The 72,089-nt window shown below is 37.1% G+C and overlaps 1 protein-coding gene across 1 annotated transcript; it reads right to left on the minus strand.

The window, feature by feature from the left end:
* Positions 1 to 19,704: 19,704 nt before the first annotated feature.
* Positions 19,705 to 51,686, minus strand: LOC130463049 (uncharacterized). The gene is made up of 4 exons (XM_056832067.1): positions 51,661 to 51,686; positions 47,905 to 48,772; positions 47,639 to 47,800; positions 19,705 to 20,283 (listed from the first exon to the last, which is right to left on the minus strand). Exons 1-4 carry the CDS (start codon positions 51,684 to 51,686, stop codon positions 19,705 to 19,707), a joined length of 1,635 nt encoding a protein of 544 aa, XP_056688045.1.
* Between the last annotated feature and the right edge of the window lie 20,403 nt (positions 51,687 to 72,089).

Raw genomic sequence — 72,089 nt, forward strand, 5'->3', positions numbered from 1 at the left:
TAAGCTAAGAAGGCTTCAGAAACCTCATCAGCTGTGTCTTTCCAATGTCCAGTCATATCACAGATACTGTAAACTTGATTTTGAACTCTTCTAGCTTTGATGCTTTGATGAAATAGAGCAGTATTTTCATCTCCATCTTTAAGCCAATTAACTTTAGCTTTTTGACTTAAGAATGCCAAGTATGCCTTATGTTTTTCTTTATAATCTTGTATAGCTTTCAGCTCAGCATCAGCTACACTTGCATCAGTAGGATTGATATGTAATGAACTTTGAGCATTCACCATTTCCTGATAGGCCTTTATATCTGCAGCTTGAACATCAGTAAATCCAACTTTGTTCAATTCTCTCAAGGCTTGCTTAACTTTCTTAAGTTTGCAAACCAATCTGAACATTTTACTTCCATCTATGTGACTACTCCAAGCCTTCTTGACAGTTTCAGAAAACACAGGAGAACTCTTCCACATTGTAAAGTACTTGAATGGCTTCCTTCCTCCATCACTCCTAGGGTACACTGTCAAAAGACCAGGTGAGTGATCAAAATGACCTTCTGGCATGAAGCAAACTTCAGCAGCTGGAAAGATTCCTTGCCATGCTTGATTGGCCATGAATCTGTCTATTTTTGAGAAAACCCTATTAGTGCCTTGCTGCTTGTTATTCCATGTGAATAAATTCCCCACACTTTTGATATCCTCCATTCCACAGTTGTGAAAGCAATTACTTATATCAACAATATCACTCTGTCTGACAGGGGCCCCAATTCTTTCATCAACTGCCATCACACTATTAAAATCACCACACAGAATCCATGGATCCTGAGTGTTAAGTAATCCTAAATCCCTCCACAACTCCTGTCTCAAATTAGGATTATTAAAAGCATAAACAAAAGTGCAATAAAAGCTATGCATGCCACTGACTGGAGTAACATGGCAATGCACAAATTGACTAGAAGCAGCCACTATATTCACATTAAAACATCCAGGCTTCCATACAATCACAATTCTTCCTCCATCATGAAAGCTAGAGTTGCTAGAAAAACACCAATTTGCAAAAACTCTTTGATAAAGCCTCCCAAGATTTGAGAGCTTTACCTTATGTTCTAGGAGCCCAACTAAACCCACAGCATACTTCTGAATGAAATGCTTGACCTCATCCTGTTTCTGTGTGGAGTTCAGACCCCTAACATTCCAAGCTAACACTCTATCCATAAGATTCAGAAGAGTCCCCTCTTCCAGTTGGATCACCCCCTTGTACAACCCCTTGCACTTGCTCTCCCATCAGGATATCATTCTCAATCACATCCAATACTTGAAAAGCATTAGAAGTTCTAACTGGTTGTTCTGACTCAACTCTCACCCTTATGGGCCTTAATGATCTTTGGAAACCTTCCTGATCCACAATAGGACTAGTCACTTGAGCTGTTTGAGTAGGAATTGTAGGTTGCTTCCTAGCCCAAACTCTTTTCCTACCTTGCCTACAATCACCTTGCAAATGCCCCATCATCTTGCACTTAGTACACTGTGTTGGCTTCCATTCATAGAAAACAGGAGCTCTTACCATTATTCCATTCTCATCTCTAAATGAAACATGTTCAGGCAACTCTTGAGTCAGTGGAACATCAATCATTACCCTAGCAAACTGCAGCTTATCTCTACATGTTGTAGCTTGATCTCTTTTGATTGGCTTCCCTATTTGTGCTACAATCTTAAACAGAGCCCTCTCCCCCCAATATTTAAAGTGTAGCTTCAATTGTACCCATATTGGGACAGACTGAAGTTCTGGCTTGTCCATGTCCATATCAGGGTTCCAGGGTTTCAGAATCAAGGGCTTGTTATCAAAGAAGTAATGACCTGTCAACACCTTATCCCTTGAATCCATAGTAAGGAATCTCACTAGAAACACCCCTTTTCTCACCATCACTACCTTATCAACATTCAACTGTTTCCAGATTCTCCTAATGAAACCCTCCATAACATTGATAGGAGGATTAGCTCCCACAATGTAACAAACTACTGCTGAATTCCAGAAATCGATCTCCTCTTGAATGTCATCAACCTCAATTTCAATAGGGTGATTATCATGAACATCATTTCCAGCAGCATTATCAAAATCAATATATTCAGTATTCATATTATCATTCACAGTATTCGAATCAACATTATGATTATTCGCAACCTCATCAAATTGTTGTAGAATAGGGATTGAAATCGCACCAACCTCCATATTCGATCGAGTATTACCTCGCTTCAACTGGTTTGCTGAGCCATGAATCACTTCCAAGAACTCATTGAATGAGTGACGCAATTCTGAACGAGCTTGAAGATGCTTCAACCCAGATTTTGGCGTAAAAATTTCATTTTCAACTCCAAAATCAAGAGCTTCAACCCCCAATACCTCCTCAATACTGCGCGTTTTCAATGCCTGGGAATCCGATGATGGACCTCGAGGTTTTCCTTTGCCATTTCCATGCTTGTTGCTGTGAGATTTCGAGCCAGATTTTCCTGCCATGGCTGCGGTGCACGTTAGGCTAACATGCACCGAGAGAAAACTTGGGGAGAAAGTCTCTCAGTTCTTCTCACGTTTTTTTTTTGATTATGACATTGCCATGTCCACATAGTTCAAGAAACAGAACTACTAGTCATCTTGCATTCTAATCGTCTAACGTTTTCTATGCGTCCAATTTTATAGAAAACTCCGACTAGGGACCATTTTCAACCTTTGACATTCAAGTTCACTTGATAGACATTTCTTAGTCACAGGACTGGTCCTGACAGTCTATCTTGAATATATCGTCAAATTGAAGGAACTCATCATTTAATACTAAACCAAGATTAAATGGAATATGAAAATACATTTCATATATAATAAATGTTCAACCCCATTGTTTTACAACCATGGGCCTCAAACCCATCTTTAAAACAGTTCATGGAATTCAAAGCTATGCTTGATTTCCAGTGCTACAACGTGAGTGTTGCTTCTCACTTGTTGCATAGGTTTAGTTATTACGCTTTGCCAATCTTAACATCCTTTTCATCGAATGTTCTTCGAGCTATGATGATAAGAACTTTTGAGTATGTTTATTTTGTGATCTAGTCTTTCTTGCTACATTAGTGGTTCTACGCATTTTGCAATGAAGAACCATTAAGTCAACAGACATGTGATCTTCCCAAGTTCGATGAAGAACTCATATAAACAACTCTATTTTATTGCTTCTTAGGCAATAATTACTTTTACTTCAACTGTATAGGTTGCTAGTGATGCTTTGTTTGGATCTACTTATCCAAGCAGTTCATAGATATGTGGAAGACTCTCGAACTATATCTTAGAACATAGAAATTATTATTTTAATTTCCCACGCAACAACTCATGGTCTTCAATCCATGTTGCCATTTCAAATCATGATGCTCTTTAGCTCGTCCTTGTCAATGGTTAACTCAAAGGGTCTTGCTTGATCCTTTGCCAGTGTTTATGCGTGTAGCATCAATATTTAGCATATCTTTATTTCCTTGAATCAAGAATTATTCCTATGTACCTTTTCAAGTACCATAAGTGTTCTTGATCTCAATCTAGTTGATCTTTACTTAGATCAATAGAGATTGGTATATGTTCGTCATGCCTAAAGTCATACGATACATTTTTGGCGATCCTCATATTATATTATATACATGATAAATTCTTTTGCAGAATAATTCCCAATTGAATTCTATTCATGTAACTTTAGCTCATTCAGTTACAGTAGATACTGAATCCAACTAAATTCTTTGACATATAATATAGGTGAAGAATCTCATTAGATTCTTTGATGTTTAACTTAGTAAATGCTTATACATAGTTCAAACATTCATTACTTAGATTTATTCATATGGATCGAATATCTCCAATGGAGTCTTTCGTGTTTGATTTAGTAAATGCCATTACTAAACAATATCATAAGATCTTTGTAAATAGATCTTAATACCCAGTATGTACTAAGTTTCGCCTTGGTCCATCATTGATGAATAATTTCAAACCTAAGTCATTAGCATTTGAATGTTATTTCACAATAGAGAGATATGTGTGATACACATAGGACCAAATAAGTTTTACGTACTCCCACTAAACTTCTTATATATCTATAAGAATCATGTTTATTTTATGAAACTAAAATACTTATTAGCTTCACTAAAATACAGTTCCCAATTCCCAATTGCTTGCTTAAATCTGTACTTAGATTTTATAAGCTAGCTTTCTTTTTCAAGCATTTATTTGGATCCACAAATCCTATGACATACCATGTACATAGTTTATTCCAACATTTTATTAAGGAATTTTTTTTTCATCCAATTGCCATATGTACCAATATGCAATCATTGCTTGATTTATAGACTTGAGCATTACGATTATGCATGAGGTTTCAACACAATCCACGCCGTGAATTTGCTTGTAACCTTTAGCAACTAATCTAGCTTTGTGTGTGAACACAATTTCATGTTTGATGGTTTTTATCCTTAAAAAAAACTTGCAACCAATAGGTGTGAAACTATTCTTGCAAATAAACAAAATTTCAATTTTGTCATCAAAACATTGAGTACGTTTTATGGCCTCTAACCATTTAAAACATTTGAGTCTATATATACGGCCTCTAACCATTTTAGGGAATCTGGGTTTCGTCATAGCTTTCTTACAGGTTACAAACTCATTAATCTACATGATAATAGTTTGACTGCAAGTTGTAGGTTTCTTCACTATCTAATAGAAGAATTGCATAGTTTCAGTGACCTGAACTCCATGTTTCTTCACTATCTAATAGAAGAATCTCATAGTTTCAGTGATTTGAACTCTATGCCTACCTGGGTATAGAACATCAAACAATAGAATATCAATAGCCACTTGAAAGTCCTTTGAATATTCTGTTCTCCTTGAAGCACTTGTAAAGTCTTCTAAGAGATTTCTATTCTTTAAAGCCACTTCTAAAGTCCTTAAAGAATACGTGTTCGGATTTTCTAAAGAACTTCGAAAATCCTTCGGAATGTCCGTCTATGTTTGTTGTTCGCCTCGAAGACTTTCGAGGTCTATTTTCTCCCACTTGTCATTTTGGAAACGAATCTCCAAAAGGACATTATTTCGAGCAAACAAACATTATGTTCTCAAAAATTCGTGGTAGAAACAATACCCTTGTGTCTCATTTGAATAAATCACAATGAAAAATATATCTATACTTGGGCCTTAGTTTGTCGAAAAACAAACACTAAGCTCCCACTGAGTTTGGCAACTCTTTAGATATATATTATCGAAAAGATATCCTGAAATTACTTTTCAATAGCTTTGACGAATTTGGTTTAGTTTGGTGGTAGTTGAGCATTTTGTTTTAGAAATTATAGGAAAATTCTTTATGATCCGTCATTGATCGAATCAATTACTAATCGACTTCGATCATTCCAACTTAGATATGCCATATCTTATGGAATAGATTGTGAATTTTACTACACACAATCATTGATGATCATTCTTGACTTAAGTAATCATCAACATGATCTAACCTAGATCTTTATGATTTCTTGCCAAGTGGATTTTATACTTCTGAATCTTTGAACTAGCCAAACAGATTCAACTTATATCACATTTGAGTAAATAAACCTATATTCACTCAAATCCATGTGAAATAATAAAGTCATAAAATCTTTCTTTAGCTTTGAACTCTATTGTCTAGGCGTTCTAACAATAGTTCATATCTTTTGTTACTTTCAACAAGTAAGACTAGTTGTCTTAAAATGATCTAGAAATCAATCAACTTTCAAAAGTCCATCAAAATAGAGCTTTTGAACGTTAACTTGTTGATATGGTCTAAGCAACAATGCCAAAGATTAGTGGAACTTAAATCAAGGGGTTGATTTGAACCTAGTAAAGTTCTTATTTGTTAAAGAGTTGTTTGTTTTAATCAAGCATATTGACTCAACCCGTAATTGACCATTTCATTCAAATAAACAAACAAACATTGTTTTTGTTTTTCTTGAATGTGAGTCTTTCTGTGTTTGAAAACAGAAATTTAGGTATGCTGATTATGGAACAAAATAGTCATTAAGTTCCAGCCTTGAAGGACTTAAAACAAACTAGATGACCCTACAACTAATGTAGCATTGCCATGCTTCATTTTTCACTTGTAGGCCATTAGTGTAGCCTAGCTTCCATTATTTGAGTTATTACCGAAGTAAGAACCTCAAGCGGTATATGATACCAAGGAAGTTTGATTTCTAGGTCACTTCTCTTTAAACATAAACTTATAGGTAGAACCGGAATCGTAAATTCCTTTCATTTGTTCCTTTGTTTTCCTATTTCTTGTACCCTTTATTATAGTCTTAAGAATTGAATTCTTTAGTGTTGACTTTTATACTTTGTTAGACATGTCCAATGTCACCAACAAGGTTCTTTACCATTTTAATTTATGTTGAATATTTTGTTTCAACTAGATGATCTTACCAGAAGCTTCTAAAGTTCTCTAAGTATCGATCTATTCGAATGTCTAGGGACTAGACTCATTCGAGAATTAAATGGAAAAAAGATTTTAGGTTGTTAACCATTGGTAAAGCTGAGCGTTTAAACTCAATGCTTTATGATCTCAAAACTACATTGTATTTTGAATTCACAAGCACCAATCGGTTCGCCATTCGACTTTGATATTCGAAAACAACCATAAAAGTCGCTAAAAGAAACGTACATTTTAAATTGCTCATTTTCTCTCATTTCCGTGAATCGTTCTTGGATTCACTACCAATCGAGGAAATTTACTGTTACCTTTCTAAAAGGATTTATTGCAGTGCAAGATATTTAATTATAAACATTAATTAAAACATACATTGAAGCATGCAAAGTCTAAACATTTATCATGAATAATAACTTGAAAATTAAAGCAATCATGCAATTCAAACAAGTTATTAGCATTTTATTCGAATTTATTGTTCCGGCAGGTGTGAATAAAATGATTCCAAGATCCTAAAATCATTGAAGAATTAAGCACAGTTTGTCGACTCAATCCTAAAATATCTTAGGTAAGCAAAAACCTTTTGCTAATAGTCTAGAAACTATTCTTGGTTGATAGGTACGTCTAAGAAGTTATTAGGTAAACCTATCGATTTTGCCACGACATAAAAGGACTCCTTACTTATATCGTTGAGTTTCACCAAAACTAACATGTACTCACAATTATTTGTGTACCTTGCCCCTTTAGGACCAATAAGTAACACCTCGCTGAGCGAAAACTATTACTAGATTGATGTAAAGGATATCCAAGCAAGTGTATATTTTGGCATGGCACCTTTTAACTCAATTTTTAAGTTTGGAACTTAAAGCTCTTACTATGTTGGTTAGATTTTAAGTGAACTAAAATCCTTAATCATGCAACATAATCAAGCCACAATCTCATGCATAATTAAGACATATTTAAAGCAATAAATAACTTAAAGCATGCATAAGATAAATGTGATCTAGTATGGCCCGACTTCATCTTGAAGCTTTAATTTCAAAGTCCGTCTTGAAAATCTTCATGGGAGGAACCATTTTCTTCAAATAGGATAAGCTATAATTAAAACTAATTACAACTATTTGATGGTACGCAGACCATATTTGAATTGAAAAACAACTTTGGTACTTTAGACCAATTACATTCAAATTAATGGTACGCAGACCATATTTTCTATCCTATTTGGGCCATACTAGTCACTTCATAACCTGCAAAACAGTACATATACAATATATACCATTCACCCATTCATTATCATGAATGGCCCACATAGCTGGTTAGTAAAACACATTATGCATCACATAAACATTTGCAGCAATTAATCAAGGGCACCAATAATCTACAAATTATTCAGTCCTTATTAATTCTAATCAAGTTGTTTTAACCTTAAGGATTTGTAGACCTAATCAACAGTTTATGACTAAAAAGGGCTCCCACTTAAACCAATAAATTCATATGCTTTACTAATTTTAAACATAAAAATGTATTTCTAGTCTAACCGGAAACATACAAATTTAATTAAAATTTAAAGCTCATATAAATTTATAATTGAATCCAAAAAGTTTAATTTAATTTCAGCCGTATTTAAATTAATTCATGATTTTAATTTTAGTAAAATAATTAGAATAAATAAAATTTATTATAATTACAATATTCAAAATTAAAATCCAAGAAAATAATTTAAATTATTAATTTTAAAATTAATTAAAATTACGTAAACTGAAAATTTCAAATTAAAATCTCAAAACGATCTAATCGCAACGCAACAATCCCACGCAATGCACGCCCATGGGCCACACGCACACAGCCATCGCTGGCCATGTGCGCGCAGCCCATGCGCTGCGTCGCATCGCTGCTGCTCACCATCGCAAGGCATCACGCGAGCTGGTGCTCGCTGCGCGCGCCAGCGGTCGATGCACGCGAGCCATCGCTCGCTGCGCGCGCTTGCCAGCGCTCGTTCCATGCGAGGCATCGCTCGCTGCGCGCCCCAGCGCTCGATTCATGCGAGCCATCGCTCGCTGTGCTCGCTTGCCAGCGCTCGATCCATGCGAGCCATCGCTCGCTGCGCGCCTGCCTTTCCCGCACGCGAGCTTGCGCTCATCGCACGAGACAGCAATATATGAGATCGACGCTGTGCGTAGCGCTCGTGGCACGCGAGCTTGCGCTCGCTGCGCCCGAGGCTTCGCATGCTTGCGCGAGGCAGTGCGCGCTGTGGCGCAGCACGCTTGCTGCCCACACGCGACTGCTGTGCCTTGCTTTCGCCCCTGCCTACACGCCCATTGCTCACAGCCCACGACACAAGGCAGGGCTTCTGCCTTGTGCTCGTACACCATGCCCTTGCTCGCTGCATTCGTACCGCATGTGCGACGAGCTCCCTTGCTCGTCGTCGCATGCCCGCACTATACAACACCCCTTAAGGGTAACACGTAGCGTCCATTGCTTTGTGCGTGCAAGTTATATGAGCGAATCGCATAAAAATTAAAATTTATATTCTAAATTAATGACAAATTAATAAATAATATTAATTTCATAATTTTAGGGCGAAAAATCGAAAATTTATTATTTAATTGATTTCCGATTAACATGGATTCAAGTCTAGGTCATAAAAATTTAAAATTTAACATAAATTTACAATTTTTATGGTGGTTTTTAATCATAGGTATCTAATTAAATTATAACTAATTATGAAAATCAAATTAATTCTAAATTATTCCAATTTTCAACAAATTAATCATAATTACAAATTAGATTGCATAATTAACAAGGCTAGGCATTCAAACTTGTTAAACATATACAGTAGGTCAATCAAAAATTCAAGATTTATCAACAAGAATCGCAAATATTTAACATCTTAAATTTAAGAAATTTTGCATTCGAAAAACTAAAACCTCCGAAAAGTCATAGTTAGGCTTCGAATTTGAGAATTCTGGGTTCGGCCGAAAACTACTATTTTTGTCAAAATTCTCGATTTCCTTTCTTTCAACGATCTCTCGAAGTATATGAAATCGGCGCAGTACGTGCTTGGACTTCTGGTGGCTCCTAGGCCCCTTTGCCTGGGCAATGGCTCCGCTATTGTCGCAATACAAAGCCACTGGTCCTTTAATGGACGGGACAACCCCAAGTTCTTCAATGAACTTCCGAATCCAAATAGCTTCCTTTGCTTCTTTTGAGGCAGCAATGTACTCGGCTTCAGTTGTAGAATCCGCAATAGTGCTTTGCTTAGCACTTTTCCAGCTTACTGCTCCGCCGTTGAGGCAGAACACAAACCCACACTTTGATCTGAAATCATCTCTGTCGGTTTGAAAGCTTGCGTCCGTATAGCCCTTGACAATCAACTCATCTGTACCACCATAAACCAGAAACTGATCCTTAGTCCTTTTCGGGTACTTTAGGATGTTCTTGGAAGCAGTCCGATGTGCCTCACCTGGTTCTGACTAGTACCTGCTCGTTGCACTGAGTGAGAACGAAACATCCGGCCTTGTACAAATCATACCATACATGATGATGTTAGGTTATGATTCATATGACAAAACATAAATCATGCGGAAAACCCATAAATCCAGGAAAGCATATTATTTACACATAATCATTTAGCATAGTTTAGATGCATACACTTTGTTGCATGCCTTCCCTAGCTGCGCCCGAACCGAACAAGAACAAGTCTTTAGGACTCCAAATGTCGTCCCTCCGTAGATAGTCCACAGCACGTCCGGATCCGCCTTAAGCTTGACCAACTAGGATCGCCCTTAAGGTACTTAGAATTTTCGACTATTGTAGGCAATTGTATGACTGAATTTTTGCTCTCAAGAATCACTTTGAATACTTGAATTGTGTGTCTAAAATAATGACCCTAGGCCCTTATTTATAGAGGTATGGAAAAGGAATTGTAATCCTACTAGGATGTGGATTTGTTAATTAGAACTTTATTAGGACTCTAAATAACAAAGCAAATCTAATAGGATTAGGATTTTAATCTTCGCACGAATCCTAACAGGATTAGGATTTCCCGCACACGCATCGTACAAGCCGTGCACCCGCGCAGGCCTTGCGGCCCACGACAAGCGCACAGCCCATGTGCGGTGCTGCGCGCGCGCGCCCTTGGCTGGGCCTGGCCTTGCGCTGGGCCTGGTCGAGGCGTGCGTTGCTGCGTGCGGCTCGCTGGGCGATGGCCTGGCTTCGTGCTGGGCCTTCGTCTAGCGGGCCTCGTCCGATGCTAATTCGTACGATACGCTTCCGATTAAATTCCCGATTCCGGAATTCATTTCCGATACGAACAACATTTAATATTTCCGATTCCGGAATTAATTTCCGTTTCGAACAAATATTTAATATTTCCGTTTCCGGAATTATTTTCCGATTCCGATAATATTTCCGATTCTGACAATATTTCCGTTTCCGGCAATATTTCCGATTCCGGCAATATTTCCATTTCCGATAATATTTTCCGATACGTACCATGTTTCCGTTTCCGGCAACATCTACGACTTGGATAATATTTATATTTCCGATACGATCCATATTTCCGTTTCCGGCAATATCATCGTTTCCGGAGTATTCATTTCTTGCCTGTGACGATCTCAGCTCCCACTGAAACCAAGATCCGTCGATTCCGAATATCCAAAGATGGAGTATTTAATGCCATTAAATACTTGATCCGTTTACGTACTATTTGTGTGACCCTACGGGTTCAGTCAAGAGTAAGCTGTGGATTAATATCATTAATTCCACTTGAACTGAAGCGGCCTCTAGCTAGGCATTCAGCTCACTTGATCTCACTGAATTATTAACTTGTTAATTAATACTGAACCGCATTTATTAGACTTAATATTATATGCATACTTGGACCAAGGACATTATTTCCTTCAGATGAATCCAATAGCCGAAGCGTATGGAATTCCACTCATCTTTCTACGCTCATCAGATGTTCCAGGAAACTGATACTTGCTTAGATATGTGCCATGTGACATGGGTAGATGGCCTCTCTTGGCTTCCATCATATTGAACCTAGCTAGGACTTTGTCAATGTAAGTGCTCTGACTTAGTCCAATCATCCCCTTAGACCTATCCCTATAGATCTTGATGCCCAATATGTATTGTGCCTCTCCTAAGTCCTTCATTGAGAAACACTTTCCAAGCCAAGTCTTTAAAGACTCCAACATGGGAATGTCGTTTCCAATAAGCAGTATGTCATCAACATACAAGACTGGGAATGAAATTTTGCTCACACTGACCTTCTTGTATACACAAGATTTTTCCTGATTCTTGATGAAGCCAAACTTATTGACTGCTTCATCAAATCGTTTATTCCAACTCCTTGATGCCTGCTTCAGTCCGTAGATGGACTTCTTGAGCTTGCATACCTTTCCTTGGTTCTTTTGATCGACAAAACCCTCCGGCTGCGTCATAAACACATTCTCTTCAAGAACACCATTCAAGAAGGCAGTTTTGACATCTATTTGACATATTTCATAATCATGAAAAGCGGCAATCGCAAGGATTATCCGTATAGACTTAAGCATCGCAACTGGAGAAAAGGTTTCATCGTAGTCAACGCCGTGAACTTGCCTGTAACCTTTTGCTACCAACCTAGCCTTGTATATGTATACAATTCCATCTTTTTGTCATTCTTCAATTTGAAGACCCATTTGCATCTGTTAGGTGTAAACCCATCCGGCAAATCTACCAAATCCCAGACTTTATTTTCAGACATGGAGTCTATTTCAGATTTCATGGCCTCTAACCATTTAGTGGAGCTTGGGCTCGTCATAGCTTGCTTGTAATTAAGTCATAGGTTCATCACTATCTAATATGAGAACGTCTAAATTTTCAGTCAAGAGGACGCCTGTCCATCTGTCCGGCTGAAATATAGTTCTTTTTTACTTACGAGGGGCAACAACGTTTTGAGGAACTACTCCCACTTGCTCTTCTAAAGACCTTAGAGGTTCATCAACTTGAACTGCTTCCAAAGAGTTCTTAGTTCGTTGTTCGTCTCGAATCTCTTCGAGGTTTATTATTCTCCCACTTGTAAATTTGGAAATATGCTTTCTTTCCAAAAAGACACCGTCACGAGCAACGAATACCTTGTTGTCTGACTTGTTGTAGAAGTAATACCCCTTTGTTTCTTTTGGATACCCAACGAAGAAACATTTGTCAGATTTTGGTTCGAGCTTGTCCGAAATTAATCGCTTGATATATGCTTCGCAACCCCAAATCTTTAGAAAAGACAACTTTGGAAGTTTCCCAGTCCATAATTCGTATGGAGTCTAATAGACAGCTTTCGACGGAGCACGATTCAGTTTGAGTGATGTAGTTTGCAACGCATATCCCCAAAATTGTAAAGGAAGTTCGGCTTGACCCATCATTGACCTGACCATATCGAGTAAGGTCCTGTTTCTCCGTTCCGACACTCCATTCCATTGAGGTGTCCCCGGAGCAGTCAATTCAGAAAGAATACCGCATTCTTTTAGATGCTCATCAAACTCGTGGCTAAGATATTCACCTCCTCGATCGATCTTAGAGCTTTTATTTTCTTGCCTTGTTGATTCTCTACTTCATTTTGAAATTCTCGGAATTTCTCAAACGATTCAGACTTGTGTTTCATTAAGTAAATATAGCCATATCTACTGAAATCGTCCATAAACGTTATGAAATAGCTGAACTCACCTCTAGCTTTCGTTCTCATAGGCCCACATACGTCTGTATGTATTAGCCCTAGTAGTTCACTTGCTCTTTCTCCCACCTTTGAGAAAGGTTGCTTTGTCATTTTGCCAAGTAAACAAGATTCGCATTGATCAATCTTGTCTAAGTCGAATGACTCTAGAATTCCCTTTCGCTGAAGTAATTCCATGCGCTTTGTGTTTATATGGCCAAATCGACAATGCCACAGAAATGTGAGATCCGAATCACCAGTTTTAGCCTTTTTAGTATTTATGTTTTAAATGTGTTTGCTCGTATCTAGCACATATAGACCATTTTCTTGTTGTGCTGAACCATAAAACATTCCATTCAAAGAAAAAGAACAACTATTGTCTTTAAATTGAAAACTAAAACCTTTAAAATCCAAACTTGAAACGGAAACATAGTAACAATTATCTAGTTCCAGAACAAAACCACTAGGCAAAGAAATAAAATAAGATCCTATGGCTAATGCAGCAATCCGTGCTCCATTTCCCACGCGTAGATCCATCTCGCCTTTATCAAGCCTTCTACTTCTCCCTAGTCCCTGCGAATTGGAACATAAGTGTGAGCCACAACCAGTATCTAATACCCAAGAAGTAGAATTAGCAAGATTACAATGTATAACATACATACCTGAAGGAGAAGCAACGTTTCCGTCCTTCTTCTCTTCCTTTAGTTTGGGGCAATCTCGCTTGTAATGACCAATTTCATTACAATAGAAGCATTGCGATGTAGAAGGAGAAGCATTTTTCCTCATCTTGCTCTTGGAAGGCGCCGGATGCCCTCCGGGAGTGGATGAAGTTCCAGCCTTGCTTTTCTTCCCCTTGCATACTTTCTTGAATTTGGTCCACCTCACATTCAAAGGGTCTTGCTTGAACTTAAGAATTCTCTCGAATTTCTCAAGAAATTCCACAAGTTCACAGAATGTGCTCTCTTTCTGATTAAAGAGATAGTGCATCTTAAACCCCTCATAATCCCTATGAAGAGAATTCAGCACTAGTGCAATAGCTATCGACTCTTTGACGGAACCACCAAGTCTCTCGATTGTGAAAAACAATCCAGACATCATGTCCACATGAGAGCGAATTGGTGTGTCTTTGTCCATCATGATTGAGTAAATGCGCTTTTGTGCCTCTAGAAGCTCGTTCTCTAGGCACGACCTGTGTGGGGTAATGAGTTTGAGATCACTCATTCAATTAGCCAATTCATCAACCCTTTTGCCACCAGTTTGGCACATGGGTTGAAACCCCGCACGACATCTATCCCCAAGACGACTTAGGAGAGAATGAGGTTCAAAAGTAATGAACCTCCCTCTCCAACCTTCGGGAATAGACTTAAGGATGCACTCCGTGTCAAGGTACTTGTGAAGTGCCCAACTTCTGTACTTTTCAGGAGTCATGCCTTGCGCATCATAGCTAGGAAAAGGTTGTTCGATGATATAGAGCATGTCATTGATTTTCAAAACTTCGATAAGTTTCCTTTCCCATTCAAGAAAGTTAGTCAAGTCTAACTCAACATCCAAAATTTCAGATGATATGATTGTTGTTATTTTTGCGGCCATTTGATTACTACAATCGAAAAGAATTTGCAATAAATAACCATTCATATACTTTAATAACTTTGAAATAAAAGCTAACATGCAATCATTAAAGCTATTAAACATTTCATTCATGCAAAAAGCAAAACATGGTCCAAAATGAATGAAACGATTCCAAGACCCCAAAAGTCCTAAATCCTTAAGCAGCTTTGGCATGTCTTAAGTAGTTTAAGATTCTAGGTAAGCAAAACCTATTGCTAGTAATCTCCAAATTACTCTTGGTTAATAAATTAATACCATAATTTATCCCATTGCCACAACATAATGCCATTGTTGTTTGAGTTGAAACCACAATCAACGTGCTCCTTTGGGACGCCTTACCACCTAAGTCTACTAAAATAGCACCTCGCTTTGGCGGAAACCTACTATCTTAAATCCCTAGATTTTTGTAAGTGCTTGATTTGGAAGGCAATTTTTACACTCAATATTACTTTAGACCTAGTTGTTTCTATGTTGGTTCGATTCTTTAGTGAACTTAATCTAATCGAGTCATACGAAACAACCTATTCATGCAAAGCATAGATACATACATTCAAGCATAATATATATCAAAATGCATAAATAATTGGTGAACTAGTATGGCCCAAAACATCTTGTCTTGAAGCATCCAATCTTCATCACCATCTTGTTAGCTTGGCATCGTCTTGAATCTTCGTTCAAATGCTAACTTAATGTTCTAAACTTAGAAATACTTGAAAATAATAAAATTACATCAAAATTTCCATGGTACGCAGACCATATTTAAAACTTTACATTCAAAGATAGAACGGTTCGCAGACCATATTTAACTATCCTAAATGGCCATACTAGTCACTTGGAGTACCTGCATTACATAAAATATACATTCTATGCATTCACCCATTCGTATGCTAAAACGAATGGCCCATATAATTATGCAAGTATTTACGTGAATTAATTATAATTCACGTTCACATAAACGCGTCCTAAAAGATTAATCAATTTCCAAATTATTAATCCTTGGACTTTATTCTAATTAAAATTGAACTTAATTAAAATAATGCGACCTACGAAAATAATTAAAAAATTAATTATTTCATTTTAATTTCATTTAGTGGCTCCCATTTAAACCAATAATTATTCCGGATAATTAATTATAAAATATTAAATTAAATATCCCGTTAGCCCAAATGAATGCAAACATGCGAAGCCCAACGAAATAAACAATTTTCAAGGAAAACGTCCAAGTGCACGGTTGGGCTAGGCTTGCGCCCAGCCCATTGCGCCCTTGTGTGGCCTACGAGGCACACGAGCAAGCTCGCATACCCCGCAGCCTATGCGCGCGCGTGCCCACAGCTCGTCGCTGCCCTGCGCGCTCGTCGTGCTCATCGCAGCGCTACACGTCGCAGGCCTTGTGCCTTGCTTCGTCGCAGCACTCGCAAGCCAAGGCACTGCCTTGCTTGTCCCTTCCTCGCCCAGCGCGCGCGGCACGCAGCTCGCTTGTTGCTGCCGCGTCGCTGCGGCTAGGCACTGGCATAGCAGCCCGCATGGCTCGACGAGCCACCCGCCCACCACACCCTTGTGTTCGTGCCTTTGGTTCGTGCCTATGGACCAATTTAATTAAAAAAAATTACGAACTTTGCATTAATGTTATTTTTCATAAAAAAAGTTACGATTTTTATTTTCGAAAAACAACGGTTTTTACGATTTAATAAACTTAACGACAATCCAATTTCGTAAAATATTAAATCAAGGCTAACATTATTCAAATTTTCAAGAACGAACGAATTAACTGAAAAATTTGAACTTTTAAATAATAAAATCTAAAACTTTAAATCGTTCTTTAAACATTTAAATTTCAGATTTTAATAATTAGGTTTAAGTGCGATTAAAATTAACGAAATCATTCAAAATTTTAATCCAATAATTTTTAAAATTAGCCACTGACCCATGAAATTATATTCCCTTTCCCAATTAACCGAATTATTAGACCTAAATTATTTAAAAAATCAATTAAGGATCTAAATTTTACGAATTGGGGAAAAGAAAATTTAGGGTATATACTTATCGGAAATATCAGAAATTTCTACCATTGATAAAAAATATACCCAGTGACATCGTGTCAAAATTTCAAGCAATTCCGAGTAGTTTAGGTTGACCTTTTAATTGAATTACTTTCCGACACTTTTAATTTTTATTAAAAAATTAACAAAAAAGCCCAAAAAACTACACTTCGAGGCCTGTTTTTGCAATTCCGTTCTCATGAGTTAATCTTAGAAAATCGTTTTCAATCAGATTAGGGTTTGAAAAGTCGAAAAAACGAATCTTTTTGATTTCGGAACAGCTCTTATGCGATTAATCCAATAAAAAATCCGAAAAAAAAATTACCAAAAATTCAAAAATTTCGACAACAGCAAAAGCAAATAAAACATGCTAAAATATGCTTTGAATACATAAGGCTCATGATACCACTGTAGGGGAATACAGTTAAACATAATAACATGTGTGGAAACAATCCCCAAAGCCAGGAAGCATGTATAAAGCACAGATTAAGCATACTTACATTTGAATCGTGTTTTCCACAATAATCTGTAACCGAACACGAACTTAGAACTCAACTTGTCGTTCCTCTACTTGGTTCACCGACACGATCAGATCCGTCTTGATAATTGTAACTTAGACAATCGATCAAGAGAGTTTGCTTTTGGGAAGAACTCACTTTGGAGGCACAGAGAGAATTAGGGTTCTCCGAGCCTCTTGGGTTAGAAGGTTATTAGAATAACCTTGCTAACCGGCCAAGCCACAAGGGCGACGACCGGCCAGCAAGCCCATGCGACACACACACACGAGCACGCAGCCAGCTGGGCCGTGGGCCGCGCGCTGCTGCTGCTGTGTTGTTGCCTTGGCCCGCACGCGCACACACGCAGCTGCCCGGCCATGGGCCAGCGCTGCTGTGCTTGCGTTGCTTGCTTGCCGAGCGCCCATGGGCCTTGAGTGCCTCGTGCATTCGGCTCGTGGGTTGCTCTTCATATTCGCGACTTAATATCGTTCCGAATATTATTTATCGTTTGGTATACGACGAATTTCCGTCGTACAATACGATTTATTCGTTTTGCCTAGCTTACGAATATTCGCGATACGATATACGATTCCGATGCAAGGTCGTATCGTATAATATGTTTTCCAAAACTAATTCCTGAAAAGCTATTAAATGAATTTCCAATTCATTTAATCCGGTGACCTGTTACGTGCCATTGGTGTGACCTTGTAGGGTCAGTCAAGAGTAAGCTGTGAGCTTAATATTCATTAGAACTCATTGATCGGAAGCATTGCTCCAGCTAGCTGTTCCGATCACGTGACCTCACTGAATTAATTGTTCGTAATTACTTTAAACCTTGGTATTAGACTTAATGCACCTTGGGTCAAGGACATATTTCCTTCAACATGGTCAATCCGATACAAGATCCAATAAGTATTTATGCAAAAGATTCTGACATCCAGTCAATCTAGTTCAAGAAACCGAACTACAAATCTACTTGCAATCTAATCTTCATTAGTCATTGGTCGTTCACCTTTCAATGACCTGGATTAGGGACCATTTGTGACTTCAGTATTCAAGTTCACTTATGGGTGTTTCTTTGTCGAAGAATCCATCTTGACATCCCATTTGAATGTTTTGAAACACTTGGACTTTTCATTTAATACTAAACCAAATTAAATGATTATGAAATAAGAAATTTCATAAATATGAAATGGTAAACCAATTGATTTAAACACATATCTAACAGATGTTCTAAAACAAAACTTAGAAAATCAAAGCCATTCTCTAATATGCTTGATTCCCCTGGTCGCTACATGTGCGTTGTGCTTCACTTGAGACAACAGTTTAGTCAATGGATCCGCGACGTTGTCGTCAGTTCCAACCTTGCAAAATCTCGATTTCTTTCCTTTCAACGATTTCTCGAAGTATGTGAAATCGCCGCAGTACGTGCTTGGACTTCTGGTGGCTCCTAGGCTCCTTTGCCTGGGCAATGGCTCCGCTATTATCTCAATGCAAAGCCATTGATCCTTTAATGGAGGGGACAACCCCAACTTCCTTTGCTGCTTCTGAGGCAGCAATGTACTCGGCTTTAGTTGAAGAATCCACAACAGTGCTTTGCTTAGCACCTTTACAGCTTACTACTCCGCCATTAAGGAAGAACACAAAACCAGACTGTGATCTGAAATCATCTCTGTCGGTTTGAAAGCTTGCGTCCGTATAGCCTTTAACAATAAACTCATATGTACCACCATAGACCAAAAACTGATCCTTAGTCCTTTTCAGGTACTTTAGGATATTCTTGGCAGCAGTCCAATGCGCCTCACCTGGTTCTGACTGGTACCTGCTCGTTGCACTGAGTGCGAACGAAACATCCGGCCTTGTACAAATCATAGCATACATGATGGATCCAAAATAAAAAAAAATATTACAAAAAAATATTAAATAAAAAATAAAAAATAAAAAATGTTTAACTAATAACTAAAGAATAATTAATAACTAAATAACTATATAATAAATAATAATAATAATCTGTAATTGATTACTAAATAATTACAATAAATGATAAATATTAATAATAATAATAATTCATAATTAATAATTAATAATCCGTAACTAATTGATAAAAAAATTATATTAATTAAAAAGTAATATAATAATATAATAATATAAATATACATAATAAGTAATATAATAATATAAATAATAATTTAAGTAATATTAATAATAATCATAATAATAATAATAATAATAATAATAATATTATTATTATTATTATTATTATTATTATTAAGTTAAATTGAATTGAATTTAACTTAATGCTCCTGAACTGAACTGAACTGGACTGAACTGAACTGAATGCTCCTGAACTGAACTAAACTGAACTGAACTGAATTGAACTGAACTGAATGCTCCTGACCTAAACTGAACTGAACTGAACTAAACTTCCAAATAAGTCCTAAAACAGAAATTAAGCCAAAAAGAACAGGGCCTAAGAGTGTTGTTAGGAAGAGATATAGATGGAAGGAGTTGAGAATTAGAAAAGGAAGAAGAATCTGATATATCAGTAGAAACTTGAAGAAAAAACTGAGTTTTGTAGGCTGAAGTTGGTGTAGGTGAAAAATGGTAAGGGAAGTGTTTTTCATGGAAAACAACATCCCTGGAAGTGACAACTTTGTTAGTAGCTAGGTTTAATACGTTGTAAGCCTTTTGATATGAAGGGTAACCCAAGAATACATAAGGAACTGCTCTAGGATCAAATTTAGTCCTACTGACTTTTGCAGTTGTGATGTAACACAAACAACCAAACACCCTCAAATGTGATAAATCATGCTTAGTATTGAATAGTTTCTCATAGGGAGTACAAAAGTTAATACTCTTTAATGACATTCTATTGATGAGATATGTAGCAACAAGAATGCACTCACTCCAGTATCTTGCAGGTAAATTAGATTGAAAAGGAGGAGCTCTAGTTGTCTCAAGAAGATGCTTGTATTTTCTTTCAACCACACCATTCTGCTGAGGTGTTTATGTAGGGGAATACAGTTAAATACATATAACATGCATGGGACAATCCCCAAAGCCAAGAAACATGTATAAAGCATAGATTAAGCAAACTTACATTCGAAGCGTGTTTTCCCGGGTTTATGATTCACGAATACGAACAAAGAACTCCAATCGTCGTTCGTATTTTTGGTTCACCCACACATTCAGATCCGTCTTGAGATTCGTAGCTTAGACAATGCTCAAGAGTGTTTGCTTTTGGGAAGAACAGTTTTGTGTAGAGCGCAAAACTGAACGTACGTAATTTTCTGAATTAGGTTTTGGGTTGGGAAAAACATTAAGTGATTAAGTGTGGAATATAACCCTTAGGGTTATATTGTGTAACCAGCCAAGGCACAAGGACTTAACCGGCCACACAAGCACACACACTCACCGAAGCCACAAAACAGCCAAAGCCCACAACAGCCGAGCATCGCAACCGTGGGCTTGGGCCTCACTGATGTGCTCGTTGCTCCGCTGCCCCATTGCTGCACGCACATACTCGTGCATGCGGGCTGGATGCTTGCTGAAGGCGAGCTGCTGCGCGCTTGGCTCGACGGGCCGGTAGCTCTGTTGCGGCTCGTATTCGCGACTAACGCCTTACGGCTATTATTTATTGTATCGTATTACGACGAATCACCATCGTACGATACGATTATTCGTTTCGCCGAGCTTACGAATATTCGCGATACGATATACGATTCCGATACAACGTCATATCGTATATTATGTTTTTCCGAACTAATTCCCGAAAAGCTATTAAATGAATTTCCGATTCATTTAATCCGGTGATCTGTTACATGTCATTGGTGTGACCTTATAGGTTCAGTCAAGAGTAAGCTGTGAGCCTAATATAGATTAGAACTCACTGATCGGAAACATTTCTCCAGCTAGTTGTTCTGATCACTTGATCTCACTGAATTAATTGTTCGTAATTAATCTGAACCTTAATATTAGACTTAATGCACCTTGGGTGAAGGACACATTTCCTTCAGTCTCCCACTTGTCATTCAGACAAGTGTGCATTCACATTCCTTTGTCGCTTAGTGTTACTTGCTGAACATAAGGTAAGATCCAAGCCATCCTTATTAGGTCCAGAAGTGTTTCTCGGATTACTGAGTTCAATTGTTAAACTTTTACAGATGGTTAAGCCTTAACCATTCTAAGCACGACCATGCATTTTCACAGTATCTAACACTCCGAGAGGCCTTGTTACACAACAACACCATATCATATCAAAGATAGGAGGACAATCCATTTTTGAAATCTATGAACACTCACTTTGATTAATAGTACGCCCATAACAACTTTTATAGCCTCCTTTTACGGTGCGACGTTTTGCTAGCATTAGAGCGAACTAATTCTCAAATGAGCAATCATAATTACTCATGTTATGAGGAATGGTTCCAATCACCATTAATGAGAACTGCTTATGACATGACTTTAATCTCTTAAAGTGTTCTCATGGTCAATCTGATACAAGATCCAATAAGTATTTATGCAAAAGATTCTGACATCCAGTCAATCTAGTTCAAGAAACCGAACTACAAATCTTCTTGCAATCTAATCTTCATTAGTCATTGGTCGTCCACCTTTCAATGTCATGGCTTAGGGATCCTTTGTGACTCCAGTATTCAAGTTCACTTATGGGTGTTTCTTTGTCAAAGAATCCATCTTTACATCCCATTTGAATGTTTTGAAACACTTGGACTTTTCATTTAATACTAAACCAAATTAAATGAATATGAAATAAGAAATTTTATAAATATGAAATGGTTAAACCAATTGATTTAAACACAGATCTAATAGATGTTCTAAAATAAAACTTAGAAAATCAAAGCCATTCTCCAATATGCTTGATTCCCATGGTTGCTACATGTGCGTTGTGCTTCACTTGTGGCAACGGTTTAGTCAATGGATCCGCGACGTTGTCGTCAGTTCCAACCTTGTAGATCTCGATTTCTTTCCTTTCAACGATTTCTCTCGAAGTATGTGAAATCTCTACAGTACGTGCTTGGACTTCTGGTGGCTCCTAGGCTCCATTTCCTCGGCAATGGCTCCGCTATTATCTCAATACAAAGCCATTGGTCCTTTAATGGAGGAGAGAACCCCAAGTTCTTCGATGAACTTCCGAATCCAAAAAACTACCTTTGCTGCTTCTCAGGCAGCAATGTACTCGGATTCAGTTGAAGAATCCGCAATAGTGCTTTGCTTAGCACCTTTCCAGCTTACTGCTCCGTCATTAAGGAAGAAGACAAAATAAGACTGTGATCTGAAATCATCTCTGTCGGTTTGAAAGCTTGCGTCCGTATAGCTTGTAACAATAAACTCATTTCTACCACCTTAAACCAGAAACTAATCCTTAGTCCTTTTTAGGTACTTTAGGATATTCTTGGCAGTAGTCCAATGCGCCTCACCTGGTTCTGACTGGTACCTGCTCTTTGCACTGAGTGCAAACGAAACATTCGGCCTTGTACAAATCATAGCATACATGATGGATCCAATATCTGAAGCGTATGGTATTCCACTCATATTTCTATGCTCATCAGATGTCTTGGTACACTGATTCTTGCTTAGATATGTGCCATGTGTTATGGGTAGATGGCCTCTCTTGGCTTCCATCATATTGAACCTAGCTAGCACTCTGTCAATGTAAGTGCTCTGACTTAGTCCAATCATCCTCTTAGATCTATCCCTATATATCTTAATACCCAATATGTACTGTGCCTCTCCTAAGTCCTTCATTGAGAAACACTTTCCAAGCCAAGTCTTTACAGACTCCGGCATAGGAATGTCGTTTCCAATAAGTCGTATGTCATCTACATACAAGACTAGGAATGCAATTTTGCTCCCACTGACCTTCTTGTATACACAAGATTCGTCGTGATTCTTGATGAAGCCAAACTTATTGACTCCTTCATCAAATATTTTATTCCAGCTCCTTGATGCCTGCTTTAACCCATAAATGGATTTCTTAAGCTTGCATACCTTTCCTTGATTCTTTTGATCGACAAAACCCTCCGGCTGTGTCATAAACACAGTCTCTTCAAGAACACCATTCAAGAAGGAAATTTTGACATCCAATTGCCATATTTCATAGTCATGAAACGCGGCAATCGCATGGATTATCCGAATAAACTTAAGCATAGGGACTGGAGAAAAGGTTTCATCGTAGTCAACACCGTGAACTTGCCTGTAACCTTTTGCTACTAATCTAGCCTTGTATATGTATACAATTCCATCTTTTTCTTTCTTCAATTTCAAGACCCATTTGCATCCGATAGGTGTAAACCCATCCGACAAATCTACCAAATCCCAGACTTGATTTTCAAACATGGAATCTATCTCGGATTTCATGGCCTCTAACCATTTAGTGGAGCTTGGGCTCGTCATAGCTTGCTTGTAAGTCATAGGTTTATCACTATCTAATATGAGAACATCTAAGTTTTCAGTCAAGAGGACGCCTTTCCATATGTCCGGCTGAACCTTAGTTCTATGTGACCTACGAGGGGCAACAACGTCTTGAGGAACTACTCCCACTGGCTCTTCTACAGGCCTTGGAGGTTCTTCACCTTGAACTACTTTTTAAGAGTTCTTGGTTCGTTGTTCATCTCGAATTTCTTCGAGGTCTATTAATATCCCACTTGTCAATTTAGAAATATGATTTCTTTCCAAAAAGACACCGTCACGAGCAATGAATACTTTGTTCTCTGACTTATTGTAGAATTAATACCCCTTTGTTTCTTTGGATACCCAAAGAAGAAACATTTGTCAGATTTTGGTTCGAGCTTATCCGAAATTAATCGCTTGACATATGCTTCGCAACCCCAAATCTTTAGAAAACACAACTTTGGAAATTTCCCAGTCCATAATTCGTATGGAGTCTTTTCAACAGCTTTTGAAGGGGCACGATCCAGTGTGAGTGCTGCTGTTTGCAACGCATGTCACCAAAATTGTAAAGGAAGTTCGGCTTGACCCATCATTAACCTAGCCATATCGAGTAAGGTCATGTTTCTCCGTTCTAACACTCCATTCCATTGAGGTGTCCCCGGAGCAGTCAATTTAGAAAGAATACCGCATTCTTTTAGATGGTCATCAAACTCGTGTCTAAGATATTCACCTCCTCGATCTGATCTTAGAGCTTTGATTTTCTTGCCATGTTGATTCTCTACTTCATTTTGAAATTCTCGGAATTTCTCAAACGATTCAGACTTGTTTTTCATTAAGTAAATATAGTCATATCTACTGAAATCGTCCGTAAACGTTTTGAAATAATTGAAATCACCTCTAGATTTCGTACTCATGGGCCCACATACGTCCGTATGTATTAGCCCTAGTATTTCACTTGCTCTTTCTCCCACCTTTGAGAAAGGTCGCTTTGTCATTTTGCCAAGTAAACAAGATTCTCATTGATCAATCTTCTCTAAGTCGAATGATTCTAGAATGCCCTTCCTTTGAAGTAATTCCATGCGTTTTGTGTTTATATTGCCTAATCGACAATGCCCAGATATGTGAGATCGGAATCACCAGTTTTAGCATTTTTGGTATTTATGTTATAAATGTGTTTGCTCGTATCTAGCATATATAGACCATTTTTTTTTTATGCTGAACCATAAAACATTCCATTCAAAGAAAAAGAACAACTTTTGTCTTTAAATTGAAAACTAAAACCTTTAGAATCCTAACTTGAAACGGAAATGATGTTTCTGGTGATACTAGGAACATAGTAACAGTTTTCTAGTTCCAAAACAAAACCACTAGGCAAAGAAATAAAATAAGATCATACGGCTAATGCAGCAATCCGTGCTCCATTTCCCACGCATAGATCCATCTCGCCTTTATCAAGCTTTCTACTTCTCCTTAGTCCATGTGAATTGGAATATAAGTGTGAGCCACAACCTGTATCCAATACCCAAGAACTAGAATGAACAATATTACAATGTATAACATACATACCTGAAGTAGAAAAAACGTTCCCGTTTTTCTCATCTTCCATTCTCTTCAAGAAATTCCTCTTCCACTGCCCCTTCTTCTTGCAGTAGAAGCATTCAGAGTCGACGGGAGAACGAGTCACCCTCTTCCGTTTACCAGAACTGGTGTCGTTGTAATTAGGTGAAGGCGTAGCCTTGCCCTTACCCTTCTTGCCCTTTCCCTTGCCTTATTTCTTGAAGCCTTTGCCCTTACGCACCATAAGCACGTCGTGCTTATTCTCTTGCTTGAGCGTCTTTTAGCGGTTTTCAGCATATCGAGAAGCTCAGTAAGAGTTTTCTCCATGCTGTTCATGTTGTAATTCAACTTGAATTGTGTTAGGTTATGATACATATGACAATTCATAAATCATGCGGAAAAACCATAAAGCCAGGAAAACATATTATTTACACATAATCATTTAGCATAGTTTAGATGCATACTCTTTGTTGCGTTCCTTCCCTAGCTGCGCCCGAACCGAACAAGAACAAGTCTTTAGGACTCCAAGTGTCGTCCCTCCGTAGATAGTCCACAGCACGTCCGGATCCGCCTTAAGATTGACCAACTAGAATCGCCCTTAAGGTACTTAGAATTTTCGGCACTTTATAGGCAATTGTATGACTGAATTTTTCTCTCAAAAACTCACTTTGAATACTTGAATGCTCGATGTAAATATGTGACCCTAGGCACCTATTTATAGAGTTATGGAAAAGGATTTGGAATCCTATTAGGATACTAATTTATTTAATTATAATCCTACTAGGACTCTAATTAAATAAACTAAATCTTTTAGGATTAGATTTAATCATATGACAAATCCCGGTAGCTTTAGGATTCGAGTAGCACACAAACACACACGCACGCACAGCAGCCCACGAGGGGCGCCATGCGCGCGCGCGCAGCCCGCGAGCTCGCAGCCCACTGCCGCAAGCCCACACGCTGCCGTAGCCTTGGCGCGCGCTGGGCCTGCCTTGCGGTGGGCATGGCGCAGCCTTGGCTGGTGCGTTTGTGGCGCGCTGGCTTGCTGGGCGATGGCCCGGCTTCGTGCTGGGCCTTCGTCTGGCAGGCCTCGTCCGATGCTAATTCGTACGATACGCTTCCGATTAAATTCCCGATTCCGGAATTCATTTCCGATACGAACAATATTCAATATTTCCGATTCCGGAATCAATTTCCGTTTCGAACAAATATTTAATATTTCCGTTTCCGGAATTATTTTCCGATTCCGATAATATTTCCGATTCTGACAATATTTCCGTTTCCGGCAATATTTCCGATTCCGGCAATATTTCCATTTCCGATAATATTTTCCGATACGTACCATGTTTCCGTTTCCGGCAACATCTACGACTTGGATAATATTTATATTTCCGATACGATCCATATTTCCGTTTCCGGCAATATCATCGTTTCCGGAGTATTCATTTCTTGCCTGTGACGATCTCAGCTCCCACTGAAACCAAGATCCGTCGATTCCGAATATCCATAGATGGAGTATTTAATGCCATTAAATACTTGATCCGTTTACGTACTATTTGTGTGACCCTACGGGTTCAGTCAAGAGTAAGCTGTGGATTAATATCATTAATTCCACTTGAACTGAAGCGGCCTCTAGCTAGGCATTCAGCTCACTTGATCTCACTGAATTATTAACTTGTTAATTAATACTGAACCGAATTTATTAGACTTAACATTGAATGCATACTTGGACCAAGGGCATTATTTCCTTCAGTCTCCCACTTGTCCTTAGGGACAAGTGTGCATTTCCTAATTCCTTTGTCGCTCGATGCTTGCTCTTGAACATAAGGTAAGAGTTGTCATCCTTATTATGTCCAGAGGTGTTTCTCGGTTTCAGAGTTCAACTGATCAAATAAACAGATAATCATAGCCTATGATTCATCCGAGCACGGCCATGCATTTCACAGTTTCTAGCTCTCCGAGTGGCCTTGTACAACTTTTAAGCATCTCATCCCGATTTATGGGAGGACAATTCCAATCTTGCGATCTTGAGATTAGACTTCGTTTCATAGGTGATTACCTGAGCGTTGCCTTTATAGCCTCCTTTTACGGTGCGACGGTTGGTCAACGTCAAAGCAACCAGTTCTCAAACAAGTAATCTCAAATCACTCAGGTATTGAGGATTTAGTGTCTAATAATTTTAATGAAATTTACTTATGACAGATTTTCATCTCTTACAGTAAAGTTTCATAGGTCTTGTCCGATACTAGTCTTCCCAAAGTAAGTATCTATGCAAATGATTATGACATTGCCATGTCCACATAGTTCAAGAAACAGAACTACTAGTCATCTTGCATTCTAGTCGTCTAACGTTTTCTATGCGTCCAATTTTATAGAAAACTCCGACTAGGGACCATTTTCAACCTTTGACATTCAAGTTCACTTGATAGACATTTCTTAGTCACAGGACTGGTCCTGACAGTCTATCTTGAATATATCGTCAAATTGAAGGGACTCATCATTTAATAAACCACAAATTAAATGGAAAAATGAATTCTTTTCATTTATTGTGAATGATTAACCAATAATGTTTTACAAAGATTTAAACTCTAAAACTTTAAAACATTAAACAGGGTCATCAAAGCCATTCTCCAATATGCTTGATTCCCATAGCTGCAGTGTGCGAGTTGTGCTTCGCCTGCGGCAGAGGTTTAGTCAATGGATCTGATATGTTGTCATCAGTTCCGATCTTGTTTATCTCGACTTCTTTTCTTTCAACGAACTCTCGTAGAAGGTGAAATCTACGAAGTACATGCTTGACTCTCTGGTGGTGTCTAGGCTCCTTTGCCTGTGCAATAGCTCCGTTATTATCACAATACAGGGCTATTGGTCCTTTAATGGAGGGGACTACACCAAGTTCACCTATGAACTTCCTTAGCCATATAGCTTCCTTTGCTGCTTCATGTGCAGCAATGTACTCCGCTTCAGTTGTAGAATCCGCAATGGTGCTTTGCTTAGCACTTTTCCAGCTTACTGCTCCTCCGTTGAGGCAGAAGACAAACCCAGACTGTGATCTGAAATCATCTTTGTCGGTTTGGAAACTTGCGTCCGTATAGCCTTTAACAATTAATTCATCATCTCCACCATAGACCAGGAAGTCATCTTTGTGCCTTTTCAGGTACTTCAGAATATTCTTGGCAGCAGTCCAATGCGCCTCTCCTGGGTCTGACTGGTATCCGCTCGTAGTACTGAGTGCGTACGCAACATCCGGGCGTGTACATATCATAGCATACATTATTGAACCAATCAATGATGCATATGGAATCCCATTCATTCGTCTACGCTCATCAAGTGTGTTTGGGCACTGAGTCTTGCTTAGAGTTATTCCATAAAACATGGGTAGGTAGCCTCGCTTGGAGTCTGCCATCTTGAACCTATCAAGCACCTTATTGATATAAGTGCTTTGACTAAGTCTAATCATCTTTTTAGATTTATCTCTGTAAATCTTAAGGCCCAATATGTACTGTGCTTCTCCTAGATCCTTCATCGAAAAACATTTCCCAAGCCAAATCTTGACAGAGTTCAACATAGGAATGTCATTTCCGATAAGTAATATGTCATCGACATATAATACTAGGAAAGCAATTTTTCTCCCACTGACCTTCTTGTATACACAAGATTCGTCTGCGTTCTTGATGAAACCAAAGTCACTGACTGCTTCATCAAAACGTATATTCCAGCTCCTGGATGCCTGCTTCAATCCGTAGATTGACTTCTTTAGCTTGCATACCTTTTTAGCATTCTTTGGATCCTCAAAACCTTCAGGCTGTGTCATAAACACAGTTTCTGTAAAAATGCCGTTTAAGAAAGCAGTTTTGACATCCATCTGCCATATTTCGTAATCGTAATATGCAGCGATTGCTAACATTATCCGAATAGACTTTAGCATTGCAACTGGTGAAAAGGTTTCATCGTAATCCACCCCGTGAACTTGCCTGTAACCTTTTGTAACCAATCTAGCTTTGAAAACTTCAAGTTTCCCATCCTTGTCCTTTTTCAGTTTGAAAACCCATTTGCTTCCAATGGCTTGGTAGCCATCTGGCAAATCGACCAAATCCCATACTTGGTTTTCAGACATGGAGTCTAATTCAGATTGCATGGCTTCTTGCCATTGCTTGGAGCTAGGGCTCGTCATAGCTTGTTTGTAAGTCGCAGGTTCATCACTTTCAAGTAATAAAACGTCATAGCTCTCGTTCGTCAAAATACCTAAGTACCTTTCCGGTTGAGATCTATATCTTTGCGATCTACGCGGGGTAACATTTCTAGATTGACCATGATTCTCACCAGATTCTTCTAAAGATCTCTGAGTTTCATCCTGAATGTCATCTTGAGCATTCTCTAGAGTTTGTTGTTCGACTCGAATTTCTTCGAGGTCTACTTTTCTCCCACTTGTCATTTTGGAAATGTGATCTTTCTCCAAAAAGACACCATCTCGAGCAACAAACACCTTATTCTCAGATGTATTGTAGAAGTAATACCCCTTTGTTTCCTTTGGATAGCCCACAAGGATACATTTGTCAGATTTTGGATGAAGTTTGTCTGAAATTAATCGTTTTACGTATACTTCACATCCCCAAATCTTAAGAAAAGACACATTTGGAGGCTTTCCAAACCATAATTCGTATGGAGTCTTTTCGACAGCTTTAGACGGAGCTCTATTTATAGTGAGTGCAGCTGTATTTAGTGCATGTCCCCAAAATTCTAATGGAAGTTTGGCCTGACCCATCATTGACCTGACCATGTCTAGCAAGGTTCTGTTCCTCCGTTCCGACACATCGTTCCATTGTAGTGTTCCAGGAGGAGTCAATTCTGATAGAATTCCACATTCTTTCAGATGGTCATCAAATTCATAGCTCAGATATTCACCGCCTCTATCAGACCGCAGTGCCTTAATCTTCTTGCCTAATTGATTCTCTACTTCACTCTGAAATTCCTTGAATTTGTCAAAGGATTCAGACTTATGCTTCATTAGGTAGACATAACCATATCTACTGAAGTCATCAGTGAAAGTGATAAAGTAGCTGAAACCACCTCTAGCATTTGTACTCATTGGTCCACATACATCTGTATGGATTAAACCCAATAGTTCATTTGCTCTTTCTCCAACTTTAGAGAAAGGTTGCTTTGTCATTTTGCCAAGTAAACATGATTTGCATTTACCATAATCCTCTAAGTCAAATGGTTCTAGAATTCCTTCCTTTTGAAGTCTTTCTAAGCGTTTCAAGTTTATATGGCCTAATCGACAATGCCACAGATAGGTGAGATCTGAATCATCCTTTTTGGCCTTTTTGATATTTATGTTATATACTTGTTTGTCGTGATCTAATAAATAAAGTCCATTGACTAATCTAGCAGATCCATAAAACATCTCTTTAAAATAAAATGAACAACTATTGTCTTTTATTAAAAAGGAAAATCCCTTAGCATCTAAGCAAGAAACTGAAATGATGTTTTTAGTAAGACTTGGAACATGGAAACATTCTTCCAGTTCCAAAACTAGCCCGGAGGGCAACGACAAATAATAAGTTCCTACAACTAATGCAGCAATCCGTGCTCCATTTCCCACTCGTAGGTCGACTTCACCCTTGCTTAACTTTCTACTTCTTCTTAGTCCCTGTGGATTGGAACATAAGTGTGAGCCACAACCTGTATCTAATACCCAAGAAGTTGAATTAGCAAGTATACAGTCTATAACGAAAATACCTGAAGATGGAACGACTGTTCCGTTCTTCTGATCTTCCTTTAGCTTCAAGCAATCTCTCTTCCAATGCCCCTTCTTCTTGCAGTAGAAGCATTCGGATTCAGAAGTGGGTTGACTGACCTTCCTCTTTACAGATTTGGCGCCAGTTTGCTTAGTTGGGCTGGCCTTGTTGCCACCTTTCTTAGCATTCCTCTTCTTTCCAGATTTCTTGAACTTGCCCCCACGCACCATAAGCACATCCTGCTTATCACTTTTGAGCGTCTTTTCAGCGGTCTTCAGCATACCGTGAAGCTCAGTGAGCGTTTTGTCCAGACTATTCATACTGTAGTTCAGTTTGAACTGATCATACCCGCTATGAAGAGAATGGAGGATGGTGTCTATAGCCATTTCCTGAGAAAATTGCTGATCCAGTCGACTCATATTCTCAATGAGTCCAATCATTTTGAGAACATGTGGACTTACGGGCTCGCCTTTCTTAAGCTTGGTCTCAAGAATTTGCCTATGAGTCTCGAATCTTTCGACTCGAGCCAGATCTTGGAACATGTTCTTCAACTCACTGATGATTGTGAAAGCATCTGAGTTGATGAACGTTTTCTGCAGATCTGCACTCATGGTGGCGAGGATTAGACATTTCACATCCTTGTTGGCATCAATCCAACGATTGAGGGCTGCCTGAGTGACCCCGTCGCCTGCGGCTTCGGGCATCGCCTCTTCTAGGACATACTCCTTTTCTTCCTGCATAAGAACTATTTGCAAGTTCCTTTGCCAGTCAAGGAAGTTTTTCCCGTTCAACTTCTCCTTTTCGAGAATTGATCGAATGTTGAATGAATTGTTGTTTGCCATATTTAAAACTACAATTGAAAAGAATAAACAAATAAATAACCATTCACAGTTTCTCTTAATAAACTTAAATTCTAGCATACATGCATAATTCAATGTTTATTAAGCATTTTATTCAAGTTATGTGTTCCGGCAGGTGTGAATAAAATTATTCCAAGATCCTAAAATCATTGAAGAACTAAGCACAGTTTGTCGACTTAATCCTAAAACATCTTAGGTAAGCAAAAGCCTTTTGCTAATAGTCTAGAAACTATTCTTGGTTGATAGGTACGTCTAAGAACTTATTAGGTAAACCTATCGATTTTGCCACGACATAAAAGGACTCCTTACTTATATCGTTGAGTTTCACCAAAACTAACATGTACTCACAATTATTTGTGTACCTTGCCCCTTTAGGACCAATAAGTAACACCTCGCTGAGCGAAAACTATTACTAGATTGATGTAAAGGATATCCAAGCAAGTGTATATTTTGGCATGGCACCTTTTAACTCAATTTTAAGTTTGGAACTTAAGGCTCTTACTATGTTGGTTAGATTTTAAGTGAACTAAAATCCTTAATCATGCAACATAATCAAGCTTTTGATCTCATGCATTTTAAGACATATTTAAAAGCAATAAATAACTTAAAACATGCATAAGATAAATATGATCTAGTATGGCCCGACTTCATCTTGAAGCTTTAACTTCAAAGTCCGTCTTGAAAATCTCCGTGGGAGGCACCATTTTCTTAAAATAGGATAAGCTATAATTAAAACTAATTACAACTATTTGATGGTACGCAGACCATATTTGAATTGAAAAACAACTTTGGTACTTTAGACCAATTACATTCAAATTAATGGTACGCAGACCATATTTTCTATCCTATTTGGGCCATACTAGTCACTTCATAACCTGCAAAACAGTACATATACAATATATACCATTCACCCATTCATTATCATGAATGGCCCACATAGCTGGTTAGTAAAACACATTATGCATCACGTAAACATTTGCAGCAATTAATCAAGGGCACCAATAATCTACCAATTATTCAGTCCTTATTAATTCTAATCAAGTTCTTTTAACCTTAAGGATTTGTAGACCTAATCAAGAGTTTATGACTAAAAGGGGCTCCCACTTAAACCAATAAATTCATATGCTTTACTAATTTTAAACATAAAAATGTATTTCTAGTCTAACCGGAAACATACAAATTTAATTAAAATTTAAAGCTCATATAAATTTATAATTGAATCCAAAAAGTTTAATTTAATTTCAGTCGTATTTAAATTAATTCATGATTTTAATTTTAGTAAAATAATTAGAATAAATAAAATTTATAATAATTACAATATTCAAAATTAAAATCCAAGAAAATAATTTAAATTATTAATTTTAAAATTAATTAAAATTACGTAAACTGAAAATTTCAAATTAAAATTTCAAAACGATCTAATCGCAACGCAACAACCCCACACAACGTACGCCCATGGGCCACACGCACACAACCATCGCTGGCCATGTGCGCGCAGCCCATGCGCTGCGTCGCATCGCTGCTGCTGCTCTCCTTCGCAAGGCATCACGCGAGCTGGTGCTCGCTGCGCGCGCCAGCACTCGATGCACGCGAGCCATCGCTCGCTGCGCTCGCTCGCCAGCGCTTGCTTCATGCGAGCCAGCGCTCGCTGCGCGCGCTCGCCAGCGCTCGCTTTGTGCGGGCCATTGCTCGATGTGCGCGCTCGCCAGCGCTTGCTGCGCGCGCTTGCCAGCGCTCGATCCTGCGAGCCATCGCTCGCTGCGCGAGGCATCGACGCTGGGCGTAGCACTCGTGGCACGCGAGCTTGCGCTCGCTGCGCGCGAGGCTCCGCACGCTTGCGCGAGGCAGTGCGCGCTGTGGCGCAGCTCGCTTGCTGCCCACACGCGACTGCTGTGCCTTGCTTTCCCCCTCGCCCATTCGTCCATTGCTCACAGCCCACGACACAAGGCAGGGCTGCTGCCTTGTGCTCGTGCACCATGGCCTTGCTCATTGCATTCGTGCCGCATGGGCGACGAGCTCCCTTGCTCGTCGTCACATGCCCGCACTATACAACACCCCTTAAGGGTAACACGTAGCGTCCATTGCTTTGTGCGTGCAAGTTATATGAGCGAATCGTATAAAATTTAAAATTTTATATTTAAAATTAATGACAGATTAATAAATAATATTAATTTCATAATTTTAGGGCGAAAAATTGAAAATTTATTATTCAATTGATTTCCGTTTAACATGGATTCAAGTCGAGGTCATAAAAATTTAAAATTTAAGAAAAATTTACAATTTTTATGGTGGTTTTTAATCATAGGTATCTACTCCCTCCGTCCCGGAATACTCGACCCGGTTTGACCGGCACATAGTTTAAGGGATTTGAATTGACTTATTTAATTTAATAGGTAGTAGTTGATATTGGGGTATTATTTTAATGTAGTTAGTGTGAGGTGGGTTAAGAGGTGGGGTTGGGGAAGAGTAGGGGTTGAATTTTTAATTATTTTTTGTATGGAGTAGGGGGTGGGTGGGTTAATAGGGATGGAGTGAGAAATAATATAATATTGTTAGAATATTTCCATTTTTAGAAACAGGTCAAGTATTAAGGGACGGCCCGATAAGGAAAACAGGTCAAGTATTCCGGGACGGAGGGAGTAATTAAATTATAATTAATTATGAAAATCAAATTAATTCTAAATTATTCTAATTTTCAACAAATTAATCATAATTACAAATTAGATTGCATAATTAACAAGGCTAGGCATTCAATCTTGTTAAACATATACAGTAGGTCAATCAAAAATTCAAGATTTATCAACAAGAATCGCAAATATTTAATTTAACATCTTAAATTTACGAAATTTTGCATTCGAAAAACTAAAACCTCCGAAAAGTCATAGTTAGGCTTCGAATTTGAGAATTCTGGGTTCGACAGAAAAAAACTATTTTTGTCAAAATTTTAGAATGCCTTTTACATGCGGAATTGACACAAAAATCACTCGATTTGGATGAGTAACGAAGAAACTGCCGAAAAATTGCGTACGTATAATTAAATAAACGCAATTTGCAATTAATTAACAATTACGAAAATTAATCACCCCTTTTAATTCTTGCAAATTTGTAATATTTAACCATGTTCATGCAATTTTAGATTATGAAAATAATAAGAGGCTCTGATACCACTGTTAGGTTATGATACATATGACAATTCATAAATCATGCGGAAAAACCATAAAGCCAGGAAAACATATTATTTACACATAATCATTTAGCATAGTTTAGATGCATACTCTTTGTTGCGTGCCTTCCCTAGCTGCGCCCGAACCGAACAAGAACAAGTCTTTAGGACTCCAAGTGTCGTCCCTCCGTAGATAGTCCACAACACGTCCGGATCCGCCTTAAGATTGACCAACTAGAATCGCCCTTAAGGTACTTAGAATTTTCGGCACTTTATAGGCAATTGTATGACTGAATTTTTCTCTCAAAAACTCACTTTGAATACTTGAATGCTCGATGTAAATATGTGACCCTAGGTACCTATTTATAGAGTTATGGAAAAGGATTTGGAATCCTATTAGGATACTAATTTATTTAATTATAATCCTACTAGGACTCTAATTAAATAAACTAAATCTTTTAGGATTAGATTTAATCATATGACAAATCCCGGTAGCTTTAGGATTCGAGTAGCACACAAACACACACGCACGCACAGCAGCCCACGAGGGGCGCCATGCGCGCGCGCGCAGCCTGCGAGCTCGCAGCCCACTGCCGCAAGCCCACACGCTGCCGTAGCCTTGGCGCGCGCTGGGCCTGCCTTGCGGTGGGCCTGGCGCAGCCTTGGCTGGTGCGTTTGTGGCGCGCTGGCTTGCTGGGCGATGGCCCGTCTTCGTGCTGGGCCTTCGTCTAGCAGGCCTCGGCCGATGCTAATTCGTACGATACGCTTCCGATTAATTTGAGTATTCATTTCTTGCCTGTGACGATCTCAGCTCCCACTGAAACCAAGATCCGTCGATTCCGAATATCCATAGATGGAGTATTTAATGCCATTAAATACTTGATCCGTTTACGTACTATTTGTGTGACCCTACGGGTTCAGTCAAGAGTAAGCTGTGGATTAATATCATTAATTCCACTTGAACTGAAGCGGCCTCTAGCTAGGCATTCAGCTCACTTGATCTCACTGAATTATTAACTTGTTAATTAATACTGAACCGCATTTATTAGACTTAACATTGAATGCATACTTGGACCAAGGGCATTATTTCCTTCAAATTGACGATATCCACTATGAAGCAAATTGAGAATAATGTCAATAGCCATTTCATTTGAGACGTCGGAATCTAGAGCTTTCATGTTCTCAAACAACCCAATCATTTTAAGAACATACGGGCTCACTGGTTCTCTTTTCTTGAGCTTAGTCTCATGGATCAACCTCTGAGTCTCGAATCTTTCGATTCTGGCTTTGTCCTGAAACATGTTCTCCAACTCCGAGATGATTTGGTAAGCATCCGAGTTAATGAACGTTTTCTGAAGTTCAGGATTCATGGATGCAAGCATCACACATTTGACATCCCTGTTTGCCTGGATCCAACAGTTAAGGGCAGCTTGAGTCACCTCCGGCCCGACGGCCTGTGGTAACTCTTCCTCAAGGACATATTCCTTTTGCTCATGCATTAGAACTATTTGCAAGTTCCTTTGCAAGTCGAGGAAATTGTTGTCGTTCAACTTCTCTTTGTCAAGAATTGAACGTAGGTTGAACGAGTTGTTATTGTATGCGGCCATTTGTGAAGGAAATAATGCCCTTGGTCCAAATATGCATTCAATTATAAGTCTAATAAATGCGGTTCAGTATTAATTAACTATACAAGTTAATAATTCAGTGAGATCAAGTGAACTGTATGCCTAGCTAGAGGTCGCTTCAGTTCAAGTGGAATTAATAATATTAATCCACAGCTTACTCTGGACTGGACCCGTAGGGTCACAAAAATAGTACGTGCACGGATCAAGTATTTAAGTGAATTAAATACTTCATTTATGGATATTCGGAATCGACGGATCTCGGTTCCAGTGGGAGATGAAATCGTCAAAAGGCAAATTAAGAATACTCCGGAAACGATGATATTGTCGGAAACGGAAATATGGATCGTATCGGAAATATAAATATTATCCAGGTCGTAAATGTTGCCGGAAACGGAAACATGGTACGTATCGGAAAATATTATCGGAAATGGAAATATTGCCAGGAACGGAAATATTGTCGAAATCGGAAATTTTATCGGAATCGGAAAATAATTCCGAAATCGGAAATATTAAATATTTGTTCGAAACGGAAATTAATTCTGGAATCGGAAATACTAAATATTGTTCGAATCGGAAATGAATTGTGAGTACATGTTAGTTTTGGTGAAACTCAACGATATAAGTAAGGAGTCCTTTTATGTCGTGGCAAACGGGATAGGGTTACCTAATAAGTTATTAGACGTACCTATCAACCAAGAGTAGTTTCTAGACTATTAGCAAAGGATTAGCTTACCTAAAATATTTTAGAATTGAGTCTAAATACATATGTGCTTAATTCTTCAATGGTTTAAGGATCTTGGAATCATTTTATTCACACCTTCCGGAACAATAAATTCGAATAAAATGCTAATAACTTGTTTAAAATTGCATGATTGCTTTAATTTTCAAGTTATTACTCATGATAAATGTTTAGACTTTGCATGCTTCAATGTATGTTTTAATTATTGTTTATAATTAAATATCTTGCACTGCAATAAATCCTTTTAGAAAGGTAATAGTACTTTTCCTCAATTGGTAGTGAATCCAAGAACGATTGACAGAAATGAGAGAAAATGAGCAATTTAAAATGTACGTTTCTTTTAGCGATTTTTATGGTTGTTTTCGAGTATCAAAGTCGAATGGCAAACCGATTGGTGCTTGTGAATTCAAAATACAATGTAGTTTTGAGATCATAAATCATTGAGTTTAAACGCTCAACTTTACCAATGGTTAACAACCTAATATCTTTGTTCATTTAATTCTCGAAAGAGTCTAGTCCCTAGACATTCGAATAGATCGATGCTTAGAGAGCTTTAGAAGCTTCTGGTAAGATCATCTAGTTGAAACAGAATATTCAACATAAATAAAATGGTAAGAACCTTGTTGTAGTGACATTGGACATGTCTAACAAAGTATAAAAGTCAACACTAGAAGTCAATTCTTAAGACTAAAAGAAAGGGTACAAGAAATAGGAAAACAGGGAACAAAGGAAAGGAATTTACGATTCCGTTTCTACCTATAAGTTTATGTTTAAAGAGAAGTGACCTAGCAATCAAACTTCCTTGGTATCATATACCGCTTGAGGTTCTTACTTCGGTAATAACTCAAACAATGGAAGCTAGGCTACACTAATGGCCTACAAGTGGGAAATGAAGCATCGCAATGCTACATTAGTTGTAGGGTAATCTAGTTTGTTTTAAGTCCTTTCAAGGCTGAAAATTAATGGCTATTTTGTTCCATAATCAGCATACCTAAATTTCTGCTTCAAACACAGAAAGACTTACATTCAAGAAAGACAAGAACAATGTTTATTTGTTATTTGAATGAAATGGTTATTTACGGGTTGAGTCAATATGCTTGATTAAAACAAACAACTCTTTAACAAGAAGAACTTTACTAGGTTCAAATCAATCCCTTGATTTGAGTCCCACTAACCCTTTAGCATTGTTGCTTAGACCATATCAACAAGTTAACATTCTAAAGCCCTATTTTTATGGAATTTTGAAAGTTGATTGATTTCTAGATCATTCAAGACAAGCTAGTCTTACTTGTTGAAAGTAACAAAAGATATGAACTATAGTTAGAAACCTAGACAATAGAGTTCAAAGCTAAAGAAATATTTTATGACTTTATTATTTCACCTAGATTTGAGTGAATATTGGTTCATGTACTCATAGTGATGTAAGTTTGAATCTGTTTGGCTAGTTCAAAGATTCGGAAGTATAAAATCCACATGGCAAGAAATAAAAAAGATCTAGGTTAGATCATGACGATGATTACTTTAAGACCAAAAATGATCATCAATGATTGTGTGTTGTAATTTCACGATCTAGCTCCATAAGATATGGCATATCTACATTGGAATGATCGAAGTCAATTAGTACTTGATTCGATCGATGATGAATCATAAAGATTTTTCCTATAATTTCTAAACAAAATGCTCAACTACCACCAAACTAAACCAAATTCGTCAAAGCTACTTGAAAAGTAATTTCAGAATATCTTTTCAACTATATATATATATCTAAAGAGTTGCTAAACTCCGTGGGAGCTTAGTGTTTGTTATTCAACAAACTAAGGCCCAAGTATAGATATATGTTTCATTGTGATTTATTCAAATGAGACACAAGGGTATTGTTTCTACCACGAATTTTTGAGAACATAATGTTTGTTTGCTCGAAATAATGTCCCTTTGGAGATTCGTTCCCAAAATGACAAGTGGGAGAAAATAGACCTTGAAAGTATTTGAGGCGAACAACAAACATAAACGGACATTCTGGAGGCTTTTAGAAGTTTTTCAGAAAATCCGAACACTTATTCTTTAAGGACTTTAGAAATGGCTTTAAAGAATGGACATCTCTTAGAATACTTTACAAGTGCTTCAAGGAGAAAAGAATATTCAGACGACTTTCAAAGTGTCTGTTGATATTCTATTTTTTGATGTTTATACCCAAGTAGACATAGAGACTATGAGATTCTTCTATTAGATAGTGAAGAAATATATAGTTCGGGTCACTGAAACTATGAGATTCTTCTATTAGATAGTGAAGAAACCTACAACTTGCACTCAAACTATTATCAAGATAATAATGAGTATGTGACTTGTAAGAAAGCTATGACGAAATATAGATTCCCTAAAATGGTTAGAGGCCATATATAGACTCAAATGTTTTAAATGGTTAGAGGCCATAAAACATAACCAATATTTTGATGACAAAATTGAAAATTTGTTGATTTGCAAGAATAGGTTAACACCTATTGGTTGCAAATTGGTTTTAAGGATAAAAACCATCAAACATGGAATTGTGTTCACACACAAAGCTAGATTAGTTGCTAAAAGGTTACAAGCAAATTCATGGCGTGGATTGTGTTGAAACCTCATGCATAATCGTAATCCTCAAGTCTATAAATCAAGAAATGATTGCATATTGGTACATGTGGCAATTGGATGACAAAACGTATTCCTAAATCAAATGTTGGAATAAACTATGTACATGGTATGTCATAGGATTTGTGGATCCAAATAAATGCTTGAAAAGGAAAGCTAGCTTATGAGATCTAAGTACAGATTTAAGAAAGCAATTGGGAATTGGAACTGTATTTTAGTGAAACTAATAAGTATTTTAGTTTCATAAAATGTACATGATTCTTATAGATATATAAGAAGTTTAGTGGGAATACGTAAAACTTAATTGGTCCTATGTGTATAACATACATATCTCTCTATTGTGAAATGACATTCAAATGCTAATGACTTAGATTTGAAATTATTCATCAATGTGGACCAAGGCGAAACTTAGTACATACTGAGTACTAAGAGCTATTTACAAATATCTTATATTATTGTTTTGGATTAAGTAATGGTATTTACTAAATCAAACACGAAAGAATCCATTGAAGATATTCGACCCATACGAATAAATCTAAGTAAAGAATGTTTGAACTATGTATAAGCATTTACTAAGTTAAACATCAAAGAATATAATGAGATTCTTCACCTATATTATATGTCAAAGAATTTAGCTGTATTCAGTATCTACTGAAATTGGATAGCTAAAGTTACATGAATAGAATTCAATTGGGAATTATTCTGCAAAAGAATTTATCATGTATGATATAATATGAGGATCGCCAAAAATGTATCGTATGACTTTAGGCATAACGAACATATACCTATCTCTATTGATCCAAGTAAAGATCAACTAGATTGAGATCAAGAAAAACTTATGGTACTTGAAAAGGTACATAGGAATAGTTATTGATTCAAGGAAATAAAGATGTGCTAAATATTGATGCTACACACATAAACACTGGCAAAGGATCAAGCAAGATCCCTTTGGAGTTAACCACTGACAAGGACGAGCTAAAGAGCATCGTGTTTTGAAATGGCAACATGGATTAGAGACCATGAGTTATTGCGTGGGAAATTAAAATATTAATTTCTATGTTCTGAGATACAGATGGAAAGTCTTCCACATATCTATAGACTGCTTGGATAAGTAAATCCAAACAAAGCATCACTAGCAACCTATACAGTTGAAGTAAATGTAATTATTTCCTAAGAAGTAATGAAACAGAGTTGTTTACGTAAAGAGTTCTTCACTGAACTTGGGTAGATCGCATGTCTGTTGACTTAATGGTTCTTCATTGCAAAATGCGTAGAACCACTATTTAAGTAAGAAAGACTAGATCACATAATAAATAAACTCAAAAGATCTTATCATCCTATCTCGAAAGACATTCGATAAAAGGGATATTAAGATTGGCAAAGAATGATAACTAAACCTATGCAACAAGTGAGAAGCAACACTCACATTGTAGCACTGGAAATCAAGCATAGCTTTGAAATCTATGAACTATTTTAAAGATGGGTTAGAGGCCCATGGTTGTAAAACATTGGGGTTGAATATTTATCATATATGAAATGTATTTTCATATTCCATTCAATCTTGTTTTAGTATTAAATGATGAGTCCCTTCAATTTGACGATATATTCAAGATAGACTGTCAGGACCAGTCTTGTGACTAAGAAATGTCTATCAAGTGAACTTGAATGTCAAAAGTTGAAAATGATCCCTGGTCAGAGTTTTCTATAAAGATGGACGCATAGAAAACGCTAGACGACTAGAATGCAAGATGACTAGTAGTTCTGTTTCTTGAACTATGTGGACATGGCAATGTCGCAATCATTTGCATAGATACTTACTTTAAGAAGACTAGTATCGGACCGACCTATGAAACTTTACTGTAAGAGAGGAAAATCTGTCATAAGTAAATTTCATTAAAATTATTAGACACTAATCCTCAATACTTGAGTGATTTGAGATTACTTGTTTGAGAACTGGTTACTTTGACGTTGTCAACCGTCACACCGTAAAAGGAGGCTATAACGGCAACGCTCGGGTAATCACCTATCAAACGAAGTCTAATCTCAAGATCGCAAGATCGGGATTATCCTCCCATAAATCGGGATGAGATGCTGAAAGTTGTACAAGGCCACTCGGAAAGCTAGAAACTGTAAAATGCATGGTCGTGCTCAGATGAATCATAGGCTATGATTATCTGTTTATTTGATCAGTTGAACTCTGAAACCGAGAAACACCTCTGGACATAATAAGGATGACAACTCTTACCTTATGTTCATGAGTAAGCATCAAGCGACAAAGGAATTAGGTAATGCACACTTGTCCCTAACGACAAGTGGGAGACTGAAGGAAATAATGCCCTTAGTCCAAGTATGCATTCAATTATAAGTCTAATAAATGAGGTTCAGTATTAATTGATTATACAAGTTAGTAATTCAGTGAGATCAAGTGAACTGTATGCCTAGCTAGAGGCCGCTTCAGTTCAAGTGGATTTAATAATAATAATCCACAACTTACTCTTGACTGAACCCGTAGGGTCACACAAATAGTACGTGAACGGATCAAGTATTTAAGTGAATACTCCATTTATGGATATTCGGAATCGACGGATCTCGGTTCTAGTTGGAGCTGAAATCGTCAAAAGGCAAATTATGAATACTCCGGAAACGATGATATTGCCGGAAACGGAAATATGGATCGTATCGGAAATATAAATATTATCCAAGTCATAGATGTTGCTGGAAACGGAAACATGGTACGTATCGGAAAATATTATCGGAAATGGAAATATTACCGGAATCGGAAATATTGCCGGAAGCGGAAATATCGTCGGAATCGGAAATATTATCGCAATCGGAAAATAATTCCGGAATCGGAAATATTAAATATTTGTTCGAAACGGAAATTAATTCCGGAATCGGAAATATTAAATATTGTTCGAATCGGAAATGAATTCCGGAATCGGAAAATTAATCGGAAGCGCCGCGTACGAAATAAACATCGGACGAGCTTGCTATACGCAAGGCCCAGCACGAAGCCAGGCCTGCGCCTAGCAAAGCAGGTGCGTAGCAAGGCAAGCAAGCAGCCCGCCAAGCACCGCAAGGCCCAGCCAAGAATCACGCAAGGCCAGACCCAGCGAGGCCAGCAAGCTGCCACGCCCAAAGCGTGGGCTGCAGCGCTGCTGGGTCGCCTCTCTGCGCGCGCGTGCCCAGCTCCCTTCGTGGGTTGTGCATGTGTGTGCGTTGAGTTCGTGCATGCACCGAATCCTTAAGCGTTTAGGATTAGTTCAATTAAAGATTATTTTCCTAAAACTACTAGAGTTAGTTGTTGAATTAAACACTAACTTAATAGATTTAATTGGTGTCTAATTCTAATAAGATTAGGTTAATTAAATCCTAGTAGGTTTCTAGTTCCGATAATCCTACCCTATTAATAGGTGATGACAATCACAATTTATAATACATCAATTCAAGTATTCATATAGTTTTATGCTAAAAACTAAAGTTAATAATTTGCCACAAATTATAATCGAATAAACATAAAACCTTAGGCTAAATTCTAGTTAATTGAATCTAAGGCGGATCCGAACGTGCTGTGGACTATCTACGGAGGGACTACACTTGGAGTCCTAAACTTGTTCTTGTTCGGTTCGGGATCAGCTAGGGAGGGCACGCTACAAATGTATGCATCCTAAATTATGCTAATTGTTATGTGGCAATTAATTTGGATTCCTGGCTTTATGGTTTTTCTGCATGAAATATATGTTTTATATTTGTCATAACCTAACAATTTGATTCCTACAATTGAAAAGAATTTGCAATAAATAACCATTCATAACTTAATAACTTTGAAATAAGTGCGAACATGCAATCATTAAAGCTATTAAATTTTTCATTCATGCAAAAGAAAAACATGGTCCAAAAAGAATGAAACGATTCCAAGACCCTAAAAGTCCTAAATCCTTAAGCAGCTTTGGCATATCTTAAGTCTTTTAAGATTCTAGGTAAGCAAAATCTATTGCTAGTAATCTCCAAATTACTCTTGGTTAATAAATTAATACCATAATTTATCCCATTGCCACAACATACGCCATTGTTGTTTGAGTTATAACCACGATCAACGTGTTCCTTTGGGATACCTTACCATCTAAGTCAACTAAAATAACACCTCGCTTTGGCGGAAACCTACTACGTTAGATCCTTAGATTTTTGTAAGTGCTTGATTTGGAAGGCAACTTTTGAACTCAATATTACTTTGGACCTAGTTGTTTCTATGTTGGTTCGATTATTTAGTGAACTAAATCTAATCGAGCATACAAACAACATTAATGCATAATATATTCATTCAATCACAATATATAGTGCATAAATAAAATTGGTGAACTAGTATGGCCCAAAACACTTTTCTTGAAGCATCCAATCTTCTTCACCATCTTGTTAGCTTGGCATCGTCTTGAACTTCATTCAATGCTAACATAAAGTTCTAAACTAGAAATACTTGAAATAATTAAAAAAAATTACATCAAAATTTCAATGGTACGCAGACCATATTTAAAACTTTACATTCAAAGATAAAACGGTTCACATACCGTATTTAACTATCCTAGATTGGCCATACTAGTAACTTTGTGTACCTGCATTACATAAAATATATATTCTATGCATTCATCCATTCGTGTCCTAAAACGAATGGCCCAATTAAATATCCAAGTATTTACGTGATTTATTTAAAATCACATTCACATAAACGCGTCCTAAAAGATTAATCAATTTCGAATTATTAATCCTTAGAATTTATTCTAATCAAAATTTAATTTAATTAAAATAAAGCGCCCTACGAAAATAATTAAAATAATTATTTCATTTTAATTTCATTAAGAGGCTCCCACTCAAACCAATATTTTATTCAGGATAATTAAATATTAAATATTTAATTAAACTCACGGCCCCGCCCAAATTAAATAAAATAATTATTTAATTATCCCCGTTAGCCATTTTAATGCAAATATTAAATTTTAAAGCCAACGAACAAAATTAGCCAAAATTGTGCAATGCGGGCTAGGCTTGCGCCTAGCCCAGCAATGCCATGTGCGTTGTGGCCATACGAGGCCACGAGCTCATCGCCCATGCCCCGCAAGCCCACCACACACCCTCGCAGCCATCACTGCTCGTGGCTTTGTTGTGCCTGTGTTGTGCTGCGCGCAAGGCAAGGCAGCAACGCCCCTTGCTTGCTCGCAGCTCGCAAGCCAAGGCCCGCCTGCCTTGCTCGCTTGCTGGCTGCCCGCATTGCTGCGCCTGTGCTGCGGGGAGGCACCGCGCATGGGCTACGACGAGCCACACGCACCGCACACCCCTTGTCTCGTTCCTTTGGTTCGTTCCATACGAACCAACTAATTAAAAAAAAATTCAATTTCACGAAACCATATTTGCATTAGTTATTTTTCACAAAATTAACAAATTAATCGTTTTTATTTTCGAAAAATAACAAGTTTAGGACTTAATTAATTTTTACAACAATCCAATTTTGCAAAACTTATTAAATCTAGGCTAACAATATTCAAATTTAACGAACGAACAATGTCAAAAAAAAATTGAACATTTCGATAATCGAATCTAAAATTTTAAATCGTTCTAAACATTCAAAATTCAGATTTTTACCAATTTGGTTTAAGTGACGATTAAAATTAACGAATCTAATCAAAATTTTAATCCAATAATTTTTATAGACTGTGAATTTATATGAAATTATATTCCCTTTCCCAATTAACCAAATTTCCAGATCAAAATTATTTAAAAAATCAATTAGCGATCTAAAAATTACAAATCTAGGGAAAGTAAAATTAGGGTTTATACTTAACATTTATGGCCAAATTTTTTTACCATATTTTAAAATATACCCAAGAACAGTAGAGCAAAATTTCAATCAATTCCGAGAAGTTTAGGCCGACCAATTAATTGAAATACTTTCAGAAATTGTTAATTTTAATTTGTTAATTAACAAAAACGCCCAAAAACTCATATTTCGAGGCCTGGTTTTTCAATTCTGTTCTCATGAGTTGATCTTAGAAAATCGTTTTCAATCAGATTAGGGTAAAAAACATTGAAATTTCGAAACCTCTTGAATTCAGAACATATTATACGATTCATCCAATAATCCACAATATTTCGAAAAATTCAACAAAAATCCGAAAAAATTCGACAGCATACAAAAACATATAAATCATGCTAATAAGTACTTTAATACATAAGGCTCATGATACCACTGTAGGGGAATACACTTAAATACATATAACATGTGCGGAACAATCCCCAAAGTCAGGAAACATGTATAAAGCACAAATTAAGCAAACTTACATTCGAAGCGAATTTTCCCGTGTTTATGATTCACGAACACGAACAAAGAACTCCAATCGTCATTCCTCTATTTGGTTCACCGACACGTTCTGATTCGTCTTGAAATTCGTAGCTTAGACAATGCTCAAGAGTGTTTGTTTTTGGGAAGAACAGTTTTGTGTAGAGAGCAAAACTGAACGTACATAATTTTCTGAATTAGGTTTTGGGTTGGGAAAAACATTAAGTGATTAAGTGTGGAATATAACCCTTAGGGTTATATTGTGTAACAGGACAAGGCACAAGGCCTTAACCGGCCATACAAGCATACACACTTACCAAAGCCACATAACAGCCGAAGCCCACAGCAGCCGAGCATCGCAGCCGTGGGCTTGGGCCTCGCTGTTTTGCTCGCTGCTCCGCTTCCCCATCGCTGCGCGCACATACTCGTGCCTGCGGGCTGGCTGCTTGTTGTACACGAGCTACTGCCTCGTTGGGCCTTGCGCGCATGCCCGCTTGGTTCGACGGGCCGGTAGCTCCGTTGCGGCTCATATCCGCGACTAACGCCTTACGACTGTTATTTATCGTATCATATACGACGAATCACCGTCATACGATACAATTATTCGTTTTGCGCAGCTTACGAATATTCGCGATACGATATACAATTCCAATCCAACGTCATATCGTATATTAGGTTTTTCCGAACTAATTCCCGAAAAGCTATTAAATGAATTTCTGATTCATTTAATCCGGTAATCTGTTACATGTCATTGGTGTGACCTTGTAGGTTCAGACAAGAGTAAGCTGTGAGCCTAATATAGATTAGAACTCACTGATCGGAAGCATTGCTCCAGTTAGCTGTTCCGATCACTTGATCTCACTGAATTAATTGTTCGTAATTAATCTGAACCTTGGTATTAGACTTAATGCACCTTGGGTGAAGGATTCCTCCCTCTATCAAATTAGGAGCATTGTCTGATCTGACATGCTTGACTGTTAAAGCAAATTGGTTTTCAACATAAATGAGAAATTGTGTCATAATCCTCAAAGAATATGGTTTATTCCTCATTAAATGAGTCCAAGTCATTCTTGTGTAATAATCAACAATATTGAGAAACTGAATACACCTAGAAGAGTCTAGAATAGAATAGGGTCCCCATAAATCAATGTGAAGTAATTCAAAAGGCCTAGTTTTTTGGGTACTACTAGTAGGAAAGGGAGACCTAGTGTGCTTAGCTAAAGGACAAATCTAGCAAAAGGATTCAGCTAAGCAACCTGGTACATCAAAACCTTGTAGATTCTTTATTTTGCCAAATGACATGTGACCTAGTCTGAGGTGCCAGAGTTTGGCTTCTTGTAGCAGTTGATCCAGCAATAGAAAAAGCATGTTTATTCCTGTTAAATGCTAACAAGTCTTCATGCAAACTGTACAGACCCTTCTCCAACTTACCAAGCAGAGTATGCTTGTTCTTGGAAAGATCCTGAAGAAGGCATTCACCATTTGCAAATGAAAAAGAACAACCAGTATCACATCATAGCTTGGATATAGATATCAAGTTGAACTGAAACTTTGTAACATGCAAACATCTATAAGTGTAAGATCTTTTCCTATATGAATAACACCTTTGTGTTTTACTGATAGTTGTGATCCATTAGGAATAGTAATAGTATGTTGATCATCACTCACATTCTGAAAAGAACTAAATAATGACAAATCCGAACACATGTGATCACTAGCACCACTATATAGAACCCACTTGCTTTTAAAATTGGAAAATATACATAAAGTACCTTTGTGCTGAGAGGTTGTTGCTAATCCAAGTGAGTGAAAGCCAGTGTTCTCAACTTGATTAGCAATTTGGTTATTGTTCATATACTGCATCAAGTGATTGTATTGCTTCTCTGTGAAGGTAGCATGAACCAATCCTGATTCTCCTTCACTGTGTGATTCTTTGACAGAATGCTCACCTAAATGAGGAGCTGCTGCTACTCTCTTGCCCTTGGCTTTGAAATCTTTTGGATATCCATGCAGTTTCCAGCATTTATCTATTGTATGGTTTCTCATTTTACAATGATCACAGAACAAATTATTTCTGGTTGAGCTTCTGAACTGATTTGCATTTTTAGTTTGAAAGCCAGAACTAGAACTGTATTGACCAGAACCTGAATTGTATGGACCTGAACCATAATTGTATTGAGGCCTATAATTTTTGTTGTCAAACCTTCTAGCATTGAAAGCTGCAGAATCTAATTGAGTTTGATTCTTAACAACATGCAGTTCCTTCTGTTGTTCTTCTTGAAGAAGAAGACCATAAGCCTTCGAAATTGTAGGTACAGGATTCATCATAAGTATAGTGCTCTTAGGATGTTCATATTTCTGGTTGAGTTTCATCAAGAATTGAAGCAGTCTTTGATTCTGCTGAGTTTTAAGAAGTTGTTGTGCGAAATTGCAACTACAGCCAGTGCAAACGCATGTAGGTAGAGGTTCTAGTCCATCAAGTCGATCCCAAAACAATTTGATTTTAGTAAAAAAAACTTGAAATTCCTTCATCCTCTCCTTGAGTCAAGTCAATTAACTGATGTTGCACAGAAAACAACTGAGGACCAGATTCTCTACAATATCTATCGGCTAATTCAAGCCAAATTGCCCTTGTTGTTTTGAGGTATAAAAGACTTCTTGCTATCTTAGGCTCAAGTGAAGCAAACATCCAAGAAATCACCAAATCATTGCACCTACACCATAATCTGTAATTTCCAAAATTCACCGTAGGTTGATTCAGAGTTCCATCAACAAAACATCAGAAGAGTGTACACCAACAATCATTGTTACAGGGAAGCCAATCAAGTGACATATTTCTTGACGGCAAAATTTATTCATTACTTGAAAACAATTTTAAAAGGAACCCAATTAAGCGGCAAATTTTTTGACGGTAAAAAAGAGCTGTTGTGCTAATACTATGGTCATGGTTTTTGTCTATTGATTATTACCTCTTCCTCATCATCCGAAAAGATAAGTTAGGTTTTTCTTTATGAAGATTAGTTACCTACCTAATAAACTACAATCGCATTAAATCATTTGAAAACAATTTTAAAAAATATTAGTGGGAAAACTAAGATTGCAACTCACCAAGTATATTCCAAGTTCCACTACAATTTATACCCCCTTATCATAAAACACAAAATAGAAAGAAGGAAGAACAATACTAGAATAGTACGACTAGTAAAGTGTGAACCCCGTAAAGAAACAAAAACAATCGTGTAATAAAAGCCCAAAAGAAAAAAAACAATATAATGAGAAATAAAGAAAAATAGCCGTCCAAAAAGCCGCCCTACAAAAATAAAAGTAAAAGTAAAATACAAATAAAAAAGCATGTAAACATAAAACACATGTTTTGTTTTGACTATCCACGTGGAGTATGCTTACGTGAGTTGTTTAAATGCAATGCAAAATTTGAGGAATGAAATGATACGGAAAGATTATGTGTATAAAAAGTGGAGAGAGAAAATTGTGGGACAACTCTCTCCCACTCAAACTTGTTTTAATATATTTAAAAAGTTCTATGCGTACCATATATTTTTCTTCTGTTTTTTTTTAAATGACACAATTATTTAAGTATGTTTGCCAATGTGTGATTTCAAACATTAACATCTTCAGTTATAAAAATAAAAAATTATAAAAAATTGATATTTAAAAATATTTATTGAGACAAATTTAATAAGACCCAACACAACCATGTTTTTTCTTAGAGCAAGATTAACGCTAGTCTGAATTAAGACTTCCACATCAGTTTTTTATTAATTTTTATTTATTTTCAAGTTCTCAGATTCTTGTTGAGACCCTTTCAAACTTACTTAATTTTTCCACTTCACCCCTCGTACTCATTCAAGATTTCTCAAATTTATAAAAATAATAAAATAAAAAAGTAAAATAGTAATAATTAAGATTGAATTTGATGTTTAAACGTCTTAAGTAGAGTCTTGGAATTCCAACACTCTTGTTCAGACTTTTGTCATACTCTTCTACTTAAATGGGAGGTTTTAGGTTAATACTCAATAAAACTATTTCTCATACTATTGCTCAGACTAGCGCTAATCTTGCTCTTAAATATAAATCAGAAAAAAGTCAAATGAGTTTGTGTGAATAGTGTCGAAAACTCAATTGTGTTATGTAAATAAGAACGGAGGAAGTATATGATACTCCCTCCGTATTTTAAGAAAATATATACTTTGACCGTCATGTGGTTTTAGGAGGGTGAATTGAATTTTTTAAAATAATATTAAAGTGGGGTAGTAAGTGAATTATTAATTTATAGTAAAATATGATGTAAGTAAGTGTGGGGACCACAAGAAATAAATAAATATTATGAAGTGATATAATTGGAATTGGGGACCAAAACACGTCAAAAAAAGAAAGTGTATATCTTTTTTAAAATACGGCCGTTTAAGGAAAGTATATCTCTTTTTAAAATACAGAGGAAGTAAATTTATTGCATATTAGAATAATTTATCTATTTTCTCCGTATTTAATTAAAAGATGCATTTTTCATAATCGACGGTATTTAATACTTCCCCCGTCTTTTAATAATCGCAACGTTTGTTAGTTTCACGCATGCCAATGCACAATTTTGATCATTTATATCTTAAATGCTCTTTATGCAAAAATTATAAAAAGTTGATATTTTGAAAATACACATTGAGACGAATCTAACAAGATCTCACACGACTATGTTTTATCTTATATAAAAAGCACTAAGAATAGTCAAAGTAGATTATACGAATAGTGGCAAAAGTCCAAACGTTGCGAGTATTAAAAGACGGAGGAAGTATACATTTCTAATTTGGCATGTCATGGTCTGCAATTTCATTTATATTAAACTTTCTCCACCTACTATAATCCACACACTTACTCACATCTTGTTTTTATTACATAAATAATTCACACACTATCAAATTTTACAATAAAATAATAAGTCATATCCCACTTTTATTTTATTTTATTTTAAAAAATTCAACCTCAGACTCCTAAAATTACGTGGCGGTCAAACTGTACCTCTAACGGAGTAATTAAGTACGGAGGAATATTTTTAGTAACTTTTAATCTTTATACATTAGCATTGATTTTAAAAAGATCTTTTAAAAAAATAAATTATATTCACTAAAGAGATAATTTTTTTTACTATGCCAAGTAATTTTTAAACATTTGAGTTAATTTTACATCCGCATTATTATATTTAAGTAGCTTTAGATAAAGAGTTATGATTTCCCTAAAAAAAATAAAATAAGAGTTATGATAACGAGTGAATATAATTCCGCGGACATAAGGTATTGCATTTGCACCCACCTCTCTGGGTGACAGCGACTATCCATTATTGCGACTTCTTATTATTATTATTCAACACTATCTGCTACGGCTTTACTTCATCAGTGACGCTGCTGCTTTTTTCTATTTTTAAAAACTTACTATTGTTGCGCGATTACGACACCCATCTTTTGCTTAGCCATGTTCAAGCTTTGCTACGCCTTTTATTCTTCCCTTCTAGATACGGCAAATTTAGTCATTGAGGTGGGGTTTCCTTTAAATTATGTGATGTGGGCAAAATTACCATGTCATTTTTACCAATCGGAAAGCGACACATAGTCTGATTTAGCCCTGTAAGATATCCCATGTGGTCTATCACCTATTAAGTGTCATTATATCAAATAATGCCCAGAATGATGCCATGTGTCCAAGTCCTGGTCATACACGTGGACCAAGGTTCAATCAATATACTCCCTCCGTCCCTTAATACTCGCACCATTTTGACTGGACACGCTTGTCAATGCACATCTTTGACCACCAATATCTTTAACTACATATTATAATTTTTTTTTTCAACATTATGAAAATATATATTAAGATGAATCCAACAATATATTATATACTAACATTTGTTTTCATATACTAGAAATAAAATAGGGTCAAAGTGAATGATGTGAATAGTGCAAAAAGTCAAAACGGTGCGAGTATTAAGGGACAGAGGGGGTATGTCAGCATATTTGAAGGAAGCCTATTAAACTTTCCATTATGCACAAATGCCCGAAAACCCATTTATGTCATAAAATCAATATGGCTACACAAGGCAGAAGACACATGTCCTATCCTCCAAGCTCAGGCAATCATGTTGTAGGGATTCTAGGTCACTCCTTGGAAAACCTAGTACTATATAAAGCTCCAAATCCCAAAGGACAAGGACAATCAATTACCCAACAACCAACTAAAATATTGTGCTCTGCCTTCTCTCTACTTTCTCCCTCTAAACATCTTACTTGCTTAGGCATCAGAGGGAATATTTCGAAAGGAATATTCTTGTTTTGCCGGTAGGACCAGAGATCGAGCCGTGTCGGATCGGATACCTCCTCGTCATCAGCTCATTGAAAAAATCTCACAACATTTGGCGTCGTCTGTGGGGAGGTACGGTTAGGGATGTCAATGGGGCGGGGCGGATGCGGATGTAGGTCCCTCCATCCCCATTCCCACCTAAAATTTTCATCCCCCATCCCCGCCCCATCACCCATGGCGGGTACCAAATTCATCCTCATCCCCCCCAACGGGTATAAACTAAAATTCATCCCTGCCCCACCACCCAACTGGGTATCCATCCCTATCTTATCCCCGCCCCATACCTGTAGACACCTAATTTGTGTCTCCCCTCTGGGATGATGACGATACCATTATCCTTAATAGGTGGTTGGAGCAACTCCGTGCGGAAATCCCATTTGCTAAGAACATCTCCAAAATACAAGATCCAAAATCCAATCCCTGAGGTCGTTCCCCTTCCGGAACTCGGTACAAAATACAATTTTCAAAACCCAATTTCAAAATCCAAGTACAATCTCATCTAGTAGACCATTCCATTGGTTTTACTAAGCCTTTTCCACTCAAAGTCATATAAGGCAAGTCAAAATAGGGCGCCGACCCACAAAACCGAGCAAGTCAGGCCCCGTCCCGTACAACCGGAATACAAAACCCGAAACGACTTGTTTTTTACGCAAAATCAAGTATTAACCTCCAAGAAAACACTACATGCCAAGAATCGTATTATTCGTACTAAGGTACATCAATACAAGACAAATCAAGAACGAAGCCCGCGCCCTTGTTTTGGCAGCACTCATGCCACGTCACCAGCGCCGGGCGCTGGTTTGGCGTGCTGCGCTGGCAATGGTTGGCGGTTTCCAGCCATTTTTCCTATAAATGCCCCCTAATTTCCAGCATTTGGGGAGGGAGCTTCAATATACAACGTCGTAATACAAAAATTACGCCTCAAATTCAAGTCCAAAAATCCTTCAAAAACACATACAAACTTCAAGTTCTAAGCAATTGGGAGCTCTAAAGGAATTCTTGCCTAAACCTAAATAGGTAATTCCGAATCCCACAATATTCAATCATGTTTCTTTGATTTTCCTATTTCAAAAATGATTAGCAAGTTGGCATTTTTACTACTAAAAATGTCACTTGCAACAATCATACATCTTTTAAAAATCCAAACTTTTCAAAATACAAAAATGCAACCTTTCAAGATTCAAGGATGTTCAATGTTGTTTGCAATCACTTCTTTGAACTAGAATCACTTATGTTCAATGTTGTTTTCAAGATTCAAGTATGGAGTAATCAAAGATGACACCTTTTTAGCTTCTAAAGGTTTAATCTTTTGAGATTCAAGACTCCATTTTTCAATATACAAGTTCAAGTTTTCAAATTTTAAGATCCCACGTACAATGTTTAGGGTTGCTCATGACTACTTCCATAAACTAGGATCCTTTCAAAGTAAGAGCACATCAAAGATCTAACCTTTTCAACATTAAAAGGCCCGATCTTTGAGATTCAAGTCTCTTAAGTTTCAATATTTCAAGTTCAAGTTCAATTATTTCAAGTTCAATATTTCAAGATTCAAACTTTCAAGTTCAAGTTCTATATGCAAAATCTAGGATACTTTGGGATGAGAAACTTCTCCCAAGTTGAGATTTTTGGCTTTGAATTCGTGTCGGACACACTTATTTTTAAGGAGCCGCTTGGCGTTCGAATCTCATGTGCCCAAGTACAAATTTTAATATCGCAATTTCAATTATGCACCTTTCAATATTGCAATTTCAATTATGCACCTTTCAATACCGCAATTTCAATATCGTACTTTCAATTCCGCAATTTCAATATCGCACTTCAATTCCGCATTTCAATTCCGCATCTTTACTTGCCTAGTCCTTCTAGGCAATGTGGACCTACTCCCTAGACCGTTTCTAGGGGGTCTTGTATTTACTAATTCCGCACTTATTTACTATTGTGATGTTGCTTTATTTGCTTTATTTCTTTCATCCCCATACATGCTAAATACAACAAAATGCAAGGTTACATCACGCTTAACAAAGATAATTTCTTGGACAAACCGATCTTAGGTTCCCTTAAATTACCTTTAAAGCAAAGTGACCACCATACAATTAGAGATTCTATTTGCTCTAAAATCAAACCCACATAGTCTAAACTAGGGTATTTTCAAAAATGCTATGTGACGTACTCGAATAATTTCTAAAGCTCGTGGAATAAGCATCTCGTTCCCGTGCCCGGATCTCACCCATCCGTTTCGAAGATTCAAGTCTTATCGTAATAGAGTCATTTGCGGTCTTTCCAAACAAGACCCTAAACAATGTTTGGCGGCGACTCCTTCGAGGTACAAAAATACAATGGTTTCTAAAAACCGCCCCCCTTGTAGGGAATTGCTATACATACGCAAAACAAAAAAAACCCCTACAATTCTGGCAACTCTGCTGGGGATTTTCTAATTTCAATTTCGAAAATGCGAGCAGATTTCGAGCAGCAAGCCACTGATCTTCTTAAGTACTGGATGCCAGCACTGGCGCCAGGCGCAACCACCTGCGCCCAACGCCACTGCCTGCATCCAGGACAGTGGCTCACAGTGGCTTGTCTCCCACTTTTGGTCAACTTTTCGTGTTGGGAGTTAGTCTTGTTAGGTTATGATACATATGAACAACATAAATCATGCGGAAAAACATATATCCAGGATTCAAATTAATTGCACATAACCAAATAATTAGTCTACATTGCATACACTTTGTAGCGTGCACTCCCTTGCTGCACCCGAACCGAACAAGAACAAGTCTTTAGGACTCCAAGTGTCGTCCCTCCGTAGAAAGTCCACAGCACGTCCGGATCCGCCTTAAAATTGACCAACTAGAATCACCCTTAAGGTACTAGTGATTTCGGCTAATATGGGGCAATAATATGACTGAATTTTGCTCTCAAAAAGTCACTTTGAATACTTGAAACTCGTCCTTAAATTGTGAACCTAGGCACATATTTATAGGGGTATGGAAAGGGAATTGGAATCCTACTAGGATACTAATTAGATTAATTAGAATTTTATTAAAACTCTTATTAACTAATTTATCCATTAGGATTAGGAATTTAATGATTGAACGAATCCCATTAGATTTAGGATTTGTATCGGACACAAACACACGCATACGAGCATCGCCCTTGCGGGCGCTTAGCCCACGCAAGCCTTGCGGCCCACGCGAGCCTCGCAGCCCACGCGAGCAGCGCAACTCGCAGCAAACCGCGCGCGCGCCTTGGCCTGCTAGGCCTGGCCTTGCGCTGGGCCTGGCGTGGCCTTGGTTGCCTTGTGTGGTGCGCTGGCTTGCTGGACGCGGGCCTGGCTTCGTGCTGGGCCTTCGTCTAGCAAGTCTCGTCCGATGCTAATTCGTACGACGCGCTTCCGATTAATTTCCAAATTCCGGAATTCATTTCCGATACGAACAATATTTAACATTTCCGATTCCGGAATTAATTTCCGTCTCGAACAAATATTTAATATTTCCGTTTCCGGAATTATTTTCCGATTCCGATAATATTTCCGTTTCCGGCAATATTTCCGATTCCGACAATATTTCCATTTTCGATAATATTTTCCGATACGTACCATGTTTCCTTTTCCGGCAACATCTACGACTTGGATAATATTTATATTTCCGATGCGATACATATTTCCGTTTCCGGCAATATCATCGTTTCCGGAGTATTCATTATTTGCCTTTGACGATCTTAGCTCCCACTGAAACCAAGATCTGTCGATTCCGTATATCCATAGATAGAGTATTTAATGCCATTAAATACTTGATCCGTTTACGTACTATTTGTGTGACCCTACGGGTTCAGTCAAGAGTAAGCTGTGGATTAATATAATTAATTCCACTTGAACTGAAGCGGCCTCTAGCTAGGCATTCAGCTCACTTGATCTCACTGAATTATTAACTTGTTAATTAATACCGAACCGCATTTATTAGACTTATCATTAAATGCATACTTGGACCAAGGGCATTATTTCCTTCAGTCTCCCACTTGTCCTTAGGGACAAGTGTGCCTTTCCTAATTCCTTTGTCGCTCGATGCTTGCTCTTGAACATAAGGTAAGAGTTGTCATCCTTATTTTGTCCAGAGGTGTTTCTCGGTTTCAGAGTTTAACTGATCAAATAAACAGATAATCATAGCCTATGATTCATCTGAGCATGGCCATGCATTTTACTGTTTCTAGCTCTCCGAGTGGCCTTGTACAACTTTTCGGCATCTCATCCCGATTTATGGGAGGACAATCCCAATCTTGCGATCTTGAGATTAGACTTCGTTTGATAGGTGATTACCTGAGCGTTGCCTTTATAGCCTCCTTTTACAGTACGACGGTTGACAACGTCAAAGTAAGCAGTTCTCAAACAAGTAATCTCAAATCACTCAGGTATTGAGGATTAGTGTCTAATAATTTTAATGAAATTTACTTATGACAGATTTTTATCTCTTACAGTAAAGTTTCATAGGTCTTTCCGATACTAGTCTTCCCAAAGTAAGTATCTATGCAAATGATTACGACATTGCCATGTCCACATAGTTCAAGAAACAGAACTACTAGTCATCTTGCATTCTAGTCGTCTAACGTTTTCTATGCGTCCATCTTTATAGAAAACTCCGACCAGGGACCATTTTCAACTTTTGACATTCAAGTTCACTTGATAGACATTTCTTAGTCACAGGACTGGTCCTGACAGTCTATCTTGAATATTTCGTCAAATGGAAGGTGAAGGAAATAATGCCCTTGGTCCAAGTATGCATTCTATGATAAGTCTAATAAATGCGGTTCAGTATTAATTAACAAGTTAATAATTCAGTGAGATCAAGTGAGCTGAATGCCTAGCTAGAGGCCGCTTCAGTTCAAGTGGAATTAATGATATTAATCCACAGCTTACTCTTGACTGAACCCGTAGGGTCACACAAATAGTACGTAAACGGATCAAGTATTTAATAGCATTAAATACTCCATCTATGAATATTCGGAACCGACGGATCTTGGTTTCAGTGGGAGCTAAGATCGTCACAGGCAAGGAATGAATACTCCGGAAACGATGATATTTGCCGGAAACGGAAATATGGATCGTATCGGAAATATAAATATTATCCAAGTCGTAGATGTTGCCGGAAACGGAAACATGGTACGTGTCGGAAAATATTATCGGAGATGGAAATATTGCCAGAATCGGAAATATTGCCGGAAACGGAAATATTGTCAGAATCGGAAATATTACCGGAATCGGAAAATAATTCCGGAAACGGAAATATTAAATATTTGTTCGAAACGGAAATTAATTCCGGAATCGGAAATATTAAATATTGTTCGTATCGGAAATAAATTCCGGAATCGGAAAATTTAATCGGAAGCGCATCGTACGAATAAGCATCGGACGAGGACTGCCGGACGAGGCCCAGCACGAAGCCAGGCCATCGCCCAGCAAGCCAAGCGCGCCGCACAAACAGCAACGCCAGGCCCAGCGCAAGGCCAGGCCCAGCAGGCTGCGCGCAGCGCGCAGCGCGCACAGCGCGTACAGCACGCGCAGCGCGCAGCGCGCACAGCACGCGCAGCGCGCAGCGCGCGCGGGCGCTGAGTGGGCTGCTGCTCGCGCGCACGCATGGGGCCCATCGTGGCTGCCGTGCGTGTGTGTGCAAGTGTTTGTGTTCGTGCACGTTTCCTAAAACATGCAGAGTTCGGTTAATGATTAAATTCCTAATTCTATTTGATAAATTAATTAAATTAGAGTTCTTGTAGGATTCTAGGTTTAATTAATTTCTATCTGAATAGGATTTCGATTCCCTTTCCATACCGCTATAAATATGAGGCTAGGGCTCACAATTTATAACACAAGTTTAAAAGTATTCAAAGTGAGTTTTTGAGAGAAAAATTCAGTCACACATTTGCCTATAAAGTGCCGAAAATAATAGTACCTTAAGGGCGATTCTAGTTGGTCAATCTTAAGGCGGATCCGGACGTGCTGTGGACTATCTACGGAGGGACGACACTTGGAGTCCTAAAGACTTGTTCTTGTTCGGTTCGGGCGCAGCTAGGGAAGGCACGCAACAAAGAGTATGCATCTAATCTATGCTAAATGATTATGTGTAAATAATATGTTTTCCTAGGTTTATGGTTTTTCCGCATGATTTATGAATTGTCATATGTATCATAACCTAACAGTGGTATCACGAGCCCCTTATTATTTTCATAATCTAAATTGCATGAACATGGTTAAATATTACAAATTTGCAAGAATTAAAAGGGGTGATTAATTTTCGTAATTGTTAATTAATTGCAAATTGCGTTTATTTAATTATACGTACGCAGTTTTTCGGCAGTTTCTTCGTTACTCATCCGAATTGAGTGATTTTTGTGTCAATTCCGCATGTAAAAGGCATTCTAAAATTTTGACAAAACTAGTATTTTTCTGCCGAACCCAGAATTCTCAAATTCGAAGCCTAACTATGACTTTTCGAAGGTTTTAGTTTTTCGAATGCAAAAATTTCGTAAATTTAAGATGTTAAATTAAATATTTGCGATTCTTGTTGATAAATCTTGAATTTTTGATTGACCTACTGCATATGTTTAACAAGTTTGAATGCCTAGTCTTGTTAATTATGCAATCTAATTTGTAATTATGATTAATTTGTTGAAAATTAGAATAATTTAGAATTAATTTGATTTTCATAATTAATTGTAATTTAATTAGAAACCTATGATTAAAAACCACCATAAAAATTGTAAATTTACGATAAATTTTAAATTTTTATGACCTAGACTTGAATCCATAACAATCGGAAATCAATTGGATAATAAATTTTCGATTTTTCGCCCTAAAATTATGAAATTAATATTATTTATTAATTTGTCATTAATTTTAAATATAAATTTTAAATTTTTATGCGATGCGTTCATATAACTTGCACGCACGAAGAAATGGACGCTTCGTGTTACCCTTAAGGGGTGTTGTATAATGCGGGCATGCGACGACGAGCAAGGGAGCTCGTCGCCCATGCGGCACGAATGCAATGAGCAAGGGCGTAGTGCACGAGCACAAGGCAGCAGCCCTGCCTTGTGTCGTGTGCCACGACCAATGGACGAATGGGCATGGGCGTAGGGCGAGCCAAGGCAGTCGCGTGTGGGCAGCAAGCGAGCTGCGCCACAACGCGCGCTGCCTCGCACAAGAGCGCGCAGCCTCGCGCGCAGCGAGCGCAAGCTCGCGTGCCACGAGCGCTGCGCCTAGCATTGCTCGCGCGCACAGCGAGCGATGTCGCCCGCCCAGCGAGCGATGTCGCGCGCCCAGCGAGCGATGGCTCGCACGCCCAGCGAGCGATGTCGCGCGCGCACTGCGAGCGATAGCCCGCGTGCGATGAGCGCTGGCGCGCGCAGCGAGCACCAATGCGTGCGGAGGCTTGCGATAGGGATGCAGCAGCTATGCGACGAGCGCATGGGCTGCGCGCACATGGCCAACAATGGCTGTGTGCGTGCGGCCCATGGGCGTGCAACGCGTAGGGTGTTTGCGTTACGATTAGATCGTTCTGAATGTTTAATTTGAAAATTTCAGTTCACGTAATTTTAATTAATTTTAAAATTAATAATTTAAATTATTTTCTTGGATTTTAATTTTGAATATTATAATTATAATAAATGTTATTTATTCTAATTATTTTACTAAAATTAAAATCATGAATTAATTTAAATGCGACTGAAATTAAATTAAACTTTTTGGATTCAATTATAAATTTATATGAGCTTTAAATTTTAATTAAATTTGTATGTTTCCGGTTAGACTAGAAATACATTTTTATGTTTAAAATTGGTAAAGCATATGAATTTATTGGTTTAAGTGGGAGCGCTTTTTAGTCATAAACTCTTGATTAGGTCTACAAATCCTTAAGGTTAAAACAACTTGATTAGAATTAATAAGGACTGAATAATTGGTAGATTATTGGTGCCCTTGATTAATTGCTGCAAATGTTTACGTGATGCATAATGTGTTTTACTAACCAGCTAAGTGGGCCATTCATGATAATGAATGGGTGAATGGTATATATTGTATATGTACTGTTTTGCAGGTTATGAAGTGACTAGTATGGCCCAAATAGGATAGAAAATATGGTCTGCGTACCATTAATTTGAATGTAATTGGTCTAAAGTACCAAAGTTATTTTTCAATTCAAATATGGTCTGCGTACCATCAAATAGTTGTAATTAGTTATAGCTTATCCTATTTGAAGAAAATGGTGCCTCCCACGGAGATTTTCAAGACGGACTTTGAAGTTAAAGCTTCAAGATGAAGTCGGGCCATACTAGATCACAAATATCTTATGCATGTTTTAAGTTATTTATTGCTTTTAAATATGTCTTAAAATGCATGAGATCAAAATCTTGATTATGTTGCATGATTAAGGATTTTAGTTCACTTAAAATCTAACCAACATAGTAAGAGCCTTAAGTTCCAAACTTAAAAATTGAGTTAAAAGGTGCCATGCCAAAATATACACTTGCTTGGATATCCTTTACATCAATCTAGTAATAGTTTTCGCTCAGCGAGGTGTTACTTATTGGTCCTAAAGGGGCAAGGTACACAAATAATTGTGAGTACATGTTAGTTTTGGTGAAACTCAACGATATAAGTAAGGAGTCCTTTTATGTCGTGGCAAAATCGATAGGTTTTCCTAATAAGTTCTTAGACGTACCTATCAACCAAGAGTAGTTTCTAGACTATTAGCAAAAGGCTTTTGCTTACCTAAAATGTTTTAGAATTGAGTCGACAAACTGTGCTTAATTCTTCAATGGTTTTAGGGTCTTGGAGTCATTTTATTCACACCTGCCGGAACAATAAAATCGAATAAAATGCTAATAACTTGTTTGAATTGCATGGTTGCTTTAATTTCAAGTTATTATTCATGATAAATGTTTAGACTTTGCATGCTTCAATGTATGTTTTAATTATTGTTTATAATTAAATATCTTGCACTGCAATAAATCCTTTTAGAAAGGTAACAGTAAATTTCCTCGATTGGTAGTGAATCCAAGAACGATTCACGGAAAAGAGAGAAAGTGAGCAATTTAAAATGTACGTTTCTTATATCCACTTTTATGGTTGTTTTCGAATATCAAAATCGAATGGCAAACCAATTGGTGCTTGTGAATTCAAAATACACTGTAGTTTTGAAATCATGAAGCATTGAGTTTAATACGCTCAGCTTTACCAATGGTTAACAACCTAATATCTTTGTCCATTTAATTCTCGAATGAGTCTAGTCCCTAGACATTCGAATAGATCGATGCTTAGAGAACTTTAGAAGCTTCTAGTAAGATCATCTAGTTGAAACAAAATATTCAACATAAATTAAAATGGTAAAGAACCTTGTTGGTGACATTGGACATGTCTAACAAAGTATAAAAGTCAACACTAAAGAATTCAATTCTTAAGACTATAAGAAAGGGTACAAGAAATAGGAAAACGAGGAACAAATGAAAGGAATTTACGATTCCGTTTCTACCTATAAGTTTATGTTTAAAGAGAAGTGACCTAGCAATCAAACTTCCTTGGTATCATATACCGCTTGAGGTTCTTACTTCGGTAATAACTCAAACAATGGAAGCTAGGATACACTAATGACCTACAAGTGGGAAATGAAGCATGGCAATGCTACATTAGTTGTAGGGTCATCTAGTTTGTTTTAAGTCCTTTCAAAGGCTGGAACTTAATGGCTATTTTGTTCCATAATCAACATACCTAAATTTCTGTTTTCAAACACAGAAAGACTCACATTCAAGAAAAAACAAAGACAATGTTTGTTTGTTTATTTGAATGAAATGGTCAATTACAGGTTGAGTCAATATGCTTGATTAAAACAAACAACTCTTTAAAAAAACTTTACTAGGTTCAAATCAACTTCTTGATTTGAGTTCCACTAATCTTTGGCATTGTTGCTTAGACCATATCAACAAGTTAATATTCAAAAGCTCTATTTTAATGGACTTTTGAAAGTTGGTTGATTTCTAGATCAACTTAAGACAAGGTAGTCTTACTTGTTGAAAGTAACAAAGAATATGAACTATTATTAGAACGCCTAGACGATAGAGTTCAAAGCTAAAGAAAGGTTTTATGATTTTATTATTTCACATGGATTTGAGTGAATATAGTTTTATTTACTCAAATGTGATATAAGTTGAATCTGTTTGGCTAGTTCAAAGATTCGAAGTATAAAATCCACTTGGCAAGAAATCATAAAGATCTAGGTTAGATCATGTTGATGATTACTTGAGACCAAATGTGATCATCAATGATTGTGTGTTGTAATTTCACAATCTAAGTCCATAAGATATGGCATATCGTAGTTTGAATAATCGAAGTCAATTAGTACTTGATTCGATCAATGATGAATCATAAAGACTTTTCCTATAATTTCTAAAACAAAATGCTCAACTACCACCAAACTAAACCAAATTCGTCAAAGCTATTGAAAAGTAATTTCAGGATATCTTTTCAATTATATATATCTAAAGAGTTGCTAAACTCAGTGGGAGCTTAGTGTTTGTTATACAACAAACTAAGGCCCAAGTCTAGATATATGTTTCATTGTGATTTATTCAAATGAGACACAAGGGTATTGTTTCTACCACGAATTTTTGAGAACATAATGTTTGTTTGCTCGAAATAATGTCCTTTTGGAGATTCGTTTCCAAAATGACAAGTGGGAGAAAATAGACCTCGAAAGTCTTCGAGGCGAACAACAAACATAAACGGACATTCCGGAGGCTTTTCGAAGTGCTTCAGAAAAACCGTACTTATTCTTTAAGGACTTTAGAAGTGGCTTTAAAGAATAGACATCTCTTAGAAGACTTTACAAGTGCTTCAAGGAGAACAGAATATTCAAAGGACTTTCAAGTGGCTATTGATATTCTATTGTTTGATGTTCTATACCCAAAGTAGGCATAGAGTTCAAGTCACTGGAACTATGATATTCTTCTATTGGATAGTGAAGAAACATGGAGTTCAGGTCACTAAAGCTATGCGATTCTTCTATTAGATAGTGAAGAAACCTACAACTTGCAGTCAAACTATTATCATATAGATTAATGAGTTTCTGACTTGTAAGAAAGCTATGACGAAATATAGATTCCCTAAAATGGTTAGAGGCCATATATAGACTATATGTTTAATTGGTTAAAGGCCATAAAACATACTCAATGTTTTGATGACAAAATTGAAATTTTGTTGATTTGCAAGAATAGTTTCACACCTATTGGTTGCAAGTTTGTTTTAAGGATAAAAACCATCAAACATGGAATTGTGTTCACACACAAAGCTAGATTAGTTGCTAAAAGTTACAAGCAAATTCACAATGTGGATTGTGTTGAAACCTCATGCAAAATCGTAATGCTTCAAGTCTATAATTCAAGCAATGATTGCATATTGGTAAATATGGCAATTGGATGACAAAAGTATTCCTCAATCAAATGTTGGAATAAACTATGTACATGGCATGTCATAGGATTTGTGGATCCAAATAGATGCTTGAAAAGGAAAGCTAGCTTATAAAATCTAAGTACAGATTTAAGCAAGCAATTGGGAATTGGAACTGTATTTTAAGTGAAGCTAATAAGCATTTTAGTTTCATAAAATATACATGATTCTTATAGATGTGTAAGAGGTTTAGTGGGAGTACATAAAACTTAATTGGTCCTATGTGTATCACACACATATCTCTCTATTGTGAAATAACATTCAAATGCTAATGACTTAGATTTGAAATTATTCATCAATGATGGACCATGGCGAAACTTAGTACATACTGGGTATTAAGATCTATTTACAAAGATCTTATGATATTGTTTTGGATTAAGTAATGGCATTTACTAAATCAAACACGAAAATCTCCATTGGAGATATTCGACCCATGTGAATAAATCTAAGTAAAGGATGTTTGAACTATGTATAAGCATTTACTAAGTTAAACATCAAAGGATCTAAATAAGATTCTTAACCTATATTATATGTCAAAGAATTTAGCTGAATTTAGTATCTACTGAAACTAGATAAGCTAAAGTTACATGAATAGAATTCAATTGGGAATTATTCTGCAAAAGAATTTATCATGTATAATATAATATGAGGATCGCCAAAAACGTATCGTATGACTTTAGCCATGACGAACATATACCAATCTCTATTGATCTAAGTAAAGATCAACTAGATTGAGATCAAGAATACTTATGGTACTTGAAAAGGTACATAGGAATAGTTCTTGATTCAAGGAAATAAAGATATGCTAAATATTGATGCTACACGCATAAACACTGGCAAAGGATCAAGCAAGACCCTTTGGAGTTAACCATTGATAAGGACGAGCTATAGAGCATCGTGTTTTGAAATGGCAACATGGATTGGAGACCATGAGTTGTTGCGTGGGAAATTAAAATAATAATTTCTATGTTCTAAGATATAGTTGGAGAGTCTTCCACATATCTATGAACTGCTTGGATAGGTAAATCCAAACAAAGCATCACTAGCAACCTATACAGTTGAAGTAAAAGTAATTATTGCCTAAGAAGCAATAAAACAGGGTTGTTTAAAGTTCTTCACTGAACTTGGGTAGATCACCTATCTGCTGGCTTGATGGTTCTTCATTGAAAAATGCGTAGAACCACTCTTGAAGCAAGAAAAACGTCTGCTAACTTGATGGTTCTTCATTGCAAAGTGAGTAAAACCACCATCGAAGTAAGAAAGACTAGATCACATAATAAACAAACTCGAAAAGATCTTATCATCATATCTCGAAGAACATTCGATGAAAAGGATATTAAGATTGGAAAAGCATGATAACTAAACCTATGCAACAAGTGAGAAGCAACACTCACATTGTAGCACTGGAAATCAAGCATAGCTTTGAATTCCATGAATTGTTTTAGAAGATGGGTTTGAGGCCCATGGTTATAAAACATTGGGGTTGAACATTTATCATATATGAAATGTATTTTCATATTCCATTTAATCTTGGTTTAGTATTATATGATGAGTCCCTTCAAATTTGACGATATATTCAAGATAGACTGTCAGGACCAGTCCTGTGACTAAGAAATGTCTATCAAGTGAACTTGAATGTCAAAGGTTGAAAATGGTCCCTAATCGGAGTTTTCTATAAAATTGGACGCATAGAAAACGTTAGACGATTAGAAATGCAAGATGACTAGTAGTTCTGTTTCTTGAACTATGTGGACATGGCAATGTCATAATCATTTGCATAGATACTTACTTTGGGAAGACTAGTATCGGACAAGACCTATGAAACTTTACTGTAAGAGATGAAAATCTGTCATGAGTAAATTTCATTAAATTATTAGACACTAAATCCTCAATACCTGAGTGATTTGAAGATTACTTGTTTGAGAACTGGTTGCTTTGACGTTGACCAACCGTCGCACCGTAAAAGGAGGCTATAAAGGCAACGCTCAGGTAATCACCTATCAAACGAAGTCTAATCTCAAGATCGCAAGATTGGGATTGTCCTCCCATAAATCGGGATGAGATGCTTAAAAGTTGTACAAGGCCACTCGGAGAGCTAGAAACTGTGAAATGCATGGCCGTGCTCGGATGAATCATAGGCTATGATTATCTGTTTATTTGATCAGTTGAACTCTGAAACCGAGGAACACCTCTAGACATAATAAGGATGACAACTCTTACCTTATGTTCAAGAGCAAGCATCGAGCGACAAAGGAATTAGGAAATGCACACTTGTCCCTAAGGACAAGTGGGAGACTGAAGGAAATAATGCCCTTGGTCCAAGTATGCATTCTATGATAAGTCTAATAAATGCGGTTCAGTATTAATTAACAAGTTAATAATTCAGTGAGATCAAGTGAGCTGAATGCCTAGCTAGAGGCCGCTTCAGTTCAAGTGGAATTAATGATATTAATCCACAGCTTACTCTTGACTGAACCCGTAGGGTCACACAAATAGTACGTAAACGGATCAAGTATTTAATAGCATTAAATACTCCATCTGTGAATATTCGGAACCGACGGATCTTGGTTTCAGTGGGAGCTAAGATCGTCACAGGCAAGGAATGAATACTCCGGAAACGATGATATTTGCCGGAAACGGAAATATGGATCGTATCGGAAATATAAATATTATCCAAGTCGTAGATGTTGCCGGAAACGGAAACATGGTACGTGTCGGAAAATATTATCGGAGATGGAAATATTGCCAGAATCAGAAATATTGCCGGAAACGGAAATATTGTCAGAATCGGAAATATTACCGGAATCGGAAAATAATTCCGGAAACGGAAATATTAAATATTTGTTCGAAACGGAAATTAATTCCGGAATCGGAAATATTAAATATTGTTCGTATCGGAAATAAATTCCGGAATCGGAAAATTTAATCGGAAGCGCATCGTACGAATAAGCATCGGACGAGGCCTGCCGGACGAGGCCCAGCACGAAGCCAGGCCATCGCCCAGCAAGCCAAGCGCGCCGCACAAACAGCAACGCCAGGCCCAGCGCAAGGCCAGGCCCAGCAGGCTGCGCGCAGCGCGCACAGCGCGCACAGCACGCGCAGCGCGCACAGCGCGCACAGCACGCGCAGCGCGCACAGCGCGCACAACACGCGCAGCGCGCAGCGCGCGCGGGCGCTGAGTGGGCTGCTGCTCGCGCGCACGCATGGGGCCCATCGTGGCTGCCGTGCGTGTGTGTGCAAGTGTTTGTGTTCGTGCACGTTTCCTAAAACATGCAGAGTTCGGTTAATGATTAAATTCCTAATTCTATTTGATAAATTAATTAAATTAGAGTTCTTGTAGGATTCTAGGTTTAATTAATTTGTATCTGAATAGGATTTCGATTCCCTTTCCATACCGCTATAAATATGAGGCTAGGGCTCACAATTTATAACACAAGTTTAAAAGTATTCAAAGTGAGTTTTTGAGAGAAAAATTCAGTCACACATTTGCCTATAAAGTGCCGAAAATAATAGTACCTTAAGGGCGATTCTAGTTGGTCAATCTTAAGGCGGATCCGGACGTGCTGTGGACTATCTACGGAGGGACGACACTTGGAGTCCTAAAGACTTGTTCTTGTTCGGTTCGGGCGCAGCTAGGGAAGGCACGCAACAAAGAGTATGCATCTAATCTATGCTAAATGATTATGTGTAAATAATATGTTTTCCTGGGTTTATGGTTTTTCCGCATGATTTATGAATTGTCATATGTATCATAACCTAACAGAAGGGACTCATCATTTAATACTAAACCAAGATTAAATGGAATATGAAAATACATTTCATATATGATAAATGTTCAACCCCAATGTTTTACAACCTTGGGCCTCAAACCTATCTTTAAAACAGTTCATGGAATTCAAAGCTATGCTTGATTTCTAGTGCCACAATGTGAGTGTTGTTTCTCACTTGTTGCATAGGTTTAGTTATCATGCGCCAATCTTAATATCCTTTTCATCGAATGTTCTTCGAGATAGATGATAAGATCTTTTGAGTATGTTTATTTTGTGATCTAGTCTTTCTTGCTACAATAGTGGTTCTACGCATTTTGCAATGAAGAACCATTAAGTCAACAGACATCTGATCTACTCAAGTTCAGTGAAGAACTCATAAACAACCCTGTTTTATTGCTTCTTAGGCAATACGTACTTTTACTTCAACTGTATAGGTTGCTAGTGATGCTTTGGTTAGATTTACTTATCCAAGCAGTTCACAGATATGTGGAAGACTTTCCAGCTGTAACTTAGAACATAAAAATTAATATTTAATTTCCCACGAAACAACTCATGGTCTCCAATCCATGTTGCCATTTCAAAACACGATGCTCTATAGCTCGTCCTTGCCAATGGTTAACTCCAAAGGGATCTTGCTTTATCCTTTTCTAGTGTTTATGCGTGTGGCATCAACTATTTAGCATATCTTTATTTCCTTGAATTAATCAAGAACTATTCCTATGTACATTTTCAAGTACCATAAGTTTTTCTTAATCTCAATCTAGTTGATCTTCACTTACATCAATAGAGATTGGTATATGTTCGTTATGCCTAAATCCATACGATACATTTTTGGCGATCCTCATATTATATCATACATGATAAATTCTTTTGCAGAATTATTCTCAATTGAATTATATTCATGTAACTTTAGCTCATTCAATTTCAGTAGATACTGAATCTAGCTAAATTATTTGACATATAATATAGGTTTAAGAATCTCACTTGGATCCTTTGATGTTTAACTTAGTAAATGCTTATACATAGTTCAAACATTCTTTACTTAGATTTATTCACATGGGTCGAATATCTCCAATGGAGTCTTTCGTGTTTGATTTAGTAAATGCCATTACTTAATCTAAAACAATATTATAAGATCTCTGTAAATAGATCTTAATACCCAGTATGTACTAAGTTTCGCCATGGTCCATCATTGATGAATAATTTCAAATCTAAGTCATTAGCATTTGAATTTTATTTCACAGTAGAGTGATATGTGTGTGATACACATAGGTTCAATTAAGTTTTATGTACTCCCACTAAACTTTATATATCTATAAGAATCATGTACATTTTATGAAACTAAAATACTTATTAGCTTCACTAAAATATAATTCCCAATTGCTTGCTTAAATCTGTACTTAGATTTCATAAGCTAGCTTATCTTTTCAAGTATTTATTTGGATCCACAAATCCTATGATATGCCATGTACATAGTTTCTTCCAACATTTTATTGAGGAATACGTTTTGTCATCCAATTGACATATGTACCAATATGCAATCATTGCTTGAATTATAGACTTGAGCATTACGATTATGCATGAGGTTTCAACACAATCCACACCGTGAATTTGCTTGTAACCTTTAGCAACTAATCTAGCTTTGTGTGTGAACACAATTCCATGTTTGATGGTTTTTATCCTTAAAACCAATTTGCAACCAATAGATGTAAACCATTCTTGCAAATCAACAAAATTTCAAATTTGTCATCAAAACATTGGTTATGTTTTATGGCCTTTAACACTCTAAAACATTTGAGTCTATATATGGCCTCTAACCATTTTAGGGAATCTAGGTTTTTTCATAGCTTTCTTACAAGTCACAAACTTATTAATCTACGTGATAATAGTTTGACTGCAAGTTGTAGGTTTTCTTCACTATCTAATAGAAGAGTCTCATAGTTTCATTGACCTGAACTCTATGTTTCTTCACTATCTAATAGAAGAATCTCATTGTTCTAGCGACTTGAACTCTATGCCTACTTGGGTATAGAACATCAAACAATTGAATATCAACAGGCACTTGAAAGTCTTTTGAATATTCTGTTCTCCTTGAAGCACTTGTAAAGTCTTCTAAGAGATGTCTATTCTTTAAAGCCACTTCTAAAGTCCTTAAAGAATAAGTGTTCGGATTTTCTGAAGAACTTCGAAAAGCCTCCGGAATGTCCGTTTATGTTTGTTGTTCGCCTCGAATACTTTCGAGGTCTATTTTCTCCCACTTGTCATTTTGGAAACGAATCTCCAAAAGGACATTATTTCGAGCAAACAAACATTATGTTCTAAAAAATTCGTGGTAGGAACAATACCCTTGTGTCTCATTTGAATAAATCACAATGAAACATATATCTACACTTGGGCCTTAGTTTGTTGAATAACAAACACTAAGCTCCCATTGAGTTTAGCAACTTTTTAGATATATATTATGAAAAGATATTCTGAAATTACTTTTCAATAGCTTTGACGAATTTGGTTTAGTTTGGTGGTAGTTGAGCATTTTGTTTTAGAAATTATAGGAAAAGTCTTTATGATCCATCATTGATCGAATCATGTACTAATCGACTTCGATTATTCCAACTTAGATATGCCATATCTTATGGAGCTAGATTATGAATTTTACTACACACAATCATTGATGATCATTCTTGACTTAAGTAATCATCAACATGATCTAACCTAGATCTTTATGATTTCTTGCCAAGTGGGTTTTATACTTCTGAATCTTTGAACTATCCAAACAGATTCAAACTTATATCACATTTGAGTAAATAAACCTATATTCACTCAAATCCATGTGAAATAATAAAGTCATAAAATATTTCTTTAGCTTTGAACTCTATTGTCTAGGCGTTCTAACAGTAGTTCATATCCTTTGTTACTTTCAATAAGTAAGACTAGCTTGTCTCGAATTGATCTAGAAATCAATCAACTTTCAAAAGTCCATTAAAATAGAGCTTTTGAATGTTAACTCGTTGATATGGTCTAAGCAACAATGCCAAAGATTAGTGGAACTCAAATCAAGGGGTTGATTTGAACCTAGTAAAATTTTTATTGTTAAAGAGTTGTTTTGTTTTAATCAAGCATATTGACTCAACCCATAAATGACCATTTCATTCAAATAAACAAACAAACATTGTTTTTGTTTTTCTTGAATGTGAGTCTTTCTGTGTTTGAAACAGAAATTTAGGTATGCTGATTATGGAACAAATTAGCGATTAAGTTCCAGCCTTGAAAGGACTTAAAACAAACTAGATGACCTACAACTAATGTAGCATTGCCATGCTTCATTTTCCACTTGTAGGTCAATAGTGTAGCCTAGCTTCCATTATTTGAGTTATTACCGAAGTAAGAACCTCAAGCGGTATATGATACCAAGGAAGTTTGATTGCTAGGTTACTTCTCTTTAAACATAAACTTATAGGTAGAAACGGAATCGTAAATTCCTTTCATTTGTTCCTTGTTTTCCTTTTTCTTGTACCCTTTCTTATAGTCTTAAGAATTGACTTCTCTAGTGTTGACTTTTATATTTTGTTAGACATGTCTAATGTCACTCCAACAAGGATCTTACCATTTAATTTATGTTGAATATTTTGTTTCAACTAGATGATCTTACCAGAAGCTTCTAGAGTTCTCTAAGCATCGATCTATTCGAATGTCTAGGGACTAGACTCATTCGAGTATTAAATGGACAAAGACATTAGGTTGTTAACCATTGGTAAAGCTGAGCGTTTAAACTCAATGCTTTATGATCTCAAAACTACATTGTATTTTGAATTCACAAGCACCAATCGGTTTGCCATTCGACTTTGATACTCGAAAACAACCATAAAAGTCGATATAAGAAACGTACATTTTAAATTGCTCACTTTCTCTCATTTCCGTGAATCGTTCTTGGATTCATTACCAATCGAGGAAATTTACTGTTACCGTTCTAAAAGGATTTATTGCAGTGCAAGATATTTAATTATAAACAATAATTAAAACATACATTGAAGCATGCAAAGTCTAAACATTTATCTTGAGTATTAACTTGAAAATTAAAGCATTCATGTAATTTAAACAAGTCATTAGCATTTTATTCGAGTTTATTGTTCTGACAGGTG

Source organism: Spinacia oleracea, chromosome 6 (genome assembly GCF_020520425.1).
Source record: "Spinacia oleracea cultivar Varoflay chromosome 6, BTI_SOV_V1, whole genome shotgun sequence".
Classification (NCBI taxonomy): Eukaryota; Viridiplantae; Streptophyta; class Magnoliopsida; order Caryophyllales; family Amaranthaceae; genus Spinacia; species Spinacia oleracea.

Bases quoted from the DNA above. Each gene is read 5' to 3' on its own strand.
- LOC130463049 (XM_056832067.1), bottom strand. From the start codon at position 51,686: ATGGATAGTCGCTGTCACCCAGAGAG. The intron at 48,773-51,660 runs GTGGGTGCAAAT...CACTGGCTGTAG, and splicing joins AGTCGCTGTCACCCAGAGAG to TTGCAATTTCGCACAACAAC. The intron at 20,284-47,638 runs GTCATTTGGCAA...TAAACACCTCAG, and splicing joins CACCTCAGACTAGGTCACAT to CAGAATGGTGTGGTTGAAAG.